This window comes from Phyllostomus discolor, chromosome 12, assembly GCF_004126475.2.
Source record: "Phyllostomus discolor isolate MPI-MPIP mPhyDis1 chromosome 12, mPhyDis1.pri.v3, whole genome shotgun sequence".
NCBI lineage: Eukaryota > Metazoa > Chordata > Mammalia > Chiroptera > Phyllostomidae > Phyllostomus > Phyllostomus discolor.
In genome coordinates this window covers 55,497,646-55,569,734 of record NC_040914.2, presented here as the reverse complement: position 1 = coordinate 55,569,734, position 72,089 = coordinate 55,497,646, and the positions used below count along the sequence as shown (strand labels likewise).

The 72,089-nt window shown below is 41.5% G+C and overlaps 1 pseudogene; it reads left to right on the top strand.

Annotated features, from left to right (window-relative positions):
- The first annotated feature begins 31,787 nt into the window (after positions 1-31,787).
- Positions 31,788-34,639, top strand: LOC114488371 (annotated as a pseudogene).
- The last annotated feature ends 37,450 nt before the right edge of the window (positions 34,640-72,089 follow it).

The window sequence follows — 72,089 nt, the reverse complement described above, 5'->3', positions numbered from 1 at the left end:
TCACCATTGGCTTGATCCCCTTCCTCCAGGCTGATGTAGTAAAATCACCAATATTCTCTACTTCCTCAGTTATTGTTATTCTTTTACTTACAGCCAAGAGCATCTTCATGGTTCTGTGTATGTTCTCTTAATTTTTTCCACTGCTAGCCATTACATTCTTTTTAGCCAAATAGCCCATATTTTAAATGTCTCCATATTACCAGATGTTTGAGACTAGAAAACAAAATAAGCTACCTAGTATTGTTTTGTTTTATTGAGATATAAATGTAGGATGATGGGACTTCATACTGTTTGGAATGTAGATCAAGAAAAAATCTCATTGTATCATTTGTCATAATCTTTGGTACAAAGTAACATTTCAATACAGAGGAAGTGTCCCTATCTGAGTGACGGAAGGGGGAGGAGACAGAGCAAAGTTAGCTTGTGCCAGTGCGTCAAGACAGCTGGGGGCACTACCAGGAGTGGGTCTACTGTGGTACCAGAGGGCAAAAGCACAAGGAAGAAAAACACAAGAAAAACACAGGGTGTAAAGGCAGCAGTGTTTGTGAAGAGAACCACTAAGCAGGCTGGTGTTTCCCCGATGCCACCCCCCCGGTTACATAAAACTTTAGACACAGCAATTACACACATTTCCCTTGACTTCCTTAGTTAGTTGTGCTAAACCCAGAGAATGTTAACTCTCTGAATCTGCCGTTCTCCTTTTAAACAATGAATAGCGATGAATAGGGTTAACCTAAGGATAAATGAAATCTGAGAGAGAGACAGAGAGTGAGCATTTAGATTAACTCGTATGTTACAGGCATTCAATTGTGTTGCAGGTAAGATTTTTGGGTTTGCTATTAAAATTGTTGTATATTCAGGTATACACTTGTTACTTTTGATTCCTTTGAGCACGGTGGGGTGCTGAATGAGAACATGAGAACCAAGTAATAAAAATATACATTACATTGGACGAGTTAAGTCATAATTTGGAATTCCTGCAAGCAGCACACACATGATGGGCACCCTCATGTAATAAGCATCATTTTACGTACCAGACTTAAAACAAAAGGAGTTTCAGTCCCCGAGCACAGGAAGCTTGGAGTAGAGCTTCAGACTCCAGGAGAACTCTCAAGCTCCCATTCTCCCACTCTATTTTTCTCATCATTCCCCTTTTCCCCTCACAGTCGTCTCTACTGAGAACCAAGAGCTGGCTAAGATAGGACGGCGTTCCTTTACTCACCAAAGTCACACAGTGAAGTGCAACCAAGTATTGTCTCCTACTCCTGACCCTCCTGCTATTGTCTGACCCTCCCTCCAGAAGCAGCATCTGTCTGCACTCTGATACCCAACGCACTTGGCTCGGGCCTTTTAAGTGTAATTTGTCACATACGACTATGTACTACAATTGTTTTGATGCATTTTCTTTCTTTTTCCAGAAGAGAGAATATAAGCATGATCCCTTAGCTATCATTTTTAAGCTCTGCCCTTTGTAGCACTGAACGGTGCACAATTGGAAGGTCAGTGTGTGTTTGTTAGAACGGGAACACATACACCTACAGGGACTTGATGATGATAATAACTAGACTGTATTAAATAAGTAAAATGTACAAGCCGCTGTGCTGGGTGCTTACAAAACTTGTGCAATGAATTATTCAAAAGATATATACAAGCCATGATTACTCTTTTTACAGAAAATAAAGTCACATAAATTATTAGCAAGAAATCTAGAATTTGCATTTTAAAAGGAAAAAAAAACCTTCGAGAATATAAACAGTTTTGACCACATCACACAGTGAAGACATGAATTTGTCATTTCAAATGTTTCTCTTTGAAGTTATCAGCTATCTAATTTAAATCATCTTGCTTCTTAAAACAAATTTATCATCTCATATAACTAAAACGTTCAGAGGTCTGTCTTGGGGAACACTTTGATATGAAATTTTATGATATGAGCCGACTCACTTCTCTGGAAATATCCTGACTATGCCATTCTGCAGGTGAAGGCTTCTTTATCACAATGTCTGCCTCATGACAGCAAATGGCTGCAGATGACCAGACCTCACATCTGCATCCCATTCCACTCAGATAAATGAACTAATTATAAGGAATGTCTTTTATTGCTGAAAGAATAATAAGGAAGAAGCTGGACTAGACAGCTCTAGAAAACATCTCTGCTTCCCAGATCAGGATAGCTGCCCATATTTGCAAATGTCCGAGATGACTTTCACCCTGGCAGAGAAGGTAGAGCCAATCCAAACCGTTTGATGAACAAAAATTGGGGGAGAATGGATTTCCCTAAAAAAACAAGTCAGGGCACAGCATACGGGGCTCATTATAACAGAAAAGCAGGGACTGAGTCATGTGACATCAAAGTCCATCTTCTTTCAAATTCCCCTGTGTGGCTCCCACTCTGTTACAGCTGGGAAAGGTCACTTCTCGTTAGCTACCCAAAGCACTGTGCAGGAACTTTCAGAGCCTTTAGCAGTGCATATAGGTACAAGAATTGGCTCCAAACTTCTCTCTTTTCCAAAACTCTGCCCTTCTTTTCTTAGGATATATTGCCTGTGTTTTTTCCAGCCAAGCCATCCGTCAGCTGCCTGGATCGCATGAGTGCAGCTCAAATGTAATGCCAAACAAATCAACAGAATAGCTGTCAGGACTTCACTAGAAACAATATTAGCCTTGTCTGTTCATACTGAGAGCGGAATGGAAGTGACACAAATAAAATGTAATGGGATAAAATATATTGCTCAATGTACAGTAACAAGGAACTATTGGTTGACAATTTTTTTCTCCCCTCACTGTATTTCAATACAGTTTCTCTATGATTTTTGACAGAGTGTTAGTAAACTGAGTGCTTACAGCTGTGTCAAGCACATAGTAGGAGCACAATACATGCATTTTAAGGACTGAATAAATGAATGGGTTCATTAAATCAGACCCAACAAACCAGTTATCGAATATGGACTTAGCAGTGCAGGATCTTATATTTGGAAAATAATCTTGGTTTAAAAGTTATCTGATCCATCTAGTTTTCCTGAAAATAAATCCTTTCCACTGAGTTCCTGATGTGGAGTCCTTGTGATGCTAGTTGAATATGTCTACAAAGAAAATTCATACCACACAGATCACTTCATTCCTGGGACATACAGAGATACGTATCTGAGAGTTTCTCATCTTAAAGAAATGCTCCTTGTGGCTTCCACAACAGTGAAACCATCCAAGGTGGACTGCAGAGATTAGAAAAGTATGAAGAAAATTGGATAAGCCAACACTACTGTCCTTGGATCTATAGAATGTCTATATGCTCTGGGAATTAATAGCACATGACACAATGTTAAGCAAAAGGAAAATACGACACTTTAAACCTGAAGTTTTACTTTGACACAGTTCTCTGTCAATAACTAGGGTTTTTGAAAATTGAAATGAAAAGGAAGTTAATAAGCTTTTGGAGTGTGAACTACATCCACACTATTGCTTTGCATTTCACGGACAAAAATCTCTTTCCATCTTTGCGATGTTACCGTCAAGTAGGTGTTGCTCGTAACTCCATTCTCAGAGGCATCAGGTGTAGGAAATTCGGTTCAAGTGCCTGCCTTGAACCTCCACCTGGAGAGAAAGCCCCTGCCTGACACCTCCACGCACTGCCTTTCAGCTCTGTTTATCATTTTTTCCCCTAAAATGCATCAGAAAAAAAAAACCCAAAATCTAGAGCTATTCTTGGCGATGGATTCATGCCATGGGTTCCGCTCTAACATTTAACATCCGTGATACTGTTTGCTGAGCGAAGAGAAATGCTAAGATTCCACCAAATGTTTACTGAGGAGATTATTCTGGATGGCCTTCTGCCGAAAAGTTTAAAATTAAAAATAGAACACGATTCCCTATTTGTGCCCCGCCAGACTGTGTGGGAGCAGCCACCCAGGTTGCCGGCAAGGTTTCTGAAGCTTGGAGCGAGGCGATGCGTCTTCCTTCGCCCCCGGTGTTAACGCCCTCTCTCCACTCCTTTCAGAACAGAAAATAGTAACGAATAGCTTCAATAGCTGCCCCTTTTCATCGCTTCAACTATGAATAAACTCCGTTTGTCTTCCATCCATCAGCATCTACGGACGGCCACCTAGGGCCGCATGGCGTTGCAACTGTTGCTTTCAGGGAATTGCCGGGGACGTGATCAATGGTGGTAAAGGGGCGAGGATGGGGTCCTAGGGGGAAGTACCTAGGTCTCTCGGTTCTCCAAATGTACTCTGGGCTTCTCACTTTCAGGGCACGTGGCTGCAGTTGCATTATGTGTCAGGAGGAAATGAGAGTGCTCTTCTCTCCTCTGACAGAACGGGGCAGCGGGATTTTGCCTGGGAAGGAGGTGGAAGGAGATAAAGCATTTCCTTGCCTCTTGCTCTGTCTAGCTAGGGGAAAGCACGTGTCCTGGGGCAAGGCAGCGCTGTGGATTCTGCAGCAAATCCGCAGTCTGCTGTGCAGACGAGAGACATATTGGAGCGATCGCCGGAACTGGGGACAGACAGGCCTGGCTTTAATTCCCACCTCCGCCACTTGCTGGCTGTGTGATCTAAGACGTGGAAAGAAAGGTCTTGAACCTCAGTTTTCCCCACTGTAAGATGGGACAGTATTAGCCTATCTTGCAGAGTTGCTGTGAGAAAGACGTTGCTAGATTTGGCAAATAAAAATACAAAGAGCTCTTTGTTATATTTGAATTACAGACATACAACAACAACAAAATTGGGGGTATAAGTATATCCCAAATATTGCCTGAGACATACTTAAACCAGACATTATGTGTTGTTTACCTGAAACTCAGATTTAAAGGGGTGTCCTGTAGTTTATCTTGCAACCTCACTAGAAAAGTGAAGCACCTACTAGCAAGCACATGCTTCACACAGATTTGTCGCTCCACAGAATTATTCCCCCTTCACCTCGTGGGTTTTGGTTTTATGCTCCACGTGAGGACTCGTCTTTCAACCACTGAATGAGCCAAAGTTTAATGTTGTTTTCTTTGAACCCACAGATTAGCAGGGCATCTCACGTTGTCTTTGGTGACGGCTAACTAAGGGATTTCCTCCACCTGCCATTGAAGATTCCAGGAATGTTCAAAGTATCGAGGTTGAATCTCTTTCAGTAACTGATTTAGGAAGTCAATTCGTTTGTCAACTATAATATATAAATCAGTATGACTTGAGTGTATGTTGTACTATTTTCTGTGCAGACACAGGAAGAAATTGCAAAGGATAACTTTCCATTTTTTTTGTTTAACTTATTCTTTTATTGTCATTCTTGAAACAATACTTGGAGCCAAATACTAAGAGTATAAATAACTTTTCTTTTTGTCTTCCGATAGTACAAAGATTTTTTCCCTTGCAGTAACATTTGCTCGTTTCTATTGTAAATATGGTTGTGCATCATTTACATTTTTCTATTCCTACTCAGTAATAACTTTTGAGGGGGATTTTGACTTTGGCCTATGTTCACCTCAAATAAAGTTCTGTCAAAGAAAGACAAGTATCGTATGATTTCACTCATCTGTGGAACCTAGTGGACAAGGTAGAGGCAGACTTGTGTATAGAAAGCAGGCTGACAGCTGTTGAGGGTAGGAGGCTGGATGGACTAAACGAAAAGAAAAGAAGAAAAAAACTCACGTACGTGGGGAAAGTGTGGTAACTGCTGGGGGGAGCAGGGGCGAAGGAGGATGTAGGGGAGTGAATGGTGATGGAGGGAGACTTGACTTGGGGCGGTGAACACACAGCACAGCGCACAGATGACGTGTTGTGGAATCGTGCACCTAAAACCTATATAATTTTCTTGCCTAGGACAACTCTCCATTTCATAGTTGGGGAAACTGAGGCACTGAGTGCATCACTGAATGATTTGCTCACAAGAGCCCCAGCCATCAGAAGGTAGAAAGAAAATAAAAGTAAAATTCTGTGGATTCTAACCCAATATTAGTATTTTTATGTTAGTCACAGGTTGAGGAAAGGAGGAAAGAAGAGAGAATATGTGGCATTATTTGGACACCTTCAGAAAAAAAAGAAGTAAACTGAAAACATTGTTATTACATTGAAACTAAACCTATTTGTCATAACTAAGCCCATTTTCCATCATGCTAATGTTAAGAGGAAGAGCAAGTAAGTGACACTTAAACAGCATTTAAATTAGGTTCATGTTCAGAAAGGTTAACAGTATGAAATGTAGCTGTAATTTTCACTTGACAGCTGACGTCTAGCCTTCTACGTGTTATTAAATTCAATTAAAAACATTCCCTCTGTTACCAAAAGAAAATTGTATGAAGGATAATTACTAGAAAAACGTGCCTTTATTTTTAATGTTTACCTATTACATGTAACAAACACGACAACAGAGGTGCATTCGATTTATTTACTACCCATAGGCAAGTTAATATTACACTATATTGCTGCTATAAAAAAGAATGTTTAAAATGCTTAGTGGCCCTTTGACATCAGGCTATATAAATGCTACGTGCTTGGTGTGGGCCTCGATCCGTGTCCTTGTTTGCATTCCATTGTGTAAGAGCAGTGTGTAAGCTATAACTTTTAATTGGCTTATAATTAATCTCTGCTTACGTTAAAAATAACACTGACATCATAAACCTAGATGTTACAATAGGAGCCATTTCTTCCAGGTACCTACAATGACATCTCCTGGGGTTCTGGGCATTTTCTGCCATCCAGATGTTTTTAAGGAAATGGGATAGTCAACAGTATTCCACTAATGCCAAATGATTGTTGTCATGTTTCCTTCCTTTCCATCCAAATGTTTCACCTTTTCGTTTTTCTGAAGGCGCCGTGACGTCCACAGGAGGAAGTCCATGGCTTTCATTTTGATTTATAGGTAGGATGATAGAAGTTTAGTCTCCTAGCTTGCTGCCCACTCCACTGACAGAATATAACCTACAGCATCTGTTCAAAGACAGATTACCCATAGCTAGATATAGTTTGATTTTAGTAAACACAGCCTGCGGTGTGAGCACACTGAATTCAGACTCCAGTTGCACAGAATAGGAAAGTACGAATATTCCAATATGCAGTATGTTTTCAAATTAATTCTATGCCTAAGGTCTTTGTTTTGTCTGCTGCTCCATCCTTGGGAAGTTAAATTCACAGCACACGATGGTCAATATACACTCTAAACATATCGATGGAATATTTAGCCTCAATGCAAATGTTATGACATGAATTCATTCAGAGAATAGTTCTCATGAATTTCCCGTGCCTGGCAGGCACTGCGGTCGGGACGAAGTCCACAACGGTCTTAACCTTTATCAGGTTTTTAATCTAGTGTGGAAAAGAGACCAATAAACTTGCAAATTACAAATAATGATGCAACTTACAACAGGAAAAGGGCAGGATGCTATGAAATAATATAATTGAGTATGAGGAAAGGCTCCTCTAAGGAAGTAATTCATAACTTCAGGCCCTAAAGACAGAGGAGTAGAAGGAAGACTGCTCTTGTCAGAAGGCTCTGAAGACTCGAAGGTACTTGGCCCCCAGGCGGTGGTGCTGATGATCAAAGACGAGGTAAGATCTTTCTGAGTCTCATAGGCCATTAAGCCAAACCTTTGGAAAGTCAATAGCAGGAGAATGATAGATTGGTGTGTGTGTTCCCTTTCGCCGCTGTGGATAGAGGATGCACTGCAGTTGGCAAAGACGGGAGCAGCAGAGACAATGCAGGGGCTGCTTGGGGTGGTGCAGTGGCAGTGGAGATGGGGAGGAATGGACTGTTTGAGATGCGCATGCATTCATTTTTCTAAGTGGATTAGTGATTAGCAGACGGAACCTTTGAGTGACCTCAGGGAGGTTGAAAGGATACACATACTGAAAACCAAAATATTAGAAAAAATCCTCTAGACTTCCGGTCAAGAAGGAGCAGTAGGTAAATATGCTTTGCCTCCTCACACAACCGAGGAAAGAATTACAATGAACCTGAAAACAAATAACACCCAGAACCATCAGAGAATCCAGCTGGCTGGAAGTCCCACAACCAAGGATTTCAAGAAGCCACATTCATCCAGATGGGCAGGGGGGCGGAGTTGCAGAGATGGCCCAAGGGGTGTGGGGACATGGTGTGGCGAGGAGAAGTGGCGGCAGAGGGACAGGCTGCCCACATTCACACGTGGTGGATAAAAACTGTAAGAGATACCTTGGGAGTGAGGGATCCCAGACCCAGGCAAAACCACACAGTCCAGGGCTCCAGCACCAGGAAGACAAGTCCCCATAACTTCTCACTGTAAAAGCCAGTGGGGGTTGGAGTAGCAGAAGAAACTGCTGGATTTCCAGGAGACTCCCCTTAGGGACCACACCGACTTAAAACATACACCGACCCACCCCCTCTGGGATTCAGCAGGCAAGCAACAGCAGGAAAGGTGCCAGTCACCCAGGGAAACAGCTGGAAGGGCACCCATAGCACCAGGTGAGTGCCAGGCTGACGTCTAGAAGCCAGGCATCAGCACTGTGGCCTCTCTTAGCCCTACCCCACACAGAGCCACAAAGAGATGAAGTGGGTTGCCCTGCCCTGGTGATTACCTAAGGCCCCGCCCATACAATGTACAGGAGGCTTTTCTACAATAGACCATGCTTCTAAAACAGGGAGTCAAAGCAGCTCTACCTAATACACAGAAACAAACATAGGATGGCTGCCAAATTGAGGAGACAAAGATATATGGCCCAAATGAAAGAACAGAACAAAAAAACCCAGAAAAAGAACCAAATGAAACAGAGATAACCAACCTCTCAGACATAGAGTTCAAAACACTGGTGATCAAGATGTTCAAAGAACTCACTGAGTAGAGCAACAAAACAAAAAAGACCTAGGAAGAAACAAAAGCTACACAGAGTGAAATAAAGAAAAATCTACAGGGAACTAGCAGCAGAGAAGATGAAGCCAGGATTCAAATCAACACTTTGGAATATAAGGAAGACATAAACATTCAACCAGAACAGCAGGAAGAAAAAATAATTTTAAAAAAGGAGGATAGTATAAGGTGCCTTTGAGACATCTCCAAACATACCAATACCCAATCATAAGGGATGCCAGAAGGAGAAGAGGAAGAGCAATAAATTAAAAACTTATTTCAAAAAATAATGAAAGAGCCCTGGCTAGTGTAGCTCAGTGGATTGAGCGCAGGCTGGGAACCAAAGTGTCCCAGGTTCGATTCCCAGCCAGGGTACATGCTTGGGTTGCAGGCCATAACCCCCAGAAACTGCACATTGATGTTTCTCTCTCTATCTCCCTCCCTTCCCTCTCTAAAAAAAATAAGTAAATCTTTTAAAAAAAATTAAAAAAATAATGAAAGAAAACTGCCCTAATTTCAGAAAGGAAATAGACATTCAAGTCCAGGAAGCACAGAGTCCCAAACAAATTGGACCCAAAGAGGACCACACCAAGACACGTAATTAAAATGCCAAAGGTTAAAGATAAAGAGAGAATCTTGAAAGCTGCAAGAGAAATGCAGAGAGTGACCTTCAAAGGTGTTCTCATAAAACTGTCAGCTGATTTCTCAAAAGAAACTACAGGCTAGAAGGGCTGGTGAGATATATTCAAAGTGAGGAAAAGAAAGGACCTGCAAACCCAGATAACTCTATCCAGCAAAGCTGTCATTTAGACAGGAAGGACAGCTAAAGCTAAAGGAGCTCATCAGCACCAAGCCGTTACTACATGAATTGTTAAAGGGACTCATTTAAGAAAACGAAAATCAAAATGATAAACATTAAAATTGGCAACAAATTCACAAGTATCAACAACTGAATCTAAAAAAAAAAAAACAAACTAACAAAACAACCAGAACAGAAACAGAATCACAGATATGGAGATCACATGAATGGTTATCAGTGGGGAGGGGAGGGGGAGAATGGGGGAAAAGATACAGGGAATAAGTAGCATAAATGGTAGGTACAAAATAGATGGGGGTGTTAAGAATAGTATAGGAAATGGAGAAGCCAAAGAACCTATATGCATGACCCGTGGATATGAACTAAGGGGGGATATTGCTGGAGGGAACGGGGGTACCAGGCAGAGAGGGGTATAGGGGAGAAATTGGGACAACTGTAACAGCATAATTAATAAAATATATTTTTGAAAATCCTCCAACCATAGACACAGACAACACTCTATTGTGCATATGGACTCAAAGACAAATTTTCTTTGTAATACACCATGCAGCTGATATCTCTGCCCCGGAAAACCCACAGAATGGACAGGCAAGGTCAGCTAGAGGTCATTTATCATCATCATTTCTGAAAAACGTCAGGTAAGTTTTATGTACTGCTAAGAACTCATTACCTTCCCGGGAAACATAAGAATCACATGGCAATGTGTAGCAATAAAACTTAGATCAGAAGATTAGCGGGCACGGAGGAAAAGTGGTCAGATATATACATACACCTTGATGCTATCTGGGAATGTCACTGTCACCAACAGAATGCTGCAGGGATGCACTGGCCATCACAAAAGGGCATTCATTCCACTAAGGAGCCGCGTGGTGAGTATTCACACTACCCAGCACATCTACCCAATAGTCTGCAGGGCTCTCACCTGACTTTTTCCCTGGCCGCTGAACCCAGCCGGAAAGTAAGGTAATTGACATTTCCTTCCCGATCTCTTCTTTCCCCAAGAAAGATGTGTAGACAACTGTGACTGGAAAGAATTTTGGACACCTTATTTATCTACTTAGGACAACACGGCAGAAAGAAAATTCTTGCCCCTGCCCAAATAAACTCTTCTAAAAGCCTCCCTAAAACAAGGTTAGAGACACTCTATATAATCCCTAATAACTGCCAGTGGAGATTCATCAGAACAAAAGTAAACATCAAAAGCTATTGCCCACCATCTGTTTTGCTAACATCCCGGCCAGAGCAGTCTCCAGCCCTTAAACAAATGGAGAGGTGAATCTCGGACAATGCCTCCCACGCTAGCAGCTGGGGCACGAAGGGAAACAATTCAAACGTGGCTCCTTCCCCCAGGCAGTTTATGGTCTCTGTCTCTCAGCCACCACGAAAGAAAGGTGATTCCTCTACGTTGATTCCCAACATTTATTTGCTATTTTTCTGAAACAACCATTTCCTCCCCTCTACCGCCGACCCCACCCCCCGCCATTTCTTAACAAAATTTCCATCCATAGATCGTTCTCTGGCTCCTTGATCAACATCACTCATGTGAATTAGGATATAAAAGGAGATATAAAATAGGGTGCAGTCTTAAGAGAAAGGCCAGGTAGTCAGTCAGTGACCAGACGCAGTGGAGGTCATTTAGAATCAGCGGTTATCATGCTACACGAGGAGGTGTTAACCAGAGAGCCAGGCTGCAGAGAGGAAATAAAAGGAGAAATAAAAAGCGCAGAGGGTCTGTTGAAACACAGTTGTAAGCAACATGAAGCAACTGCGAATGGCTGAGAAATCACAATAGTATGAGACCTGCTGGGCGTATCCAAGGGAAGGAACTTTTTTTCTTCGAACAAGTATTTGCCTACATCGGCAATTACCATCGGGTCTGAGGGCTGGGACTGAAAAAGTATGTTTACACGCCACTTAAAGCCTGTTGAAGATGAGAAAAGAAAACTGTCCATTATTGATATAAGTAATGATCATCATAATGACAACAGCAAAACAACATTGCCATTATTCACTATTTTCATGAAGGTCATCTTACTCTTCATTGAAATATGCATTTCACCACATGCTCTTTTTATATTATTTCATGTTACATGAAACACTTCTATTCAAAGTGGCTTGTGCAAAAGGAAGAATGTGTTTCCTTGTGGAACTGAACGGCTTCAGGGATGGCTGATTCCAGGCACACAGCCTGTTTACATAGTCAATGTCTGCAGAACAAACATAGGTTTTCTCTCCTCTCTTTCATGGGCACAGAAGCTTTTCCCCTCCTACAGGCAGAAGCTCCAGGCAGCTCCAGAGAGCAAACCTACCTTCTCATTGAGCTTCCAAGAAAGCTCCCCAGTTCCATTAATCGAAAGTGCTGCAATTGAATTCCAGTAGCTCTGACTGTCCTCTCATGGAAGGACACTCAACTACTTGACACTTAGTCAATGCCTTGGTGGCCTGGATTGATGTGAACCCCTTTTGATTTGTGCAGGATCCCAAATCAAAGGAAAGGGGGTTCAGCATGAACACTGGAATGCTGCTATTAGAATTTCGGTAGATAGTTGTTGGGTATATGGAGATATCCTTTATACTTGATTGGAAATAAAGTACAGAAGAGGAGTTTGGGCCTTAGATTTGAAGGATACTAAATCTAGACCAGGAGTCACAGCTTATGAGACACCTACATGCAAAAGGAACCACAGAGCACTCTTATAAAGTACAGAGTTAAAACAAGAGTGAGGAGGGCGAAAAGAATTAAAAATCTTCCTGCCAAATTCTGCTTGTTTTCGTGAGGTTATCGGGAAATGAGGTACACTTAAACACGGCTCATTGCATTGAGGAAGGAAAGATGGAGAGAAAAGGAGTAAATGGGTATTGTATCATTTTAGCATCCACTCGGAGGTGAGAAAATAGATCAGAGATGCAATGTCATGCCCCTAAGTAACCCAGCCAGTAAGAGTTAAGCTAGTCTGTGCACCTGGACTTGGTTTATTCTAAAGCAATTTCTAAAAGAAAAGGCCCCTAACATCCACGTCCTACTAAACTAAATGTAGAAATAATGTTTGGCTCAGAAATTTATATTGATGTGTCTTTCAAAGATAAAATGTTCAAAATCATCATAAAATTCTCAGATGGCTATCACCTGTAAAAAAAGTGCATAATATTATGACAAATTCATCCTAGTTATGAAAAAATGTATCATAAGGTAGAAAAATTAGCCATCTATATTCTAACGAAAAAGATTACTGGTTAGTGATGTTTGTGTTTGTACGAATCAATACATTGGTTTAAAGATGTAGAAACATTCAAGTATTTTTAACTTTTTAAAAAATGTTCCTTTTTCTTGCGTTTATTGGCATGACACCGGCTAACAAAATTATACAGGTTTCAGGTGCACGGCTCTGCAAACAGAACTCAGACGGAAGAGGGGTGGAGTCGCACGGTGCCTCATAATGCCGTAAATTGACAGTGAGGATTTGAATGTTTAAAAGCTGAACGCGCTGGAAAATGCCAGGGGTATAATTATTTGGAATTCGTTGCTGCCTTACATGGCACAGCATTCAGTCTCTCCCCTCCCCATCTTTTTGTGGCTAATGTGAGAGAATATTTGAAATGTGAAAAATAACCTTTTCTTTCTATCCCTGATGGTGTTACCATATGGCATCAGCATTTGGTTCCATCCTTTTCACCCTCCTACTATTTATTTATTTTAATCACTACTTGTGATTAGTAAAAAGAAGGGCTCTTCGAGTTTATTCCTGGCTACACGCTCCCTCCCAGTTCGACCCCAGACCATCCCATCTCCTTTACCTGCCCAGACGGCCCCTGTTTCAATGAGCTCAGTGGCATTTACCTGTTGAAGGAAACCCTTAAAAATAACAGTTCCTCATATTTTAAGAGACTTTCTATTATCTATGGATTTTTTCCTCCCCAAGTTCCAAAACCATCTGTGTCTTCTCATTTATGACCAAGACTTGGAGTTTTTAAATTTGCTCAGAGCTGATGAAACACAGCATCTGGATTTCAATGGAAGGAGGAAGGCTCATTTGAAAGCTTGTTAATGACCCTGGACCACAATGAGATCAAATTGTAGAACATTTTTTTATGAGTTGAGTGCAAATGAATTAGAAACATGTGGATTAAATTTTTCTTAAACCTCCAAGGAAATTTAAATATTAAGGAAAAGTGCTTTGCAAACTGCCTCTTGGCTTCTGCCAAAGTCAGAACACTTGAAAAAAAAAAAAAGAGAAAGTGGGTGATATCTACTGAATCTAAATGCATCCAGCATTTTCTTCTGCCGTGCAGAAAGGGCATTTTGATCTTTGAATAAAACAGAAGAGATGCAAAGGTTTGCAAGTTTCATATCCAATCATGCTTAGCCTTCGGTCTCAAAGAAGCATATTCCTAGAGTCCAACCAATCTTTCCTTGTTTTTTATTGCTACTCCTTTTGTTTGTTTAGCAACAGCCCAAAATACGAAGTGAATGACATCATTGCACTGATGTGGCACAAGATCTGTCACTCGTTTCATGTGCTCTATTTTAAGGATGGAAGACACTGGTTAGTAAAGATTTGCTGCAGATTCACGAGTATGGAAGTCTTGATAGTTCAAGTCAACTGTATTTTGTTGGGTTTTAAAGAGCTTTTCTGATTCATGGAAAATAAAGCTTTCCCACACCTCGGACACATATTTGTCACTTAAGCACTCATTTCATGGCCAATACTGTCAAAACAACATGCGTACTTCCTCTGTGTGTGTGTGTTTGTGTGTGTGTGTGTGTGTGTGTGTGTGCGCAAGTGTAGGCAGGGGTGTGTAAAGACAGCGTTACTAATGCTTCAACTCCCTACACCTGACCTGAGGCCCCTGGACATAGAGAAGGACTAATTCTTCAATTATCTGCAGGGACAATGCTGCCGTGACCATGAACCTGAGTGAAGTCCCTGCTGACGACAGCTCAGGAGAGGACAGAAGGCGGGGAGCAATCATTGGCACAGAAACTGCAGTTTTCCCTATTTCCCAAGTAGGCAGCAGCTTCAATGATCCTCTGCCGATGACCACGAAGCCTGGCAGGGAGGAGGCGTGATCCTCCCCTCCTGCCCCTTCCTCAGAGCACCTTGATCTGCTCGCATCCTGAGGATAACCAATGTCAGGACAGGTCTGCAACCTGCCTTGTCACCGCTGCTAATAACGGATTCCCGCCTGCAGACAGCGCCGGGAGCGCAGTTTTAAATCGTCTCTTCAGGCACAGAATGGTTTCGTAAAGCAGACTCCGACACCGAGGCAGAGGTTCACAAACGTGCCCGCGACAACTCCAGAAGTCACTGGACGGCATTAGGACGAAACCGTACTACTGACAACTTCCCCCTCCCCCTCCCCCACCCCTCGCCATTTAGCATAAGACCTTCGGAGACATCCTTGTACTACCTGTCTCTCTACTCAGGAAAATCACTAGAAGTTGTTCGTGGGAACAAGAAAAGAAGTCTGGCGGACACCCCTGTTCTTGGAGAAAACAGGAGAGCTGTCTAGCTGAGGAGGGTGGGCAGTGAGTCAAAGGAGACCCCCCCAAATTACGAAAGGAATGAGAGGGGGCACCTCGGAGAAGAAGGACGTGCCTTGTGACTAACGAAACTGGTGTTTAAAATGCAGCATGAACAGAACCACAGATAGGCATGCTCATCCTCTGCCTCGCCTGGGGGAACTCTCCCAAGATGTCAAAGTGCACAGGTTCGCAGCCTCCCCCCGACCGCTGGTGGAAAGTCCTGCAAGACCAAGTGTCGGGGAAGAGCCCCGTTCAGATGATCAGCTGAACCGGGGGGGCTGTGCCTCCGTGAGGGGTGAGTGAGAAGCCTGGAGAGATGAGGTCAGGGAGTCGGGGCGGGGGGAGACACCTCCTCCTAGAGAGCTGAGAAGTGGGAAGGGCCCCCCTCCGCCCTCACGAGTTTTAGTAACACTCCTCCTGTTCACGTGTCTGCTGGGAGTCTGTGCTGGCTGGAACAAAAGAACAACTCCAGTGCGGCACAACAGTCCTGACCGGCTACCGGGCAGGGACGGACTTCAGTAACACACTTCCTAAAGCATCTGAAAGGATGCATTTCCCTTTCTTATGCCGCCCAGGGGAATTCATTCGAGGAAAGCTGTGTTTGTTTTTATTTCCATTTCATGCAACCTCTGTGCTGCTCAGACTTGAACAACATGGGCTTCGTTAGAGTGAATGGATGCAATGTGAGTGCCAGATTTTAACGGTTCCCGATTCCTAACCACAGTTTCCCTCGTGAGAACATACAGGAGGAAACTTCCGTCTTTGCTGCCAGGGAGCTGTAGACTGGTCCTCAAAGAATGTTCCTTTGGAAAAGTGGTTTTCCATGATTTACTTAAGGTTTCCATCTTTAACACCAGGCAATGGCAACCTATAAAATTTTTCATATATACATCAAATTTGAAATTGGCAAATGTAATTCATTGGCAAATGATCTCTACCGGTGAAAACATGAATAAGCAAGCAATGAATGAATGTTAGCAGAAACATTGAAATAATTCGTAAAAATAATCCACACACCATCCTTCCCCCCCCATATGAAGAGTCTAATAGACACCTAACAATATCATTTTACTATTAAGACCATCACATATTCGAATTATGGAATAAAGTATGTTAATACTGCAATGGCAGAGTCAGAGAAATGTGATTCGTTGCAATGATTCCAAAATCTGTATAAATATAAGGCTTTCATGTATTCATTCCTTTTTTGAGCAACCATTCACTAAAGAACACAGTACCTGAAGAAGACCCCGAATAATAGGAAATGCAGTGTCTAACTTTTATTGGCCACTAATTATGGCAACTACTGGCTACGCACTACATATTGCCTGATTCAATTATTTAGAACCATGCTATAAGGGAGATACCATGATTAGCCCTCATTTACAGATGAGGAAACTGAGGCACACAGAGTTTCAATAGGTCACCTAAGGCCACACTAGCAGGAACAATTGCAGTCAGGAGTTAAATTACAATGATCTCCAGAACTGTCAGTCCCCATGTCCTCCTGCCTCGGTGGCAGGGATCTGAAACTTACCACTCCCCCTTCATACGCGGAGCGTACACCACAGAAAATACAGATGGCCGCATATCTGAGTTGCAGCTGCCTCCACTTTGCAGCTAGAGAGCCCCTTTCAGGCATCTAATTTAAAACGTGTAATTTCTTGTGCAGTGGGTGCTGCTGGTGGCCGGGGCTGCGCACGGTTATATGAGGGGTCTCGGCAGGACAAGGCTGTGTATGCCGACTGATACATAATTACAGTTATGCTATTCAGGGTGCCCCATGCTCTCCTCCTGATCCGCCCATAATCAACTTAGCAGCTGTGGCGATTATCTGACGTACTTTTATGAATACCTAAATGAATCGCGTTTTTGTGCGACGCCTGTTATCTGGATTAATTTTTTTTAGAAAGCCTTTTGCGTTCTGCTCTAGCTGGAGAGCATCTGCTCTAGCTGGAGACCTCCAGCACCATCACACACAACTTATTGTTGTTTCTTCCCAGTAAACATTTTGACGCTGTGAAAAGATATCGGATAGGAGATCGGCTTTCACTTTTCAGATTTTTTTTTAAAAATTCAACCTGCACAAAGAGAGAGACAAAGCAAAAAAGAAGGAGCTACTTTTCATGATTTATTCATTAAGTTCCCAATAGAAACGGAGAGACTGATCCACAAGGCTTCTACTTCTTATGCATCCATCCAGCAAAGGCCAAGGGCACTTTTCAGCCCAGATACAACCTCTTCCATGAAGACCGCCCTGCCCATCCCTACCCGTGTGGTGATGGTGATTGCTGCCTCGTGCCTACTTCCTCTCTCAGGGCCTCACCGCTCTGTGGTGCATGCTGTCTGTTTTTCTTCCCAGACTGAGAATTTCTTGGAGGTAGTAGTAGATGTATCTTATCCATCCTCAGGTCCCTTGTTCTGCCCCCAAAACCTGGCAAGTTAGTGCAACTCAAAAAAAGATTGTTTACACAAAGGACAGAAAGCAACCTCCGATAGACAATGTCTCCAAATGTTTTATGTGAATTATTCTCCTGAAACTTTACATGTGTGATGTGTTGAAGGTTTGCAAGCAGAAGCAGAAAAACGCAAAGAAAATTAGATAGTATTTATTTATTGTAATCTTGTGATCTGCCAGATCTTCTGAAAAGTGTGTTTCAAGGACTATCTTCCAACACGCTCCTAAGACGAGAACGTTCATCAGCCACAGCTGGCAGAACGGAAAGCTGAGACCCGCTGAGGGGAAAAGGCTGGTCTGAGAAGGGGCAGCGTGCTCCAAGGCATGGGGCGGGCTGCCAAGCAGCCTCTAAGCCCCCCCATCTCAGCCCGCACGCAGGGTGGAGCAAAAGCACGTTTACAGTTGTGAGCATGCAAAACACAGAGCTCATTCTTGTATTACCGCTTATTACGTATTGTAGTATTTTCCACAAGAACAACTGGAAGCCGACTTTTGCCCCACCCTGTGCCTACTCCCTCCCTGGGAAATAGAGACACTTGGGGTGTCTAAACCCAGCAGAGGAGCTTGACAGGAAGCCAAGGTCAGGGTCGCTAAGCGAGAACTTCAAAGGCAGTACAGGTGTGGGAGGAAAAGACAGCCGTGATGGGACCTCCACCGAGCAGGAGCCAGATCCACGGACAGAAGGTGGAACCCGCCGACACATCTCTTTCTTCATTGGTGGCTGCGGACGTCCACCATGCACCATGCCCGTGTCCTGTGCCAGCCGCTGGCACGCAGCCAAAGGAGGCGCGGCACAAACCCTGCAGGGTCTCGCAGTTCAATGGACTTCTACTCTCGGGCTGCACCGAGCCATATGCCAGCCACCAGCTCCCCACGGCCGCTTAATTTAAATTGAAATTAAAACTAAATAAAACTGAAACATCCAGCTCCTCTGCCTCTCTCCCCACACTGCAAATGCTCAATAGCCACAGGTGGCTAGCGGTCACCGTGCAGAACAGGGCCCATGTAGCATGGTTTCTGATTTGTAGCATGCTTCACGGGGCACTGGCGTTAGAGAACTACATGCAAGAGTGAGAGCCCTTCACTCAGAGAGGCAAATGCTCGCTGTGCCTCTGTGGGCAGAGCAAGGAACCTCCCCACACCTCCGTTTCTCATTTCTCTACCTGTTAAATGAATGTAACTACAGCACTTGCTTTTGAGAGTCATTGGAAGGATTGTTTACATTAATATAAATATTTTGAGCACCCACTTAGTCTATACGTACTCAACGTATAGACTATGTTGGTTTTAAGGTGATTGTCATTGGTATCACTGAGGATAAGGTAGTTATAGCTCTGAAAGCATGTGATTTGATTTTGACATAAACCCTGAAAGGCCAGGATCCCCTTTCCAGCTTACAGATGAGAGCACATAATTCTAGGGGAAATTAGCCACACTAGTCAGGTTCACTCGAGTGGGATATCAAACACAGTTCGTGCCCAACGCTTGGGCTCCCGACACCTGCTTCCCCACTCTGCCACAGATCTGTTGGCATTTATGTACTAAATGTGGTAACACATGTTATAATTTATATAATAAAATTTTATTATATTTTCTAAAGATTTTATTTTTTATTTTTAGAGAGGGAAGGGAGAGAGAGAGAGAGAGAGAGAAACATCAATGTGCGGTTGCTGGGGGCCGTGGCCCGCAACCCAGGCATGTGCCCTGGCTGGGAATCGAACCTGCGATACTTTGTTTTGCAGCCCACGCTCAATCCACTGAGCTACGCCAGCCAGGACTAAATTGTATTTATTATATAAGGGAACAATAGGGTAAATAATAACAAGTGAAGAGAAGCACACCAGAAACAAACACTATTGGAGTGACTTACAGAGAAGAGAGCCACTCAAACTGGGCCCGGCTGCAGCAGAGGGTGTTGAAAGAAGACTTGACCACCCATACCTTTTCGAGTGTATTTGCCGGTTAATGGGCTGACTTCATCCAGCACGGAAATATGGGGGTCACAGTTAGATGTCTGGGATAGGTCCCTTCAGTGGAAGGCACTGGGAAGGGGTAATAAAGAAGCCCAGAGGGCCTTTCATAGAACAGTGAAAAAACGGATCCCTCGGGTGCATGAGAGAGACTCCATAGGTCTGCTTTGCAATGATCTTAAAGTCATTCATTGAGTGAGATGTGAGGCATTTTAAATCATTCCATAGATGGAGAAATGGAAACTCACCTATAGACATAGATTGGTAACTCAGCGTTGCTTAACTTAACTGAGACACTGCACTGGAAAGTATTGTGCTACCAGAACCACCACACACACATCATTCATTTGAGTGATCATTGTGTTTGTTCCTCATAGAAAATTATTTAGATATTGTTTTAATGCTGAACTCTCTTACATGTGGATTCATGAATACAGTACAGAATTATCGTGGGCCTATTCTCATCCTGGGACTTCAGACTTATATGAATACGTGTAGAAGCAAAAAGAAAAAAAAACAAAGCAGAGCAAAACAACAGCAATGAGTTAATAGATAGGTTTGATTCTGCCACTTGTTAGCTGGGTTAACGTTGATGATTCTGCTACTCGTTAGCTGTGTTAACATAACCACAGAGTCCTGAGGCGCTGTAATTCTATTGGGATAATTTCACCTGCCTCTATTTCTTTTTCTTTTTCTTCTTCTTTTTCTTTTAGTGAGGATTAAACTAAATCCTCCTCCTCATTAGTGAGATGATAGATATGGAGCACTTAATACATTGCATATCTTGTATTTCATAATTAGAAACTATAATTATGAAGAATTGTATTATAATATGTGACCTTCATGAAAACCTTATAAGGTAGGTATGATTATCTCTTATTTGCAGGTGGGAAAGCTGAGGGTCCCGAATCTACAACAGCATGTCCAAGTTCAAAACTGGCAAAACGATGCCTAGTGAAATTGACTACTTATACCCAGGTCTGCCATATACCTTCCATTGCTGTTAAAATAACACTAAATATTGCTACAGGGCAATGTTTAGAACATTTTAATTTGATACTGAAAAAAAATGATATGTAAATTCTATGATTGCAGATAAGGAGTGAAAATAATAAAAAAAAACCCTATATGCTGATTACCCCAAATGCGCATGTCTAGCCCAGCTCTCTACCCTGAACTCTGAACTTGTACCCAAATGTCCCCATGACACCTAGGTTTGAAAGTCTAATTGTCATCTCAAAGTTAATATTCCTAAAACTGAACTCCTGATCTTACCGTCTTCTGACCTCCCCCTCTGCTCTTCTCTTTTTCCCTCTCTCCACATGGAAATTCTACCCCACCCGTTGCCCAGGCAACACCCTGACTTCTCTCTTTCTCTTAGACACCACGTCCAGTTACTTAGAAAGTTTGACCAAGGCTACCATCAAAGTATATCAAGAATCCAATCATTCTACACTTCCCAACTCATCTCCTTATGTCTTTCCTTTAATCTGTTCTCAGGACAGAAGCCAGAATGACTCTCTCATCTCTTTGAAAGAAAAAGCCAAAGTCCTCATGATAATCTATAAAGCCCTCCATTACCGAACACTCCTTAATCAGCCCTTTATAGCCTCAAATCGCAGGACTGACTTCCCACTCACTCCAGTCTGTCCTGGTTCCCACCGTGTTCCAGCAACAACCCAGACACGCTCCTACGTCAGTGCTCCGCATGCGTCATTTCCTCTGCCTTGAACACCCTCTTCTCCACTGCCAGTGAGATCAAAATTACCTCTTCAAGTCTTTACTCATACTTTCTCACTGAGCATCTCCCTGACACCTTGTTTAAAACTACAATCCTTCTCCCCGTATGCACACTCCTTACTCCTCCCCCGTGTCTTATTTTTCTCCATCGCATGGGATGGTCCCCTATGGAGACAGGATGAGATGTGATGGGAGAGGACAACGTAGGCTAAAACATGATATGACATTTATTCTCCGTTGGCCCTTACTAAAGCTTAGTCTCTTTGAGGGCTGAAATTCATATCTGTTTTGTTAACACCTTTCTCCACAATACCTACAATATACGTGTTTAATAAGTATTCGTTAAGTGAATGAATGAAAGCGAATGAAGCAAACATGGGGAAAAGGTGTTACAGTGATATTTTATTCTCCCTATTTTTTCTTTTTTATATGAACAACAATTGTTTATATTTTAAATGTTATGTTTACTTACATGGTAGATTTTCTTTTAGGAGCTCTGCTTTTGCAAGCATTGAAAGAATCGAAAAATGTCACTGTTGGAAAACAAACATTTAATGATAAATGTAGTAATGGTTCATGGTTTACTAGCAGTGGTAGCAGCAACAGAAGAGCAATCATTCATCGAGGCCTTTTACAAATCACAGACCATGACTGGGCCTTTTTTATTGTTGGTTTATTTAAGCCTCAGAAAAGCCCAATGGAATGTCCATAATTAACAGAGATGGAAACTGACATTCAGGGCCTTAGATAATTGCCTCAATTAACTACACTAGTAACTAGTAACTGAAACGTTGGAATGTTAATGCTGACAATTCCTTATCCACAGAGTTCACAGCATCTTCCTTTCCAAACAGGAAGGTACAATATATTGGAAACAATTTAGTTTGCTCAGTACATACTTGCTAATACAACTGGCTATCATACAGATTAAACATAATCAGAAGGATCAGTTTCTCCATATACTTACTACAGCAAGGTTTTAAAAACAATTCTCAGCTTTCAAGTGAACTCCTCTCTTTTGATTTACCAATACCTTATTCTTTGTGCGTCTGTATTTTTTTTCTTTCGCTAAAGGCCTTGTAGGGTAAGCAAGTGACTCTTTATACAGCCTGACTTTCTTCCTCCAGAGTGGCCATGCTGCCTTAAAAAGGGCTCATCATCGCTCCTTCCCTTTCTTGAGCTGTGTTTGCTGGACCCCTCGGGGAAGGTTTTGAAATTCTGACACTTTGTGTAAGTGCGGTGTGTTTGCCCCAAAACATTCTTTGTTGGGGAGGCTGAGGACTTTTTTTATTTACTTACGGACACAGCATGGTTTACAGCCTCCCAGAGTGAGGAGATGGAAGAGGAAAATAAAAGCAAAATCGAAACCAGCTAGTTGGTCAAATAACTTTAGTTTGTGAAAAAAAGAACATGGGGAGACTAGGAAAAAGCACGCACCTTAGGAATTAATCAGTGCTCGAGGGAAAGGATATTTATGGAGCATCCGCGGCGCGCCAAACCTTGCACAAAGTGCCGTGTACCTTTGATAACACACCTTTGCAACAAATCACCGATATGGATGTTATCCCACATTAAAAGAAATTCTTTAAGTGAAACATGGATATTGAAAAGAGTTTAAATAACTTACTCAAAATGAACTAACTAAATGTCTTCGTTTTGAAAGTCGTGAGCTTCCAGATTCAAGGACAGGAATAAAAGTTGGGAAAATGCTGGAGGCAGGGACAGTGTTTGTTGGAATGTGGTTACGACACCCCTCTTTTTCAAACACTCAGTAGGTTTTTCTTTTCCTTCATGCCCTTCCTACCGCAGTCATACTATCATCTTCCTATTTTTTTAGGATTTGGGAAGTGGAATCCTTCCAAAAGTAACCCCAATGAAACCCTGCTCTTGCTGATCAAATACATACCATTTGCTTAGTAACGACCATCTTTCTATCAACTGTCAATTCATCACATTTATCCTGCTAAAGTTCCCTAAAACATAAGCTAAGGCCAAGATGGAGTCAAGTTTTCACTAACAACGACAGACACAACTAGCGGGCAAAAGTTGATGAAATGTATCTCATGTCACAGTAGGCAGCACAGGACAGCGATGGCTGAGCCAGCGGAACTCTAGAACCGCCCCCAGGGCTGTGACCTTGGAGGGTTTCCAGACTGCAGCCCTGAGAGCCCAGCAACCTCACTGAGCTGGGGGTGTGCAGCGGGGAGTCTGGGGAACACAGTGTAAGCCCTAAAATGAAGACCCAGTATCTTGTGCTGCCTTTATCCCTGCTGAATCCAAGAGGGCCCTCAATGGTATAACCACAGTTACCCTCCCACCCCTGCTCCCACAGATAAGGTGCTGTGGCCAGCAGCCTTCCTCATCAAGGGGATCAGGCAGAGTTTTATTGTAGGTTTTCCTTGAGTAGTGAATCTCAGCTCCCTGGCAGCTCAGGAAATTATTGTACAAGCCAATCACAGCCTCTTTCAGACACTGGGGGTCACCACCCCCTCTTAATACTGCGAAACTGCCCCCATGTCCCCTTGCTATTCACTCTGCTCCCGAATGCCACCCCCATGTGGCAATATACTGTGCTCTCCTCCTACAGACTTCGAGTATATGTGACTAACGATTTGTGACCACGTTCAGTGTCCTTTGTCCTGTGTTGGGTGACATGTGTTTAGTTATCCTTAAAACTCTAGAGTGAAAGCTCCCTCCTCACGGATGGGTTGAACAGGAGGTGTTTAAAAGAGGGAGGTCAAGGTGGGGAAGGAAGGTTTGCAGGTCAAAACCCTGGAGAGACATGATCTGCAGAGAAAAAAATAATTCCATGTGAGCCCCGCCAAGCATCGGGTCAAGTGTAGGGAAAGAACCGTGCAACCAGAAATGCATAGTCTCACATTTCACAGGAAATCAGGGAAACTGCTTAGAAAACTCACTGGAATCCTAGGAGTGGGATAAAATTCTATGTAGACTAGTCTAACTTAATGCTACCTTGCATAGCTTAGAAGTGAGTGACCTCAAGAGGATTTCTCCTTTTTCCAAGTAACTGTGTTCCAGGACAAAGCTCCATAAATATTCATTTATGTATGTATTTATTTATGTATTATCCAGCAACAAGAAAGTTAAAAGTCACAACATCTGAGATAAGCAAAAACTACCAGGTAAGCAAAGAATCAAAAGGTATGCCCCATCAAGAAAAGAAAAACCAATTTACAGAAACAGACCAAGAAACATTCCAGATCACAGAATTACTAAACAAAACATTAAAACTGCTATGATCATATTTCTATATGTTCAAGAAGAAAGGGAAAATATTAAGCATGTTAACATAATATTAAAACACTGAACTTCCATATATGAAAACAGTACTATCTGATGTAAAAAAAACAAAAACAAAAAAAAAACAAGAAAACAACACTGGTTTGCATTAACCTCAGAGTAGATGCTTCAGAAGAAAAAAAATGAGTGAATGAAGACATAACAACAGAATCTGTCCAAATTAGACCATAGCGAGACAAAAGACTGGGGGGAAAGATATATCAGCCGTGAGCTCCGGAAAAACTTCAAAGGACTACCATGTGTGTAACTGGAGTGAGAGAAAAATAATATGGAAAGGGGTAAATCAAAGAAAAATAATTGAGAAAATAATGCCTGAATTTTTACCAAATTTGATAAAAATTATAACCCCAAATCCAAGAAACTCAACAAATCCAAAACACAGAAAAGATGAACAATGCAAAAACAATCTTAAATTGCAAGAATATATATATATATATATATATATATATATATATATATATGAGATAAAGAAAATGTCTTAAAAGCAGCTGGACAAAGACATGTTTTAAACCAAAGCAAGAGGACAATAATATTAGATTTCTCTTCTAATCTGTCTCTAAATCTGTTTCTATTTTTTCATTAGTTTACTTTGTTCATTAGATTCCACCTGTGGGTGGAAAAGGTGAAGAGATTACAAAACCCACCTCATAGACACAACAGCAGCATGGTGATTTCAGGAGGGAAAGAGGGGTAGGGGGAGGTAGGAGAGGGCAAAGGGGGATACATGGTGATGGAAGGAGACTTGACTTGGGGTGGTGGACATACAGTATGATATACAGATGATGTATTATAGAATTGTACACCTGAAACCTATATAATTTTATTAACCAACATCGCCCCAATGAATTCAGTAAGTTCCATTTTTTTAAAAAGACCAATAATTTCCTTGACCTAAACAATGCAAATCAGAAGAGAATGGAGCAGCAACTCTACTGAAAGAAAACACTGTCAATCTAGAATTTACAGCATAGTAAAACAAGCCTCCAAAAATGAAGATGAAATAAAGACTTCCTTGAGTATATAAATGATTAAAGAATGCATCACCAGCAGATGTATGCTACAAAAAAAACGCTAAAGAACTTTTTTGTGCAAAATGAAAATTATATCAGGGAGAAATACATATCTATAGACAAAGCAATTAAAGGCAATCAAAATTATTAAAAATGTGGGTAATTATAGTATATTCTCTCTGCTTTTTAATCTCCATAAAATTAAGTGAATATGTATAGTAAACAATAATAACAAGGTATTGTGAGACTTATATTTGGAAGTTAAATGTATGGCATCAATATTGCAAAGGCCAGTGGGGGAGAGGGAGCAATAAAGTATATATTATTGTGGTCTTATGCTATACCTGAAGTCAAATAATATTACAGAAGTTACAAGTTAAAGGGTATTAATTAGGAGAGAAAGGAAAGTTCTTCCTTTGTTGTGCCTTTACCCTTTACACTTTCCTGATTTATAATGTAGTCTTTTTCTTCAATCATACACACGGATGGTATTCTGTAGACCCAATCTAAATTCCACTTTCTGTTATAAATTGATAAGCCAGTTCCAATAAAGTGAAAGGCTCATTAAACTGTACAGTGTACATGACTGAAGGCATGAAACAAAACTGCATTTATCCATATTTGAAATTTTTCTTATTATTGCTTTTATTGATTTAGAAGCACAATTTAGAAGCACAATCTGCCCACCCATTTCTCATCAAACTCTCTTTGGAACCCTCATGAAAATTCCATTTTAATGATATGCCTACTTCTGTTTTTAAATCCAAGGAGAAAAGCATATGATTTGGATAAACAGATGACTCGATTGACTCTTTGCACTTTTTAAATGCAGCTACAGGTTCAATGGTACTACTGAAGATGATCTGTTTGGGTTTTTTTAATCCAGAAATAAGTGCTTATGTCGAAACCACCTGGTAGGCTCTTTCTCATTTCTTCATAATTGACAGAAATTATGTTTATTATTACTTCGCAAAAAAAGAGAATTACTATTCTCTTAGGACTAGCTACAGAAATATGACAGCAAAGCCTTCTTCGTCTTTTGTTTCTTTACAGACAATAGTGCAACTACCGCATCAGTGCCTGTTCCAGTGAAATACAACAAAACTTTGAGTAAGGGAGACTTATCATACAGAGATATAAAATTAGCTTCAGGTATGCATGTTTTGGGAAAAAGGGGGAAAAAAAAGCTATCCCAGGGAGAAACTGACAGTAGGAGAAATCTCTCTCTTTCTACCCTTTCATCCAATTTATTGAGTAGCACGTATGTGCCCTTGTCTGTCCCACATTCAAAATACAAACTCCTTACTGTCAGGCTATTTGTGACAACTATCGCTGTCCACACCTTCAAAAATTCTAAGGACATTTTATTGCCTGAATAAAATATAAATTATTTTTCTTAAAGTAAATCTCTAAAAATTGCTAAAGGGTAATCTAGGTATCGAGACTAACAATAAATATTAGTAATATTAACATAATTCAGAATGACTTTTGATAGAGGTTTCAGTAAACACAGATTCTGAGATTTATTCACAGACAGCTACTTACCTTCAGATAATAAGAAAACTCAATGAGACCCTTAGAAAGAAATTACCATGATGTCTATCTGGTTTTCTCCCTACATGTATTTTAAGGTGGAATTGCAGAGAATTAAGAAATGTTGTCTGAACCAGAGGCTGAGCATTTCGAGTTTAAAATTAATTATAGGTGGTGTCTACAGAATAATTCTGTGACTATATGATAAAGGAAAGAAAAAATATTTATATTTTCTTTAGTGTATTATTTGGCTTTACATTCCTTTATCCCAACCTTCCACAACAAACACACATATCTACACACTCAGTGTTTTAAGTGTTTTTTTTTTTTGAACGGATCGAATGTACAAGACAGTTAACTTAGTCACAGTAGTCAATACAAACCTAGGATAAAAGTATTGAGCTTTTCCAGATGAAATCATCATTGACCTTCTGATAAACCTCGCTTTGCTCCTTAAAATATAGATCTACCAAGCCAAAAATATGATGGGATTTACTTGGTTATTATCTAGTAAACATGTTATCAAAATTTACATTCTAATTAAAGATAACAACAACCAAAAAAACAACTAATCCGAAAGCCTCATACTGGTCTCCAGGGTGATTTCAAAAAGTACTAAAAAGCGAAAAACAAGCAGACGAACATAAGAAAGAGTATTTACCAAATTCCATAGAGTAAGTGAAGATGATAAAAAAGATGAAAAATCAAATTTCAAAAAGGTGTTTTCCCCTTATTTAATAATATAAAAAACCATCCAAGTTGTGACTAGTATGCTAGCTCCTGGGTCCTAGCACATCCCCAATTTACTTATTAGTTTATTTTGTTAATAGCAGCACAAATTTCTAAAAGCCTCATGCATTCAGAGAACTAGGTCAACAAGGCCATGAAAGTTATGACGCGCATGTGTAGAATTTGATCTATCCAGAGTGAAGCCCCATTCTCAACTTCCCAGCTAACAAAACACTGCGAGGGGGAAGGGAGGAGACGACAGGCCCAGAAAAGCCAGGGCAGAACAGCGGGGAGACACTCTTTAAACACAGAATTCTAGAAGGGTGACACTACTTGCGTGATAGAGTCTGAAGACCTGGCCTTCAACAACGAAGACAGAATCCTCCACATCAACTGTTTGTAGGTGTGATCACCAAACTAGCACCCCACGGAGCACTGTTAGATGGTGTGAAATTAGTATTTGAGTGTGAACTTTATGTATGCCTGTATATTATGTATGCATATGCATTTATGTATGTACACACACACGTGTGTGTGTATATGCATCATTATGTACACATATACACACATGTGTATACATGTGTGTATTCATTCAGCCTGGGGTAAGGAATTAGACAGAGTATCTAAATTTGGGTTACCCTTGATTCAACTGCATAGAAAATTCTCACAAACACTGGACATGTTTAGCGTTACACGTGCAAAGATCATTAGGAGTGAGAATTTATTGGCCGTTGAACAAAAGTACTTCAGGTGAATCATTCAACCTAGTTGATGTTAATTAGTCCCTTTCTGTCCAGAGCTTTTATATCTGCTCTACGCTCTGAAAAATCCTTTGTCACAGAGTATTGTGAAAGTCATCTAGATACATTTGACAAGCGTTCTCTCGCCACCCTGTTTGGAGACCCCGGCTTTGTTCTTCTGCAAGCGCTCTCCCATGTGACTCTGCAGCAACCAGTGCACAGTAGTCCTACCACGTACAAACGCCTCAGACAAACAAACAAACAAACAAAAAATGTTTCTTTGCTGAACTGACCTGCCCTCCTCCAGAATGTAGCCTTTTTCAGAGCAGGGATTTCTACCATCTTGTTGAATAGAGTCTCTCTACTCAACCCCTTTTAGGTAACTAATAAATGTTGATTGAATGACAGCACTCAGAATTTAGGACAAGTTTCCTATAGCATCACTTTTCCCACATACAACTACACATATTGGTTGAGATCAAATGTGCCCAAATGTGTAAGGAGAATTCCAAGTGTTTTCCTTAGTGCTAACCTAACTGTGACTATAGGTAGGGGACTGAATAGGGTGTATAACAGGTTTCAAAACGATTGGTTGTTTCTTGGTGAGAAACTGAGAAGAACCATTAGCCAATGGTGTCAAGAAATGAGTGCCGGAATCAGAAGTAAACTGCTCCTTTTCTGCTCTGGTCTTTCCTCGTCTTCTCAATGTGTCCCACAGTATTATGCTGCTCAGGGGTGCTGTACACTTGGTTTCTTCCCTGCTGCAGATACCTCACCAGCATTGCTTATGCCTGATTTTACAATAGCTCCAAATATGCATCAAGTTTCAAAAGTTTATCGGTGGATTGTTACCCAAATTTGCTCTAACAGTATCCTTGGCCACCCACTCCTATGTATTCTTTCTATCAAACAGAGTGATTTTCAACTCGTCTTGCACATTAGTGTCCACTGGGGAGCTTTCAAAACTAATATTGCCTGAGCCCCATCTCAGACCATTAAATCGGAAGCTCTGAGGGTGGGGCCGCACTATATCATTGTTAAAACTCCCTAGGCAATTATAATGTGCAGCCAAGGTTTAGATCAACTGCTTTACACTGAATGCCAGGCTCAGCATTTCCTCTCTTTCTGTCATGCCATCGTGATCATAATGTGGATATTCTACTCCTCTGGTGCCGATTGCCATTTCCAAGGCAAATCTCAGCCGATAAAGAGTGCCCCACAAGGAGGAAACATAAATACCATGATATGCCATATATGTAAGTATGTGCGCCTGAGGCATTACCCACCGTGAGGTGTTTTATTTTCTAACAATTTACTCATACGTCCGTGTGTCTCATACACTGAGCTATCCATACATCCACGTGTGACTCTGGGCCACTCTGAGATGTTGTGGTTCCAACAAGAGCTACCCCACATCTTTTCAAGTGAAACACACACGCACACACACACACACACACACACAAATTAAAGGCCTCTTCCAAAAATGGTCTCAGGGAATATCTATAGATGAATTCTTGAAGCAGACTTGAATGGGGCTGCTTCATTGTAATTGAAGAAAGTTTGCCTAATGTCTTCATGGGCGGAGAATATTTCATTGCAATCAGTAGTCTGCTGGTATCCTCTCAGCTTTTCTACTAGAACAACATTTTTACGACGGAGACGTTACGTCTTACAATCTCCTGTTATTATTAGAGTATGGATAGGTAAAATATTTCAAAATGTATTACTATCATTGCCAATATAAAATATTTATATATTCAAGGTGTACTTGAAAACTCGGCCATTGTAGTACATAACAAAACAAACTTAAAAATGTTTGAAATAACGACACTTAGGAGAAAACTACCACAATAGTAAAGACCATTTAACCAACCTGCAGCCTAAGTTCCCTTCCCTGGCGGTAGCCCAGAAAAGCTCAGGGCATGTTTTGCCAGCGACAAATACATACAAACAAGTAACTGCTGTGAGTATGTTGAACATAGTTTTCTTTTGTTTGTTTGTTTTTGTTTTTTAAGCTCTTTCTCCTTTGCCATTAGTGATTTCTTCAGGGCCATGGCGTCCACAAGCCCTCTGCCGCTGGGTCCTTGCAGAATTTAGTGTGGGAGCATTAGAACCTTCCAGAAAGCCCACAGAGGCGCACACCTGGCAACAGGACACCAGACAGAACCTGTAGAACGTGTAACCCCTTTACTGCTCTAAGCACTGCCCTGGACGTGTTTGATGAGTCACGGACCGGACCGCTGCCGTGCTGGGCGGGCGGGTGCGGGGTGTGAGGCGGTGGGAGACCACGGCAAACTCGTCCGTCCTTCGGAGCTGGAACTACAACTGCCTGGATCCGCCCCTGTGCCCTGTGGTTGTTTTCCGAAATTGCCTCCACAGGGTCTCCTGCTGCCGCCTCCCTGCTACTCTAGAGGGCGAAAGACCTGAGCTAGTAACCGGGGGCAGAAGGGGAGCAAAGGGTGACGACCCTCAGGGCAGCAGCGACACGAGGGAGGGACACTCCCTGGGCCTGTGGGCCACAGACCAGCTGTATAAAAAGAGCAGGTGATGCGGGTTTAACGGGTGCAGGGGCCCACCTGTGGGTCCTGATCCCGGACTTGCAGGCTACACAACTGTCCTGCGTGCAAGGCTGCGCGGGGAGCGAGCCCGGACTCGCCTCCTCCCAAGCACACGCCGGACCTGAAGCTACATGGGGAACGACTTTCTCTGAAAACAACTCATAACCGATCCACGCCTACACAGCCCCAGAAAGAGAGAAGAACCCACTTCCCGCCCTACGCCACCCCGGCAGGCACGGTGACTCAGTCTGGAGGAAACGGAAAACTCCGAGAGTCTCCCTGAGGACCCCAGGGTTTGAGTCCCACAAGGCGCACCCCAGCTTCTAAGACCTGCCCCTGAAAGGCGAGTCCCCAGAACACCAAACTTGGAAAACCGACTGGGCTCCAGTCCTGAGACCCACAACATTAATACAATGAACTGGGAAAGGGCTGTCAAGGCCCTGGCGGGCGGACTTACCGGCCAGGGCTCAGCTCGGAGGCAGCAGACGTGGGGGATGCAGAAGTTCTGGGAATGAGAAGGCTCCTTGGCTGACCTTAAGGCATCTTTTCCCCCCCAGCCGGAGCGCCAGGCAGCCTGCTGAATGCACATGCAGGGGCTGCGTCTCCGAATTCTGCCGGGGCCTCCACCAGCAGGTGGGCGCCGGCTCCGCCCTGGGCTCCCGTGGCCCTCGTGGCCCTCGTGCAGGCACGTTCCACCCTGGAAGCCCCACGCTGAGACCTTAAGTGGGCAGCTTGCTGCCTCGCAGCCCTGTTAAAGGGCAAAGGAAGGCCTCCTCTTGCTGGACTCAAAACCTCAAGGCCTCAGCAGCTATACATAAAACTATGTACTGTCTTGTTAAGTGTAGAGAGACTAAAAAGATGATTTCAATAAGTATAAAAAACACAAGGAACTGATTCCTGTAGGTTCTGCGAGGAGACCAGTTTACTTGGTATTTTATAGCTAATTATAGGACTCGGGTCAATGTGGAGTTAGCACAGGTTTTTCCCATTTTTCCAGTTCATTTGATCATCTAGAAAAGACCCCCAGAATGTGTCCCAAGATGTTTCCCAGACTTGTGCGGCTGGAACCTTTGTTCTCGTCACTTTGAGGAAGGCCGGGCCTTGTCGACGGGACAGTCTCGTGTCCCTTGGTCAGCACCGGGCAAGATTCCCGGGACCTGAGGAGACCCTCCCGGCTCCCTCAGCTTCTCCCAGAGCAGCCCGGCCCGTTGTCCTGGTGCCATTGGTCAGCGGCTTTTGAGTCAAGAAGCTTCCTCTGAGGGGGCAGCTGCTGTTTTTCCCTAAATGCAAATTGTTACACTGCAAATTGCCAATGTTATGAACCAACGTCACCCCAATACATTTAATGAAAAAATAAAACATTTGAAATTAAAAAATATTTTGCGCGCTCTCTCTTAAAGAATGTCTTCTTTCTATGCCCCTGGATGAATCACATCCCCTCCCCCCTAGCCACCCTAGCCCACTTGCCTCCCACACTGACCCCATTCCCGCCTCCTCCTGCCAGTGCCCTCCCCCAGTGGTGCCCTCCTCCCTCCCACTTGGACCACCGTCCTTCCCTCCACCCACTGCCCCTGGCCCCAGATGAGAGGCCCAGGCAGTCCCAGCCCATCCTCTCAGCAGGGAGGGGCGGGACACAGTGCTCCAGAACTTGGCTCCCATGTCCATCAAGAACCAGGGTGTGTTCGAGCCCAGTCCACCAGCCTCACCCAGGTCAAGACCCTGAAGCCAGAAGTGCTGACCAGCCTGGCCGGGGAATCGGAACATCCCTACTGTCCTATGGGAAATCCAGACCTGCACTGGCGGCATGGACAAGGATGTGTGGCAGCCACAGTCCAGGCCACTGGATGCTGCGCTGCTAACACAGGCTGAGTCGGTGACACCTGCCCTAATGGGCTGGTGCAGCCACTGCCCCACTGTGATGAGCTTGTGGTTGCAGTTTCTGTGTTCGTCATGAAGCTGCTGTGTATGTGGCGGGCACAGAGAGCTCATCAAACCTTTGGCAAAGCGCTCAGTCAACATCCAGGTGCCAGGGGCCCAAGCCAGCATCCTGTGACTGAGCAGTGAGTACTATGAACCTGTCCCCAAGACTGCACCTGATGACCCAAGAAAAACGGCCAAGCCCTTCACAGCAGAGGATGCCATCCACCTGATCAATGCTCAGCAGACCAAGCTGCGGACTCAGTATGTGCTAGGTCGGGCCAAGTACGATCAGAACTGTGGTAACCATTCCTACTTCAGCCGGCAGCTCCTCATCCCTTCTGAGCGGGGTCGGGCCCTCAGCCCCAGTCTTGAAGTCATCCTCCAAAGAATGAGACCACTTCCGGCTGCACTCACTGTCCTACCTGCTCAATGCCAAGGCCACAGACTACCAGGAGCTCTCAGGCTGGCCAGAGAAAGCGCAACATGGAGGTAAGTGAGTGGACTAAAGTCTGGAATTTCAAGAAGAGGAAAGAGAGGAGAAACCCAGCTGGAGGAAGAGGAGAAAGGGAGGAGCACTGAGAGTGAACAGAGTGAGGAGACAGGTGAGAAGAGGAAGAGGAAGAGGAAGAACATGCCAGAGGTACGAGAAGGCCCAAACTCAGATGCTGGCAGCAGGTCTCGTTGTAGCTCACAGAGTTGGAGGGGGAAGTGGGTGGAAATGACCTTCCGGAGGAAATAAACACCTCCCAGCAGCAAAAGTGTCCCTGCTGCCAAGGAGGTCTCCCTGCTTGAGCTAGAAAACTGCACCCCTCCCAGCGTCCAGCCTGGGTAGCCCCTCCTGGGTGTGTCCAGCAGTCTGGCTGCTGACCTGGATAGCCTGACACTCACAGACTCTCTCGTGGTGCCTTCCTGCTGCGTCCTGTGTGAGGTATTGGGAAGCAGGGGCTGCTGTACCCATAGCTGGTGAGGGGCTGGCTGTGCACTTCACCTTCAGCCGCCTGCCATGCTCCACACACCCCATGTGGTGTTGTGCATACCCACTTCTCCAGCAACTCTGACACCCTCACCAAGGGCCGGCACCGTGTCAAGACCCCTAACCTGTCTGCTGGCATCAGCATCTAGGAATTTCCTGGAATAGAGTCCCTGGCACCAGGAGAATCTGCCACTGCTATGATGGGCATTGATTTCTGTGGTTCAATGTCACAGAAACCATCTTCCTAGGCAACCATCTTCCGACTGTGTACCCAAACCTAACAGTTCCCGGTCTCGTCTCCATTCAGGCAGCCCCTGGGGAGCTGACGGCCCTGTTGTCCATGAGAATGAGTTAAAGAAGGAACAGGAACAGCTGATGACAGGAATGAGACCACAGATACCCGTCAGAGTGACCACACTGGGGTGCAGAAAGTGACGGCCACTGCCAACTTGGGGCGAGTCCCTGTGTGGGGCATCTGATGAGAACAGGTTTGCAGTGTGGACACTGACCAGGGGACGTCTGGCCCTGCTGACTCTGGATGCCTAGCATACTGGAGCTGGCCATTAACAGGAAGAAGATGGGGATGGGTACCCACCCTGATGGTGAAGAACATGGGACAGGCCCTGACCCAGCACCTCCCAAGCTCTGTGACCTCACTGACCCCACCTGTCCCTCCCTAATGACATCTAGGCTATTAGCTACCCTCTCTTTCTTTCCCTCTTATATCACACTCCACACGTCCGATAGCATCCAGAGGGCCTCTCTCCGGTCAGCACCAGTCTCTCCCCACGGGTCCCTCAGTGACCTGCACACAGGGAGGTAGCAGGGGTTCCTTTCAGCCCTCCCAGCTTCTGTAGCTATTTATGTAGCAAAATCTCAGCAAAATGTCTTCTTCCTAATCCAGTGGTACCTTGGTCCTCGTCGTTAATTTGTTCCAAACTCATGATGAGTGCCAAACCCACGAGTACTGAGCGGTGAAGCATTTTGTCTTGCAGGCAGGCAGCATCGTGACTCGCATGAGTTCTAGCAAGAGCAAGGAGTTGCGAGCAATCGTCTAGGGCTGAAACATTTTTTTTCCTCATCAAAATGCGACACGTACAGTGTTTGATGAGCTCTGAAGCCGACGAGTACCGAAGTATGACTATAAATACAGTAGACCTATGTTATGCATATGATAGGTGTTAACTAGATTTAATGTGACCACTTTGCGACATACAAATATCAAATCCTTACAACGTACACCTGAAACTAATGTTATATGTAAGTTACAACTCAATTAAAACAAATCAATAGGTAAGTGAATAAATAAATAAAATGTGCATTTTGGGACTCTAGTCCAGGAATATTAAATCAGAATATCTGGGAGTGAGCCTGGAAATCTTCATTTTAAAGGTGTCCAAGATGATTCTAAAGCATAAAGGTTAAAAATAGCTAAGGTCCAACTTAGACACCTCTTGGTTTGGCTGTCCCCCTGTCTGTCCTGGGCTCTTCCGCATCACGCCAGCCCTACAGAAGGGACCTCGGTAAGCTGGGACTGAGGTGCCAGAAGAAATGACTTAACAGCAAATGAACTGAAATCTCTGGAGCCTGCTTATTCTATAGTTGGTAACGGTCAGCCGAAGGAGTATCTACTGAAACTCAATCCAGGAGAAGCTGTTCTGAAAACTCCAGGAAGAGTGGAATTTCTGACCTTAAGGGGTTTAGATAAGAGACAAAGCCACACATAGAAGTTATGTGAATAGGGAAAAAAATCAAACCACTCTTACCTTGGGTAATTGTCTTCACTTCTACCTCTACTTGACTGCAGATATAAAAACTCTGAATAAAGTCTTCGAACCTCTAGTCTAGGTTCCCCATGAAATATTCTAAATGCATAACCGTGACATAGTCTCTAGAAATTTCCTTTATCTGTTCTATATATAAACACATTATATTCTGAAATTTCAAGCTATGTCTAGTTTTAAATAACCTGGATCATTTTCTCAAATTATTAAAACATTTAAAAACTTTTATCACTTCGTAATCTTTTGTACTGCTTTTGTACTCAAAAGTAATACAAGACATTTTTTCCTTTACTAATTCGAAGTCATACATTGAGGTTATGTATATCCTGGGATCCCAAAGATAGGTAAAACCTGGCCCCTATTCTCACGGACCACAGCACAAGAGATAAAGCAAATATATACATGACCATGTGCCTCAGTTTGGTGGGGGAACACATATATGTTCACCATATAGAATGTATCTTGTCCCCTTTGCTGGGCAGACGATGATGATTTTAGAACGCCTGAGAAGAAGTGACCACACAGAGAGCAGTTCTGTGCAAGTTGGGTGGAGAGGGCACACGTGTTTGAAGCCGGCAAGGATGTGAGTAGACCTCAGATAAGGCAAGGAATCTTATTTTAGCAATGAGGAGGCAAAGCGCTTATAATGATCCACTCAGTGAAAAGAATGAGCTCCTTAAATAGTCACTATGTGACACGGTTTTTCCATTTGATAACTAAATCAGTTGTGACACGGGAGGGTTGAGGGCAGGGCTGAGGGAAGGAGGCAGGAGAGCTCACCACACAGAACAAAAACCGGGCTAGAGAACAGAGTGGCTTTGCCCACCCACCGGAGAGATGTCATTTGAGAACAAAAGTGCCCATCAAAGAGTTTGCAGCATGGAATCCTGGGAGGCCTTCATGTGTCACCCAGGCTCCTTCTCCCAGCGTGGCAGGAGCCTCAGATGCTAATTGCCACCGCGAGGCCCTAGATTCGCACGCTGGGTGCTATGACATCACCCTGGAAATAGACAAGGAGATTGGGGAAGACAGATCTCTCCGGTCTCACTGTGAGACTAGAGGGAAGCAAACCCAAAGCGAACCTGACAACTTTCCCTTTAATTGATTTAAATTAGGAATTCCTCCAACTTCCAAACTGGTTTCTAATTAAGTTCGATATGAGTGATGGCCCATAGTGTAGACGGTTGAAAGGTGAGTTTCTCAAATAATAATGAAGCAGGAATGGGATCCAGTTTTGTGGAGCAGTCATGCACGCTATTCGGATGATAACTTTCCGCATTTTGGGGGGTGGTGATTAGCTTATTTTAGGTTTTAACAAAACAATAACTCCCACTCAAAAAAAAAAGCTTCCCAAATGCTAAGGCTCATCTTTAAAATAACTTTAATGAGATTTATTTTTATTCATTTTAATAATTTATGTGTGCTCATGAAAAAATATTTGGCATATAGAAAATAGAAAAGTGGGGGAAAACAGCACCCATAGTATCAGACCTAGTCACTGATAAAAATCAACCTTTTCAGTATACTTCTCTCATGCTTTATATTTCAACCTGTACATAGCTTTAGGATCATACTAAATCCTATATATATAAAGTATATTATCTTGTCACGTAATATAAAGAAAATTTGTTTCCATGAAATTACAATATTTGAAAAGATAAATTTAAGTCTTCCATGTTATTTCTTCATATAAATCATGCATAATTGGTCCACTTCTATCCTTTTGATTATAAGTGTCATTCCCAAAGTGTTCAGTATTTTGAACAAGGCTATGTAATATGGATATTGATGTGAATATTTTAACTATGTATTGTTTTTTTATTTTTTATTTGTTGACTTCTCAGGATGAATTTTCAGTTCATATTAAAATAAAGTGAAACTGTAGTAAGACTCCAATTTAAAGTATAAATATAATGTGACATATTAGTAATAATAATATTTTCCCATGCTAGAAAAGTGAATAAACGCAATACATTTCTCATTCTATATCTCTCTCAGAATCCTCTCATACATGTATTGACCCAAGAGGGATTTTCATTTGTATTTACTTTCAACCTTCTGACCTTGGTTTCATTGATTACAAAATAAGGTCACTATTCCCTATTGTATTGCATCTTTATGTGGATTACAAGATAATTATATGTAAATTAAATATCATAATGCCTAGCATTTGGTAGATGCTCATTAAAATGTATTTCTACCAGGTCACCTTTCTCTTAATTGATACAAATTATGCATGGCATAATCTATCATTTTTCAGTTGGGGCAACAGAACCATCTACTGCTTTAGCATTTGTGAGAAAATGGCAAAACCTAAGAAAGTCTCCATTTTGGAAGCTTAAAAGGAAGTGATAGATTTATTTCCCTCAACAATGCCCCTTATTTTAGAGAGGATCCATCCAGTGAGAAGCAGAGGGGAATCTCTCTTCTGATCCCTGTTGAAGGGCGATGCCAGCTGTAATTTTTAAACACATGGCTGGCAGAGAGATTAGGGAACAACATTTTAGTACCCTCACCTTGGAACCAAATGGAGTGTTTGAAGCAAATGCAGAGGGGCGTATTGAAAACATCTCACAAACCAAGCCTTTGTTAGATTTCTGCAGGACTGTGAAGCTGTCGGGATTTGTTTAGCTAATTAATGGACTCTAACTTGTTAAAATTTTAACGGAGGCTACTTTTGCCGCATTTCAAAGAATTCATAATATTCCTTTTATTATTTGTTTCCTGTGTTCAAAAAGGTGATTTCGCATGAATATTTATCATTTAATAACATGATAATAAACTGAGCCTTAACAAGGTTAACTAGCTTAATAAATGAACACCACGGGCATGCTTCCCGAAAGCCCCAGCTATTCATTGAAAACAATGGCCATGAGACAGCTTGATAAAGTTTCTTGAAAGAACCTGTAAGGTTCTTGGGTTTTCGTTTTATAGGTGAGGACACCAAACTGAGGAAAGTTAATGAACTTCCTTCACTCCACATAGCTAAGTAACATACAGGGATTTCATCACAGATATCTAAACTTGATCTTAAATCTATTCCATAGTTCTTGACTCTATAATGTGTCTTCTATGGTACTTGTCTGTTACTGGGTATTACAAGTGATGTAAAAATAATAAAATGTGGCATTTCCCCTCCATATGCTTATTCTTATGAGGAGGAACAGATTTGATATTAAAAGTGTCTAGTGTGTAGAGTGATAATGGTCACCAGATAAAAACAACAGAGAACTAGGAGGTAGGGTGGGAGGGGAAGGGTTTGAAAGACCTGGATATGGAATGGGTTGGTCTCCAGCCACCATTTTAAAAGAATGAGGTTCTTAATTTGGCCCACAGGGATACAATACAACCTGAATGCTTTGGTCTCCATCTATTAAGAGATTAGAATAATATGGATAATAATTGTTCTGAAATTTACCTTAGGATTATTTAAAAAAAAAGATTTGCTGAAAACTCTCAGAGTAAAAAAAAACAAAAATGACCATGATGGGTCTTCATGTAGTTGATATTTTTAATTATTTGGGGAAACATTTAAAATAATTTGCATATTACATTTCTTTCAATATAGAAATTACCTTTGAAAAAATGTTAATTATATGATAAGTCTAAGAAGTGCAGTTTGAATGATCCCCTGATTGTTAATAGGATTTTACTTTCCTGATTATACCAACTTGTATTGTTGAAAGGATACAATTTGGGGAGTTATTCAGACCTGTTTAATCTCTGTCTCTTCTACTTGCTTGCTTTGTCTGTAAATCTTCTGAAACTGTTTTCTCATTTGCAAAAAAAGAAGGCTTCTTATTCTGAGGATTAGTGGATTAAATACAATATATATAAAATGTAGGCTGGTTTCTAATTTCCTACAGACACTTAGCTAATGTTTATTTCCTCTTCTTCAAGTAAAATGCCTGCTCTTATGCCTGGGATGGAATGAGTACCCAAAATCAAAGCCTCCCCTATGTCTCTCACTATTAATAGGTAAGTTAATAGATAACTGATTGTGTGTATTTCTTTAGTTGTCACAGGTTTGATTTCCAAGCAGAGGCTATAAAGCACACTTTCTTCCCCTTCCTGCCCTCATTATCATCATGACAAGGACAAAAAAGTTTCCTCATTCTCTCCTCACTGTGTCAGCTGTGAACTGTAAGAAGTACCAGTTATAGACCAAACAAAACACACATCAGCAATGATTTGTAAATAATGGAAGTTATCATTGCAATTAAAGACCAGCTCAGCCATGAAGGCACTGGTTCTAATTATAACGAATAAATGAGTCAGTCAGCTAATATTTAACTTTAGTTTCCTGTCAAGCAGAATATAAGTAGTTTTTAAAACTTCACTGGAGGAGAGTTAGTGTTGGACGTATTTATGTTCGGGCAAGAAAAATAAAACTACTGGGAGAAGAGATGAAAACTACCTGTAGGGACAGAAGGACAGAGGAGGGAGGGTACTTGGACCACAAATGAAGGTGACCTAGAAATCCACTAGCGCCGTGATCTGGCAGAAGTTTAAGGAGGGAAGACATAATCACTTGAGTGTTCTTGGGCTTTGAGAGAGAAACGTCATTTATGTTCTTTGGCGGACTTCTTTACAAAAGAATAGTGTAATTGTCGAAATACATATGTGAGTTGATCTTCCCAGTGCGATTTTGGGTGTCATAGAGTGGGAGCGAAAGAAGCAGCATGAATGGAGGTGGAGCACTGACCTGGTTCTGTGCATTTTGCATTTATGATGACGGCATGATGTCAGTACACTTGAGAAAATTGAGACTTGGATATATTTGAGAAATTGTTCAAGGTCACGGAGGTCTCAGGGTTAAATGCAAAGGCTAGCATCTAGGTAATGGTTTTCCGTTGCACTGCTTTGCCTCCAGGGAAGAGGTCAAAGGGATCTGGTCTAATTAGCCATTGGCTCCCCATCTTCCCTTCTCCCTTTCGAAGACATTAGTGCTTACGTCACAGAGATCAGGAGTTTACTAAATGCTTGAGTACAAGAGTCCCCAACACCCAATCAACAAATGCACCAATCAAATAGATTGAAGGGTTCTTGTAAATCCTGAGAACAAGTAAGATCGATTTCTTTAGTGAATTTTAAATATGGATACAGTACAGCATGATTTATGATCATGATAATCCTGTCCATTATGTCCACGTGACTCACTTATTTTTTTTAATTTTCTCATTTTAATAAATAAGAGGCCCATATCCCCAGTTCTGATGTGCATGCAAACTTATTGGGTGGGGCCCACTTCGTACAGCGTCCGAGCCCTTCACAGTGGGTGGGAAGGCAAGCTGTCATCATTCTGTGTTTAGTGCAGAACACTGACTTACACGATACCACGATGAGTACATGTTGCATCAGGTGTGTCTTCTACATTGAAATGGTTATTCCACACGAAATCAGTGCCCCTCCCGGGTGCAAGTGTGTAGGAGAAGCTTCTTGACAATAATCCACAGGTGACCTGAACAGCTCCAGTAAGCACTGCCTTCTGAACCACTGGATGGGGCTGATGTGGCAGCTGCTACTAAGAGCCTGGCTGCTTCAGAATCTTTCAAAAGGTTCATGCAATGACCAAGTTTTCCATGATCCATGGGATGTAAACATGAATGCATGCCACACCCATCACCACAATGATGTGGGGCTGGTTGTTCCCAGAATAGAAACGTTGTCAGGTGTAGATTCATCTGGATAGGAATTAGTGGCTACTAAATAAATTGTTGTTGGCAGGTAACATTGTGAGAATCAAATATTCTCAGGTTTCTGTTTGTAACCTAGAGCGATGTCTATATCTATTTATACCAATAGCTCATTAATTTATTCCTATTTTATTTAGAGAGTCAGCTTTCTGTCATGTGGAGGACTTTTTAAAAAATCGATTGAATACTACTGTAGGTAAGACACTATGCTAGGTACGTGACATCCTTTCCATCAAATTCTTCAGTATCGGTATGGGACACAAACTAGGGTTCTTATTGTGTATTAGAGGAAATGAAAAATAGCAAAGACTAAATAAAGTGCTGCTACAGGATACATGGAGGTGGTGAGGAATGGAAAAGATATTTGAAAAGTAACTATTATTTATTGTTTCTCTGCTGGGTGCCAGGTGCTTCCTGAGGGGCCGTCATATAACGTCTCCAGCCCTGCACACAGAGATATGCCTTTTAATTAAATGGAATTTATCTGTTTCTTTTTCATACACAGAAAATTCATCAGATAATTATCAGCCCAGGGTATTATGTTGCATTATGATAATCTGGCAACATGGAGAGCGTACGGGAGGGAACGACCTCCAATAGTTTTTATATAGAGATATCTTTTTTAGTTATTAACATTTATGGCTTTACTAGCTGATTGCAGCTTAAACTTGTAAACTTTCTGATGCCTGAAACAGTCTATCATAAACAGCCATTTTGGAAGGTCCCTTCTAGCCGCACGAGAGAGTTTCCAGTGAATTGGAAGCAACTATATTTGCCTGTACCCTAAGTTGCTCTAATTTAACTGCCAGAAAAATGATCAAAGCAGGAGATACGTCAACCATGGATGGGTCAGTGACAATGGCCTCTCTCAGACATACGCTCCCCATTCAGAGATTAAATCCATGAGAATTTTTTTTTATTGTCTGTTGTTCTGTATTACAAAATTCAAGTGTTAGGCCCTCCGCCAAGAGAATAAACATGTCCCGTTTATCCGTAGGCAATCAGTCCAAGCGTCCTTCATGGGTGGCTTAGTCCCGGCTGCGGCATTCAGGTGTCCATTTGAACTTGAATTACAGGCCCAGTGGTGAAATGTCAGAGTAGCACCCATTTGGCAGTCAATCTTCCCCGCTCAGTCCATTCACCTTTGTTAAGCAGGAGGGAAGCTTTACGTCCCTGCCGCTCGGTACCCCCCACCCCGACACCAGCTCCCACGGCCCGGCTCACCCCCATTCCGCGCACACCAGCCCACACACGTTCCCCATCAACGCTCACAGTGTTCATGCCTGACAGCCTGTTTTGATGAAATCTTCAGCATTGTGACAGCCAAAGGGTATTTTTTTGATATTATGACAGGTAAATGTTTATTGACATAAAGAAATCCAGAGAATATTCTTAGTCTCTCTCAAATGGAAGAATGGGCCCGCGACTTTGGAAGAGGTGGGGTATGTGTTGAACATCAAACTAATGTTAGCAAGTGACAGTGAGAGTGATTTGTGCTCTTTGTAAGTTGCCTTACATAACCTTCAAAAGTCATGTTTGAAGTTGGTATCAATATTTCTACTTAACGGATAAGAGACCTTTTATGTAAAAGCTAAGTTAGTTAAATAATTACTGGAACGTGGATAATAGTGAACTGGAATTTGAATATATTGGGTTGGCCAAAAAGTTTGTTTAGTGTTTTTCCCCCATATGATGGCTCTGGTAGCACATAATTGTCTTTAACTTCCTTTGAAACAATTTTATATTGAGACAAGATTGTATTGTGACAGCTGTCACATCAGTATTCATTTTCAAAAAGCTTGCCAAAATTGGTGAATTTGGGGGCACCCATTTTAGTATTGGAGATGAGAAGGAATATGCAACAGTTGCAATGTATTATGCTTTATTATTTCAATAAATGTAAAAAAGAAACTGAAACAAAAAAAGGATTTGTGCAGCGTATGGAGAAGGTGTGGTGACTGATCGAATGTGTCAAAAGTGGTTTGTGAAGTTTCTTGGTACTGTTCATATTTTGGCTAAATAATTCTTTGATGTGGGGCTGTCTTATGCATTGGAAGGTGTTTAGCAGCACCCCGGCCTCTAGCCGTTGGAAGCCAATAGCAGGAGATAGCCGACATACTTAAAATGTCCAAATCAATGAAGTCATTGGTGAAAATGAAAAATATGTCTTTTATTCTACATAAAAAACTAAATGGACTTTTTGGCCAACCCACTATTTCTAGCTTTCTCCAAAAAATATATCTTTCAATTGAATGCAGCGATTCTGGGAAGATGTAAACATAAAAAAGAATGAAAGACAAAGATTGCCCCTTGCTTCCCCAGAGCTCAAATGCTCCTATTCAAAGTAGAGAGCAATGCATCTAGAAGGTTCAGACTCTAAAAGGAGAAACTGTATCATCAGATACAGACCCGAGGTCCCATCAGGACCTTTGCAATCAGGGCATTCTTATACTTTATGTATTTCGGATACATGTTGTGATGTCTGCTTCATATATAGAAACACTGAATTATCTGATAGGTAATTGTGTTGAATGTTCTGGATACCCCTTGCATGTTCCTCAAGATCATCTCTCTATCCTTCATAATTCCTCCTTGTCTCACAGGTCTGACTTATCTGGATTGTATCACAAGGCCTCCTTGGCCCCTGGAGTCCACTGGGTACATCCAATGGGGGGCCTGGCTGGATACCCAAGGGTGGGAAGACATAGGGATAATGGGTGTTTACATTCTTAGCTCCCTCCCCGCTGAACCTAAGTATGGAAGTGTGTATATGTCATTTTCCAAAGGCCACCTTTTTTGTTTGGGGTCTCTCTCCTAGTCACCTCTCAGGCCTGAGGACGAGAATCCTGTTATTTCTATACCCAGGGTGATTCGCCAGACTTTGCTCATTTCCTATCATCTTAATGACGCTTTCATAAATAGTTCTTTCATTAAACTGCCTTTTGAGTGTATTGTCCTTTTTTAGGCTGGAACCCTAACTCAATTACTATAAAGACCTTACATGCGGTTGAAGAGACAAACTCGGACAAACTGTTACATTCCTAATAAAACCCTAAAAAAAGAAAACGATGGGATGATATGATCACCAACTAAGGGACTGCCTCTGGGAAATTACACAGTTTCCCCTCTTGTCATAAATGCAGCAGATAGACAAGCATGCTGCCCTCAACTAATAACACAGGTTCCTTTTAAAAGCCTAATTAAATCTATACAGAACTTCCCATCAGTTACATATTTTTAACCCCCAATAAATCACAGTCTCACATTGTCCCAGTACACTTGCACAACATGGTTTTGTGGTTAAAAATAGAGTCCAGCAAATAAAAGTAATAACAGAAAGATCCCAAAGACTAACTTGCATCTCTCAGAGAATATTAAGAGATCTAATTAATATTTCAAAGCCACCCTTCATCACATATATTTTATTTACACCCAAACTATCTCTCTGCCCAGCAGTGCCCCATCCATTCAGCCATTCGCCATAAAAAGCTTTCCTTCCATTTCCAGCCTATGCAGAGCTTAACTTTTTCTACCTATTTCTGTTTCTTCCTGCTTCTCTATTCTCGTCTCTTCCACTCTCCCTCATTATTCACCTCTTATAAATTTCCTACTATGTCACTCAAGATCGTACTCAAAGATGCGCTCCCTCACATGGGTGGAGGAAAGAGAAGATGACTGGCGATAATCTAAACACAGTGTCTTTTCTCCTTTCAGCGGGCAGTGTGCTGTGGTGTCAGGAGAGCGTCAGGCATGGAACAAATGCTTCTATGTCGCAGGGCTCCTTCATGGAAACGCTCAACATTCAGAAAGGAATGGGCTTCAAATGTAAAACCAATGGGCAAAGTAAAACAATTTTTAACAGAAAGGAAAATTAAAAGTGGGGTCCTGGCTGGGTGGCTCAGTGGTCTGGGGCATCACCTCGTACACCGAAAGGTTACAGGTTTGATCCCCGGTCAGGGCACATATCTGGGTTGTGGGTTCAAGACCCTATCAGAGCACTTACAGTAGTCAGCCATTGATGTTTCTCTCTCACATGGATGCTTCTATTTCTCTCTCTCTCTTCCTCTCTCTCTAAAATGAATATACATATCCTCAGGTGAGGATTAAAACAAAACATTAAAAGTGGAGAAGAAATATCTCAGAAAGCCCAGACATAGCCATTGGTAACATTCTAATAAATGTGTACTATAAATTATTATATATCATTTTATATATTTATATATCCTTTGTGTATACATACATGCACATATAATTTTTTGTTTTAACCTATCTGTCATTTTATATGCCTCAAAATAAGATTTTTTAAATTGTTTTAAAAATACTCCATTTTTAAGGCTTAAAATAATTTGCCAATTTCCCTCTTAGATTCAAATAACTATTAGAGGTTATTTCAGTTTTTAAACACTGTAACTGTTGTTAAACTCAAACATTTTTCCACATCTATGATCACTTCCCTGACAGATTGTTAGACAGAGATGTTCTAGGTCAAATATTAGAAAATTTTGTCTTCTGGTTTACACTACCAGAGGAATTTCTAGAGAGATGGAATCCATTCACACTTCTACCAGCAAGATATAACTAAGGCTGTTTCTCTCTAAAATCTCCAGCAATTTATCAAGTGCTCGTTAAATAAGTAAGAAATGACACATTGTTCTTTCCATTTGCTTCCGTATGAAGTTTATTATGCATTTCACAAGGTTATTGACTATTTGTATTACCGATTTATAAACTCTACCATTAATATCCTTTGCCTATTTTACTATTGACAAAATTTTTATTAAATTTTATAGTGCTTCAAATTAGGGTATCATTTCCTTGTCATTACTTCTGCATTCTTACATTTTTGCAATTTTCTATTAAGAAGACATTTTTTAGCATCTAACTTTTTACCCAAATATGTTTTTCAAGAATTGTATCATAACTATTATCCATTATTACCATTGCTCCCAAATGTGTGTGCTTGTCTGTATTTATATTTTTATAGATGCCATCTATTTTACATATAAACTTTTTACCAAAGCATTACTGATACAAAATATGAAAGAATATAATTCGATCTCTAAGTTTCCCCTAAGTTGTAGAATTATTTCATATCATTTGTTGGATTATCTTTCAATAGTCTCCTTGACTGTGGAAGTTCTGCCCCTGCTCCTTAAAAATTAACGAATGCTTCTGTGCATCCCAAATAAGCCAAAGCCCTGCTTGGTCTGTTCCACTGACCGAGCTGGCATTCCCCAGCAGCAGGCAGACTCGCGTCCTCTCCCCTTACTCCCTTGTTCTGTAACATCCTTCAAGAAGGTCTGAACTACTTTTCACACATATTCTGCTGCTCAGACTATGCCACTTGCTCTTAACGCTGTATCTCATGAAGAAAAGAAAACCCACCCTGTAGGCCTGCCGTCCCAAAGTTAGCGTGTTTCAGCCTTTTCACTGCCCTGGGTCAGGGGACCCCTGAAACACGGTCCCTTCGCTCATCCACCATGCTCTCTAATGGAGGTGGCTTAGGAGTAGTTGTGCTCACCAGTGAGGGGGGAATGACAGTTGCCCGATCAGCATAGCCCACCCTTCCTTTTAGGGAAGCTAGAAAGAGCCTACTCATTGGTTGGTCATTTTCTCTAGAAGTCCTCAACACTGCCACAGACTAGGTTAAAAATAGGCCAGATAGCATATTCTCCATATTCTTACCTACAATGCCCTATTCAATAACCTTCCTCCACATTAGACTGGAAGCTCTCTGAGGTCAAGGACCATGTCTGATTCGTCTGTGTATTAAGTGCATGTATTTCATTTCTTTATAAAGAAATACCATGGCTAGATTTTTTGATAGGGGTAAGCACAGAGATCTATAAGTGAAAAGGAAAGTAAACCCATTTTGTTCATACAAATAAATAAAAATAAATTGTCATCATGCTGACTATATTCTGCAAATAAAAACAGGACTTTTTGCACATTTGCATGGCATCACATCAATTTCAAGAAAGTATTTGGGTCTATAAGTAGAGCATATACAATATTAATTCTTTGCTAATTAATTTTATGCAAATATTCTGTAACGGGAGCATTAGGGAATGGGTTGTCTCATTATTTTCACCACAAATGTTAAAAGGGAATCTACAATGCAAATACTCTTCCAGAACTCTGAACTGAGTCCAAATGTTCTCTTAGAGGGCAGGTTACAGCAGACGTGCCCTTGGTCATGGAGACTCCAGTGCGTGGACATTGAGAAAGAGGAGGGATTTAGGAGTAAATTCACAGTAGATGGATTGCTTCTCATGCCTTTCACTTCATATGTAAAACAATATCATATCACAAAACAAACCATTAGAAAGCCAGAGAATGGAGAATATGGAAAATAGATTCCTGCACCAGGAACTGTGCAAAAAACAGGTGTGTGTGTGTGTGTGTGTGTGTGTGCATACAATGTGTGGAATCTAGGTATCTACTCCTCTCTGCTGTGTATGCTAGATGTATTTAGAACCACAGAAAGTTCTGAGAAAGGCATCCCTGGTGTTTTAGGCACAATGACACTCTGAAGACGCTGTTTTAGGATCATAAACTAAGGAACCCATCTCTAACCTCACGTTTAGACAAACGTATCTGAACAGTGCAATCTCACACACATATTTGTCTGTGTTTGTTTTCCAGTGATTACCCCCTGAGCATTCCAAACTGAAATTGGAAGTCAGCTTACAAAGACGATCCAGTGACTGTCGACTTTGGTAAACACAATTTAGTAATTCAGCGTCACTGTGATGAAGCAATACTCTAGGCCCTAACCTCACTCATACTGACCCATCGTCTCCCCTCATGGGGCTTTGCACATAGTAACCTTCACAAGGCCATATTATCCCTCTATTTCTCCCTGCTCCCTGGACGCTGTTTCTAATCTCTCCATCTTTGGATTTATAGCTTACCCTGAAACACTGTGTCCCATCCAGTTTCCATTTTTTCTTTTGCCTACACATTCTTTTTTACATTGTTTGAACCATAGCACCATCCTTTCGTAGTTGCATGAACTTACAAATATCTCTTAAGCCATCTTAACCTCAGTTTTACCATCTGGAAAATTGGTAATGTGCACATTATTCCACCCTCCCCCCCAAAAATTCCAGTATAAACACCTAGGCGTTTGAGGTAGTGAATGAAGGGTAAATGTGACTAATTTGCCCTCCATCTCTACTGGAATACTACAACAACTCTACCTTCACAAATCCCCATTTCTTCATCAGTAGTGACCATTCCCACCCCAGGGCACAGGGGGGATGCGGTGGGGATGGAGGGGGAAGCAAAAATTGCCTGATAGCACATACTCAAAATTCATTAACAAAATAATAAGCCCAGAGTGAATCCTGAATCCAGAGAACATAGAAAGGTAGAAATAATAAAGCCAAATACATTTTTAAAAAACCAACAATGAAGGTGATCAGCTAAATCTAAAACTGGTTCTTCAATAAAACTAAACAATGGAATAGTCCCTGCTAAATGTATCAGCGATGGAAGAGAGCAAGAACAGAACCGAACACTGCAAATGAAAGGGGACCCTGACCCCGGAACACCTTGGGGACTCAGAGAAGATTTCTAGACACAACCTTTTGCTAATCACTTTAAAACATATTTTTATCCCTAAAAACATTTTTTAAATTTTCTTTCATGAATACAGATTCAATTTTTTTAGAGTGTATATATTTATAATTATTAAAGAAAAATAATAGAAATAATACTCTCACAAAAAAACAAACAGCGCCAAAGCCGAATTGTGTGATAGGTAAAAATTTTGTCTCTGCTGCCACATTTTGTCCAAACTAGTATTATCAGCAACAACTGAAACTTCAGATATAGAAACAAAGGCATTAGTCAGAGTGAAATTTTGTGGGGAGATGATTTGCATCATCACAATTAGTCGTAGTGAAATTTTGAGGGCGATAGAATAGTGTTCAGTTTAATTCATTTACATTAACTAGTTAGTTACCACTGTCTCTTGCCATGAGACGCAGGCTAAGTCATTCCAAAGCTAAGAAAAACCACAACACCTTCTATTTCATAAAAAGGTTGAGTGAAGCATTACCTCAACCCTCATAGTAGTTAACATTTAAATAAATAATTTAAGAGAAGAAACAGGAAGTGATAATATATTCTCCCTAAGCAAAGGGAATAAGTGTTATTGTAAAATATATAAATGAATGGAGGAAGAATGTGAGAGACATTAAATGAAGATGAATTTAAGGTAAAATTCCAGAGAGGAGTTTTGATTGATTGCTGTGGATTAAATTGTGTCTTGCCCTGGCTGGCATAGCTCAGTGGATTAAGCACGGGCTGTAAACCAAAGCATCGTAGGTTCGATTCCCAGTCAGGGCACATGCCTGGGTTGCAGGCAATGGCACCCCAGCAACCGCACATTGATGTTTCTCTCTCTCTCTCTTTCTCCCTCCCTTCCCTCTCTAAAAACAAATAAATAAAAATCTTTTTAAAAAAAGATTGTTTTTATAAATAAATAAATAAATAAATCGTGTCCCTATCACCAATATGCATATTTGGAGATAAGATCTCTGGGAGATAATTAAGGTTAAACGAGAGCATAAGAGGCCCTAATCCAGCAGGATTAGCATCCCGTAAGAGGGGGAAGAGGCCAGGGCTCCCTCTCTCATCTGAGAGAAGAGGCCGCAGGTGAACACCTGTGTTGCCAGAACTTCGGTCTTGGATGTCCCAGCCTCCAGGACTGTGAGAAATGCATTTCTGTTATTTGTGTCACCCAATCTCTGGTATTTTGTTGTGGCAGCTCCAGCTGACTAATAAGTACACCTGTCAAAACTGTCCAAGGTGACAGGAGAAAATGTTTCAAATGACCCTGAGTACCGGTGGGTCGGAAAGGAGGAGGTATCAAGTTGAGGGAGACGAGAGAAATCTGGAAGGATTCCTAGGGACCCCAGTTTCAGCTTCTTCATTTTACAGTAAAGGAATCTAAGACCCAGCTTTGCTCAAGGTTATACCTAAAGCCAGTGGCAGAGTCATGGGAGGCACTTGGATGTTCTCCGTGTGACCAGGGACCCATTTCTCTGGAGACGCTACAGCAGTGTGGCAGCATCTTTGCTGAGAATAATTGTACTTCCCTCTACACTCATGTGAAGCTCCCTCCTTACCGAAGCTTCCCGAAACAGCCTGAGGCCTCCGTGGAAGCACTTGATTAATTACTGAGAACCATCAAACTCTGCGGTGACGTCCCCCAGGCCAAGGCTGCCTTTCTGCCTGAAACGCCAATCTCGGTGAAGGTCTGACACATGCCGTGTTTTCTGACATTCCGGGCTGCGTGGCCCTCTGCCTGGGGATGAGTCAGTGGGAAGAAGGTTGACTTGAACAAATAAGACACAGCTTCCCCACCAGCGAGCCTGCTGTTGCTGTTGTTTCCAATCCTCCAAAGGGGGATTGTCCATATGCTCACCTACCACTGCCCCAGCACAATACAAAAGAATAAAAAAAGAAGTGGAAGAAGCAGGAGCCGGTGGAAGTAAAGCACAGGGCTAGCATTAAGACCTGTCAGGCAACAGGGAAAGGCAAGAACTGTATCACGGAGGCGTGGAACCCTTGGGCCCGCATACTGCTATCCTAAGGACTGAGTTTCTGTTTCCCCTCTTCCCCACGCAACGCCAAACGTAGTCTGAAAACACAGAAAACCACATCTGAGTATCACTTAATGATTCTCAAACTCATAAAAGTTGAAACTAATAATAATAATATGCCATCCGATGATGACACATGGGCAATAAGGTGCATTTAACACGTGTATTTCTGAACACATCCAACTTTGCCGCCTGTCTGTTGTATCACTTCGAAATATTCATGAAGGTCTTCAAAGTGTCTATATCCTCTGTAATTTTAAAATTAAAATAACATTAGGGAAGCTGGACATATTGAAACATAGAGGAAACAAAGTCTATTGGTAACATGACAGCCATGACACTGTGTTGTCCTTATGTCCTGTTGCAGATATGAAGACTTTGGCTGTCACCTTGCTGTATTCATCAAATTGCACCAACGCAAAGCTCATGTGGCTGGCTCTCAGCCAACGGTAGAGCATGGAGGGGTTACAGGGGAGGCACCTGGTGAGATGAAACACCTTCAGTGATTGATTTTAGCTGGAGGACTCCCCAGTGACTTTGCTGAAACACTCTGAGGCCCATGCTGCAGGCTTAGATTTTTTCGTGAAACAATTACCCTTCCTCCGTCTCTCACTGGAGTCATATCTGCATGTTACTCTGAAGGTCCTCCCCATCTTCTCCTGGTGCCTCGCCCAGTCAACCTCTAGTCTGTTTCTCAGGAACTCAAACTAGTACAGGTAAGAATATTCAAGAGCCAGTTCAAGATGGCAACATAGGACAATCCCGAAGTCACCTCCTCCCACTGGCATCTAACCTGCACCTGCACATGGAACAATTTCAGCTGAAAAAAAAAATCTAATGGAATGACTGACTCCTTCACAGCAAGCAAACCAGAAACACAAAACACATCAGAGCAGGTAGGAAAGTCTGAGACACAATCTCCCTGGAAACCACACCCCCACACCTCATGGCAGCCCAACATTGGGAGGGAACACAGGACTCAGAGCTTCTCCTGAGAAGCAAAGGGTTTGTGCCCCACCGTGCGCACCCCGACTATTAAGACCTGCACCTGAGAGCAGGCCCCCAAATACCTAGTTTTGAAAACCAATGGGGCTTGTGTGCATGGGGCAGGGCAGGGGGAGGTGCTGTATAAACTGAGAAAGGGCTGTGAAAGGCTGTGCCCAAACCCACTCACCCCAGGGCTCAGTGCAGACCACCAGCCTCAGAAAAGGGCTCTGACTTCATGTCAAAGAGACTGGTTTGCTAATTCCCAGGCATTGGGCCGAGGGGCTGGGGCCTGGGATACTCTCCTGAGAAAAAGGCTGGCCGGCTCCATCTCGCCCCTCTCCTTGTGCCTTGCTAAAGCTGGAGGAAACATCCCTTTAGCCCTTTTTCCCCTTTTATTGGTTTATTTTGTGTTTTGGAGGGTGCTATGTCTGTCCTCCCCCTCTGCCTCACTCTAGAGTGCTGGCGTGCCCCAGAGGGAAGCCTCTACGCACCTCTGGGGTCCGGCTGCAGCCGGGGGCGGGGGGGCACCCCTTGATCCCCTGGCTCTGGAGGCTGGGGGTTGGGGGGCATGCCTTCCTTGAATCTTGAATTACTAAAAAGGGTGTTTGATAGACATCAATAATGGGACATTGTCCTAAAATACACAGTCCATAATTTAATCAGAACATGTATTAATTATTTGTTATGTGACAAGGCATTCCTAGGATTTATAGTTCATAAAGCACACCTTAGAAAACAATGTTAAAGTAACATTTCTTAAATGCCAACATTCTTTTTATGCCTTGTGTGTTATGTTTGTGGTAATACAATCTACTGTTTCATGTACAGCTATGAAGTTGCACATGAACTTAATATCTGTATTCTTTTTTTTTAAGATTTTATTTATTTATTTATTTTATTTTTAGGGAGGGAAGGGAGGGGGAGGGAGAGAGAGAGAGAGAGAGAGAGGGAGAGAAAGAGGGAGAGAGGGAGAGAAACATCAATGTGCGGTTGCTGGGGGTTATGGCCTGCAACCCAGGCATGTATCCTGGCTGGGAATCGTACCTGGGACACTTTGGTTCCCAGCCCACGTTCAATCCACTGAGCTACGCCAGCCAGGGCTAATATCTGTATTCTTACTGTCATATCATCCCCACATGCCCCAGGATCCAACAAAGATCCTTGCACGTAGTAAGAGCTTGATAAATATCTCCTTCCATGGGTTGACTCAATTCTAATTCCTGATCATATCTGATGAGTTGCTATAAAATCAGCATTAACACTAATAAAATAATTCAAGAGATACAGCATTCTTAAGAAATGTGTTATTTCTTCCAATTCTTAACATGCATATATTATAGTTTTTTAAATACCTGATGATTACTAAAAGCCCCCCACTTTTATTAATCATCAGATATGTAGCAAGCCACAGTAAAATGCGATTCTCCTGGTATTGCTGATACTTCACAATGATCTCACCAGACATTTAAATGTATACGTGATTAAATAAACGAACGTATGGCTTAAGTAAGTCCTGTGATTTAAATGTGTACATCAGAAAATAGGCAGGGTGACAACATGCCATGAAATATTTGCCTCACAAATCAGAACTGTGAATGGTAATCCATGAAAACAAAGATATGCTAAAGATATGTTTTATTCTATAAACTCGGTGTCTGGATCGACTTCCAATGTCTGTTTACTCCGGCTTCGTGTCTTCACGTGTCTGTCCTCTATACTGCTCACAGACCTGAGCGGAGACACACTTGCGTGAACACAGCTGAACAATGCCCCTCTTGCTCAGACTGCTGGACCGTTAGCCCGTTTAAAACTTGAACGTGTAAAAACAAATTCAACAGAACCAAACACAGCCCTCTTTAAAGGATTTAATTATGTCAGCAGCATGGTATTTACTTGTCTCCGTAACCATTAGGAGATGATAGATATTTCTTTTATTAATACGGCATGCACGCGCTGACTAAATGACATTTGGAAAGTAATTAACATCGTTTCCACAGTTAATATCCTTTCGCATAGCGTGAGGATGGCGCCTCTTGATCTGCCCTCGTGATATGTGACATCCTTATTTTATAACAGATGTACCACTGCCTCGCAAGTTTCTTCTGTTATCACACTTTTGCAGTTCAAATTATGCACAGCACGAACACGGAGGCGAAAGGCAGGGCTATTCAAACCGCTGTTCAAGACAGCACTTCACGGAGGTTGCAAAGCAATCCCATCCCATTTTTATTTAAGATCCAAGAATGTTACAGCCAGGAATCAGACTAATTTACCCATTGTTTTTGACATTTTAAAACAAACAATGTCATTAGGAAAAAAAATTTGGTCATTTCTTTATTTCACATCTAATTTCACATGTTGCTTCTTGTTTCTTTTGAATAATTTACAGGAATTCTATCCCCTTATAACATAACCTGTCGTTTTCCAGGTTTGATAAAATCATTCAATAATAACTACTTTGGGCCAAAATCATCTTTCCATTGCCTTGCGTTAATAACTTATTTTTAATTGAATCTTTTGGTCATGGCTGAAAGAGAAACTGAACATCACCTTGTTCTACGAATTTCTGTAACCCATAAAGGGCTGGTCAGATCTAGTCACGAAAACTCTCTTTATTTCGATCGCTGGATTGGTTTTCTCAGCTATGCATGTGTCAGTGATGTGGTTTTTATTCACTTATTTTTTTCATTGAACACCTAGGTCTGACTACTCTAAATCAATTGGCGTTGGGCGCTTGGGACACTGTAGTGAAAAAGACACACAAGCTTCCCACCTTTGGGAGGCTTATATTTGGGAGACATGAAGATATAATTATAACTTGGAATTAATTCACAGGAAAAAAATGAGCAGGGAAAGGAAATAGAGGTGACCTGTTCAGATAAAAGCACCTCCTCCGAGATGGTCAGGTGAGACCAGACCGGACGGAGGGCGGGGGGCGGGGGGGGGGGGGGGTGGAACAGACTCGTGGGAGTGGAGGAGGAGCCCGGCGAGTGCTGACAACAGGGAGTGGCAGCACCGGGGCAGGAGATCCAGCCTAAGAGGAAGCAGGAGCCGGATCGCGCGGGATCTCGTAGATCCACCCGGTAGTTTATTCAGGTAAAACCGAGAGGAATTACCTCGGCAGCCTGTGTTTTCCCTCCCTAAGTCCTGTTTAGATATGTTGACCATGTTTACTCCAGGGAGTACGTGGTGTCTGGGAGTGGATTCCCACCAGCATCCCACCCAGGGGAACACTGTGACTCAGGGACATGAGTGTCGTTCCGAGAGGTAGCAGTAATCTTATGTGATCCTTGACGATCCGTCCTTTCTGTCAGCTCCGAGTATGTCAGAACGTTGCACTGTGGCTAAACAGTGCCCTTTCCACTTAAAATGCAAAGTGTTTTCGTAATATCTTTGCAGAAAAACAGGTCTGTTAATGTAAGGTTTGCATGTAATAATCCTGTACTTTGATGTCCATAGATGCACATATATATGTGAAAAAAATAATTACATGGGGAAAAGGCGTGTCAGCATAATTGAGTTGATGGAAGATAAATTAAGATTACATGTGTATTTATCTCGCCCAGTCCTGGACTTATATTTAGTAAATATCAATTTATTTGCTTCGTCTTTTATGTGGCAGGCACTGGACTGGACACTTCATTTGTATCTTGTATGAGACAGTACATTTATTTCTCATTCACCCACATAAGAATGGGTGATATCAAATTATTTTCAAGTCTCACAAATCACGTCATTTTTATACAGGGGTGGGCAAAAGTAGGTTTACAGTTGTAAGTACAAAAAACACAGTTTATTCTTATATTATTGTTTATTTATTGATTAATTATTGTCTTTTTCCATATGAACAACTATAAACCTATTTTTGCTCACCCCTCTATAAAGGAAAGTCTATAGAAGACTGGAAATACAAGCTAAGATGAAATATTTACACAGCAAGATTTTATAAGTTTCTAAAGGAGTTCTGTGAGCAATTGCATGCCCATAATTTAGATGCCTTCCACAACTGATTCGGGGTATTACACAGGGTGGGGCGAGAGTGGGTTAACCATCGTGAGCATGCGAAACACGAGTTCATAAACTGTTCTCATAATCATAATCTGCTAGTCTTCCCCCACACGAATAACCACAAACCTGCTTTTGCCTGCCCCCGCCCCCGCCCCGTACCTAGGAGATTTTTACAACAGCCTGGTAAAACACTCATTTTTTCCCTACCTGTAATCTCGAGTCTATTATCTAAGGCAACGGCTCTCAACCTTGGCTGCTCGTGAGGATCCCCCGGAGAGCGCCTCACATCTCCATGACCGGGCCTCTTCTGAGGTCGACTAAACCATCATCTCAGGGTCAGGGACGCTGGCCTGGCTACTCTGAAAGCTCCCAGGGTGATTTCAGCTGGGCAGGCGGGGTTGAGAACCTCTGTGCTAGGGTACTCTGTAGAGTGGCATGAGGTTATCTGAAAAGATGCATGTACTTAGCTTTTCAAAAAATGTGTTTCCCTTTTGAGATCCTGCTCTGCTTTCCAGTCTTTGAAGAATTAGCAGCTGTGTTGTGAAGCCCTTCCATTTGACATAGCCTTTGCAATTTAATCTTCTCTGCGCATAGCTTGATTTTTAAAAAGATGTTATTTATTTACTTTTAAAGAGACGGGAAAAGGGGAGAAAGAGATGGGGGAAAACATCAGTGTACAAGATATGTATAAATTGGTTGCCTCTCAAACACCCCCAGCTGGGGACCTGGCCCAAAATCCAGGCATGTGCCCAACTGGGAATCAACCTTTCAATTTGCAGGCCAGTGCTCAGTCCACGGAGCCACACCATCCAGGGCTCTATGCATATCTTTATTGTGGCTCTTACAGAACTAGTCATTGGTAATGGAAGAGACAATACAATACTAAACTCTGCATCTAGAAGGTAAGTTATTTCAAGTTTCTTCAGGGCAGGGAGCTAGTAGATAAACTACAGATAGACAAGCAGATAGAGGCATACAGATAAATAATCTGTGAAGTAAATGTACGGTTTGATATTCTCCTGAAATTTAATGAAATTGATTTTGAATTCAATAAGCAGTTTATATAAAGGTATACATTTCCTTAAAAAGTAACAAAGGGACTTTGTCTCTTAAACACAACAATGCTCAATAAATATGGGGTGATCATTTTTATATTTACATATATTTATTTATATATGTATATTTAAATTTAGCTAACATATATTTAAATTTATATTTAACATATATTTATATATATACATATATTTAAATTTAGCTAACATATATTTCACTGCATATTAAATGCTAGGAGTTATAACATATTCATTGTTTCAGAAAAACCGTTCTGACAGGGAGACGAGGCAGTGACCTTGTAATACAGATGCTTTTGTTGTAGGAACTGGAGAAAGGAGTAGGTCTTGAAAACAAAGCGGTGTGTGGAGTTTCATTGGGAAACATAGATTCTGTTTTGGAATCTGACAATCACTTGCTGCTTACTTCCTCTTTCTGCATCTGCTTCTCTATTTATGTTTCCGTGAGGTTTGTAATTGAAGTCACATAAGCAACATTCTCCACCATGTCCTTCGATATCGAAATGTGTGTTGGTATTGATTCTATGTAACTGTAGTTTCATAATGACACATGCAAGTCCATGACCAAACTTTCTCTTCCCACACAGTTTATCGCTGATGATGCAGGAAAATGCCCTCTGTGTCAATGACAACCTTACCTTGGAGTTTGTATCAAGTAGGAAAGACAAAGGACAGAGCTGGGAAGTGCCCACACGTAATGCCCTCAAAGACTTCCCTTTACCTAGTCGCTGCTGTGGTATCTTCTACATTATTAAGATTTTTTTAAATACTAAATTTAAAAAGAGATTGCAAAGAAAGCATGAAATTAAATGTGAAAATCACTAAAAAAGTTTTTTTAAATAAATATTTTACAGGCAGTGGTATATGCCTATTGAGCACTTGGAATTTGGCTCACTCAAGTGAGACTAAATTTTTTATTTCATTTAATATTAATTAATGTGAATTATAAGACTCATGTGGCTAAGGCAGCCGTATCGGAGAGTGCAGATTTTAACTCGGGCCGCACTCGGAACCCCTAAGTCACTGCATCAGAAACACCCAATCCATTACTGAATACCTACCTGTAGGGTACCTGTAGTGATCCGCTTTGTTTCGGAAGAAAAAAAAGTCTCCTTATAGTTTCCTCTAATTAATTTCAGCACACTCTGCTGGAACCACATCCAGAAATTCAAAGACGGCACTTCTGTGACATTGCAGCTGTCCTAATTAATGTCCTAATCTAGTATTTTACTCTCCAGTCCAATAGATCCTTTTTATGGAGCATCTCTCTCGCTTTATGTGAGGGTCTAGTTCTAGCAGACTCCAGCATGCAGGCTGGCAGATGTGGATTGCAGACCCAGCTGCTCCATTTGCTTACCATATTTCCCAGAAAAATTCAACCCTAGTGTTATCTTCTGTGAAATAGGTATAATAGTAACTCTCATATTTTGTTGCCAAGGAATAAGAAATATACCATCACAGTAACTAGGATGTAACAGAGAGTGAAATTGTAATTCTCTCCTGTTTGTAATATCTTCTAGTTCTGTCTTGTTGCCTTGTATGCCTCTTAACGTTGGATCCACAATACAAGTTAGAACACAATGTTTCCTGTGTACTTTTATAAGCATTTGGCCATGGGCACAAAGGATAACTTTCTAAATATTTGACCTGACACACTGATATGATTCTGGGAAAAATATTTAACTGTTCTTTCCCCTCAGTAAAAGACAGAAAGGGAATTGCTGTGGTAACAAGTTCGATATTACTAAACTTTCACAAGAACAGGCATTGTAGGATTTATTGAAGTCATCTCGTCTACCACATTCTTGAGTTACTTGTTCCTGACTGCAATAATTTATTATCTACAGGGTCCCCACTGTTACTGAGGGGGGAAATGGAGTTTTATATCAATACACCACAGACAGCTTATTCACTTGCCTCCCAGAAATTGTTCATTACTTCTAAGAGGAAGGAATGGCTGGAAAGATGTGTAGGTTTCCCCAGATGTCGTTTTGAAAACTACAAACTGCTCCACCTGGACATAAAAGTACACATAAAAAAAGGGTAAAAATGGAATGCTTCTGAAGTGAAGGACAAGTATATATCTTGAGTCATGTTTGTGACTGTACGGCTGAGTTAAGGAAGGAAGGAAGGAAGGAAGGAAGGAAGGAAGGAAGGAAGGAAGGAAGGAAGGGAGGGAGGGAGGGAGGGAGGGAGGGAGGGAGGGAGGGAGGGAGGAAGGAAGGAAGAAGGAAGGAAGGGAGGGAGGGAGGGGAAAGGAGAGAGAGAGAGAGAGAAGAAAGAAAGAAAAGAAAGAAAAGAGAAGAAAGAAAGAAAGAAAGAAAGAGAGAGAGAAAGGAAGGGAGGGAGGGAGGGAGGGAGGGAGGGAGGAAGGAAGGAAGGAAGGAAGGAAGGAAGGAAGGGAAGCAGATATATATGTTAGGAAGTATGCTACACTCCAAAAGAACTATGTGAGTTTTCTACCTTATTATACAAGCAGAAATTGAAGGAGTATGTGAGGAAATAGACACTTAGGCTATAGGATAATGGTGGAAGAAACATAAAAATGTTTTCTACACTAAATTACTCTCGCACCTTTGTTCAGGATTCATCAATGGGCTATGTATGGCTCGCTCTCTGGACCCTAGTAGGGCCATTATTCTCTCTGTGTATCTTGACACTAACCACTTTTTCCTGATTGCTCTTTTGAATTGAGGAAGTGTAGGTCTTCCACATTTGTTGTTCTTATTCAAAGTTGTGCTGGATATTCTAGGTTCTTTGCATTTCCATATGCATTTTAGAATCAGCCTTTTGTTTTCTGCAAAAACCTCTGTTGGGATTCTGAAAGAGATTATGCTGACTGTATAATACAGTTAAGGACAACTGGAGTCTTCTGATCTGCAAATATGGCGTATCTCTCCTTTAATTGAGTTGTTTTTTCCTTTCAAAAATGTTTTGTAGTTTTCCATTTACTGGAATCACATGTAGCTTGTCAGTTTTATTGCTGAGTATTTTTTATACTGGTTCAGCACAAATAACACCCTTTTGTAATTATGAAATCATAAGCATGCAATTCTGTAACATAACAGTATCACACTCAAGCACACCATATGACATTTTAGGTGAAATGTTCACATTGAAACTATAAATTATTCACCCCTGTTATTATTACCCTACCAACCACACTCAAGCAGGTGTTACTTCTGCAAGACCCTGTATTTCATGTGGTTGTAAGAGGTATTTTTATTTTAAATTTCTGATATTTTTTTACCAGTATAAGAAATGCAATTGATTTTTGTATTTTATCTTGCATACTAAAATGCTTCTAAATTCATTTATTGTACCTAGAATTTGCCTCTTTAGATTTCTTAGGATTTCTTCCTTACAAGATTATGCTGTCTGCTAATAAAAAATTTCTACGTTTCTTATCCAGTCTTGGCATTTTTTTTCACATCTTAATACGCTGAAGAAGATCTGAGCATAGTACTGAACAGAAGTGGTGTGAGTATTCAGTCTTGCTTTGTTGCTGATCTTAGGAGCAAAAGCATTCCGTCTTTTGCTGTTAAAGTGTGTTATCTGTAGGTCATTTTCAAGATGTATGTTACCTAATTAAGGTGATTTTTTTTGTTATTCCTAGTTTATGTATCCTGACACCAACATATGTTAGATTTTGTCAAAGGCTTTTCTGTATCATTTAAATGATATGATTCTATTTTGTCTCCTTTGTTAGCTTATTACCTATATTTCTATTTTGCTTTATTTTAGTGTTTAATTGAGGATAGAGTATACCACTTCATTTTCAGTATGAGCACCTTAAAAATCTATATCCATTTCTCAGCCGACCCTCAAGTTTGGTACTACTGCTTTCATACGTGTTAGATCATCACGTGTTATAAACATCATGGTATGTTGTTACTAGTTTTGCTTTAGAGACAGTTATTTTTTAAATAAATTTAAATAATGAAAAAAGCCTTAGCATGTAGTTCCCATTCCTAATGCTTTTCATGTGTTTGTGTACGTCCATAGTTCTACCCGACATCAAGTGTTCCACCTGAAGGATGGTGGGAAAAGATAAAGATACTTTACTTTTTCTTACAGCTCAGGTCTGCTGGAAATAAATTCTTTTATTTTTTCTAGGTTAGAAATGTCTTATTTGATCTTTATTATTTATATTTTAATTAACTAATTTTTCCCATCACTTTTCCCCCCAATACTATCTTCTACCTCAACCACCTACCCCTGCAATCACCACACTGTGGTCCATGTCCATGAGTTCTTTTTTTTTTTTTTTTGCTCTTTCCCTCCACACCCCCAGCCTTCCCCAGGGCTGTCAGCCTGCTCTCTATGGATGAATCTGTCTCTATTTTGCTTGTTAGTTCAGTTTGTTCATTAGATTCCACACATGAGTGAAATCATATGGTATTTGTCTTTCTCTGACTGTTTATTTCACTGAGCATAATGTTCTCCAGAAAGAGAGTTTCTTTTACTATAAAATTTTGGTCAACAGGCATGTCTGTGTGTGTGTGTGTGTGTGTGTGTGTGTGTGTGTTTCAGTACTCTAAATATACTGTTCCACTTTTTGTTGTCTTGCATTGTTTTTGCACGTGGTACAATGTTACTCTTATCTTTGTTTCTCTGTATTATGCCTCTGGTTGCTTGTATAAGGCTTTCTCTTTATACTAGTTTTAAACAATGTGCTTGCAATTTGCATTTGTGTAGTTTTCTTCTTGTTTCTTAGTTCACCGAGAATCTTTAGTCTGTGGATTTATAGTTCTCAATAAATTTGAAATCTTTCAACAACTATTACTGCAAAGTTTTTGTTTTAGTGTTTCCCTTCCCTTTCTGTTTCTTCAGCAGTGCCAACTGCACATGTAATCATCACCCCAGTTTGTCCCACGACCATGAATGCCCTGTTCATTCCTGTCTAGTATTAGTTTCCGTCGTGTGTCATTTTAGATCATTCTGATTGCTATATGTCTTTAATGTCCGTCGTATCTTCTGCAATGTCTAATCTGTGCTTAAACCATTCCTTATACTTTCATCTCACAAATTATAATTTTCATCTTTAGAGGTTTTGTTTGGGTTGTTTTGAATTTTGTATGCCTTATCCCTACATGTTTAATATTTCTCTACCTTTTTAAACATATGGAATACAGTTATATTAATTGTTTTAATGTCTTTGTATACTAAATTTATAATCTGCCATTTCTGGGTCTGTTTTAATCAATTATATTTTTTCTCACCATGAGTTATAGTTTCTTAACATTGTGCATGCCTGGACATTTTCACTGGACTCCAGACGCTATTCATTTTACTTTTTGTGGCATAATGGGTATTCTGGTATTTCTAAAAATAGTATTTTCTTTTTGTCTGGGTGCAGTTAAGATATAAGAGAACAGTTTTATCTTATTAACACTTTGTATACATTTGTTTTATAGGAATTTATATACTTTGTAGAACCTGACTGCTTTTTTAAGGGAGCGATGGGAAGTTGGATTCCTATTATTCCATCTGCTCAGAAGGAAAGTACATATAATTTTCACAGAGACAAAAAAGCATTAGTTTCAACCTAATGCCAAGATATTTCTTGAATATATAAAAATCTAACTAAAAATCTGCACAAATTAAAGAGATACCAAAAAAATGGTTTCATGCAATGCCTTACATGTTGAGTGCACATTACACTCAATAAATATAAATTATAGTTATAAAAACTAACAATAAAGATAATAGGCAATAGTAGACCATGATGAGAAAGCTAAAAAAGCTCAGTAAATACAAGAAATAAAAGAATAACTGAAAATAAAGACTATAAACTAGAAGAACCATTAATGTATAGACAGCACAGAGCATCTCATTAAGAAAATAAGAATAAAAAGGAAAAAATAAAACCCATCAATGGAAATATAGAAAATAATAAATAGAATTTGAGCTTTGGCTGGCCCAGCTCAGTTGGTTGGGCATCCTCCCACAAAGCTAAAAATCGAATTGCTGGTTTGATTCCCAGTCAGGGCGCATACCTGGGTGGCAGGTGTGGTCCCCAGCTGGGGCACATGTGGGAGGCAAACCATTGATGTTTCTCCCACATACCAACATTTCTCTCCTTCCCTTTCTCCCTATCTTCTCCTCTCTCTAAAATAAATTTATATAGGAGAATTTGATAAAAGGAATTAAGTGCGGAAGAAAAGCAAAGATAAGCAGGCATGTTAGAAAAGCAAACACAGAAAGAGAAAACAAAACAATAGACAGACACACAGACATACACAACACTACTAAATAGATCCAAGAAGGTTTCTCAAATTAAGATGTAAACTTTCATGTTGAAAAGGACAAACCGGGAAATGTTGGTACAATATGTTGATTGTCAGACACATTGCAGTAGAATTATTAAGCTTTGATGAAATAGAATATAATCTATTCAAGCAAAAAGTTGCAATCACTGCACGAGAGAAACTCAGGCCAGCATCAGATTATTTTTTAGAAAACACAATGTCAGGAGAAATCAGGTAATGTATTTAAGCCAGAATATTATTACCTTGTTAGTACCATATTATACTAGATATTATTAGTGCTATTCCACTACTCTTACTACCAGAAAATATCTAATCAAAAGCAGAAATAGCATTAAATAAAGCAATCTGGGTAAACGATCAAGGTTATCTAATAATTCTGCAAGGGTCATCTGACTGTCCTGTTTCGCAAATGAAGATGCAGTGGCTCTGATAAATTTACCAAACAAACTGCCACGCATAGCTCGTGAATGTCCACAGCTGGAATTTTTCCTTGGGCTCCCCAACTACAACACGCAAGGGTTTTCCAGGGAAGTCTCTGGGAACCTTCGTAAGCACACTGGCCGGGACAGAAAAAGCACACTGTCGTGGTTTCCTAGGGCTGCTGTAATAAAGTCCCACCAACTGGGTATCTTAAAACAACCCAAACGTATCCTCCGACAGTTCTGAAGGCCAGAAGTCTGAAATCAAGGTACTGGCAGGGTTGATTTTTTTTTCCCCAGGGCTCTGAAGGAGAATCTATTTCATGTCTTCCTCCTGGCTTCTGGCAACAGTGAGCAATCTTTGAGTTTCCTGGCCTGTAAATGCATTGCTTCAATCTCTGCCGCTAATGTCACATGGCTTTATTCTGCTTCTCTCTTTTCACAGGGGCTGAATTTCTCTGTAAGGGCACCAGTCCTATTGAAATAGGGGCCCACCCTACTCCAGCATGACCTCATCTTAACGTAAACAATTAGATCTGCACCAATTCTATTGACTGATAAGATCACATATCACATTCTGAGCCATTGACAGCCAGGATGTCAATGTATCTTTCTTAGGAGACACATTACTATCTGAACATGAAAGAAATAAATGTACCCCCACCAACTCCTAAGCCTCACAGGGTCAAATCAGAGGACAGCACCCGAAAAGGTGATTAATCTTTACAAAAGGCAAGGTGAAAATAAATAGGCCCTTGGCTTCAAGAAGAAAAGGTTATTTTTAAACAGCAGAACTTTAATGCAGTGCTTATATTTTATTAATAATTAATAAATGATTAATGCAGATTGCTTTCTTCCAAATAAATTATCAGAATGTGTTATAACAGATGTGAATAAATCATGAGTTGTCTGCACCAATATCGGGAGTATAATACATTATATTTAAATATTAGTTATGTGTCTGAAATAGGGGTGAGGACTCAATTGTAATATATTAACCACTATTTCTATCAATGAGTTATTAATTATTGAAATTCAGCATGCTCTGAAATGACTTTCTAGATGTTTCATTGTGTAAAGCAAGTATTGATATTGATTTAATTTTCTCTTTTCCTTTTAGTGGCATATAATTGAATTGGGGAAAAATATCATCTATAACAATTAGAGATAGTCTGAAACATCAGCAAGAATAGAAAAGTTATTGTACTATTTGTTTTCCTCCCTACTAAGAAATGAAATTGCTTATTCAAATGATTTTAATCATCCTCTTAATGGAAATATGTTTACATGATGAGAATAAAGCAGCAGAATGATCATCATCTAATTATCATTGGCGTCATCATCATCATCGATATTATTTTTTGTGCAGGCTTTGTGCCAGGCATTGAGAAGAGTGCTGTAAAATGTTTTATCCAACCTCAAAATAGTCTTAAAATGAGCTGCTATTATGCTTTCCATTTCACACCTGAAAAAAAAACTGAGCTTTAGAGATGTTAAAAAAATAAGGCTTTTCTAGAACATCGTTAACAGGTAAGAGGCAGGATTCTAATTCAGCAATTCCCCCATGGGGAGGTGCTGGGCTTCACAACAAAGAAACGTGGAAAGATCCTGCTGCTGTGTGAGCTTCGTAGTTTCATCACATTCCTTGAGGTCCTCAACTGTAATCTGAAGGTATTATAGGTAATGACTAATGGTGTGTAGTACATACAGCCATCCTGTTCTTAGTGCCAGGCATACACATATTAACTCATTCAATCCTCAAAACAACACCATGTGGGAGATCCCATCCTCCTTCCCAGATGGAAAAACAGACACAAAGACACTAAGTAACATTTCTGGGCTTATTCAGCAATAGTTGTACTAAAATTTGAAACTGAATTCTAGTTGCAAAGCCTCTGCTCCTAACAATGTACTCTACTGCCCTATGACTGTGTGTGATGTTTATTTTTAAAGATTTTATTTATTTAATTTTGGAGAGAGGAGAAGGGAGGAAGAAAGAGAGGGAGAGAAACTTCAGTTGCCTCTCTCACCTGCTCAGACTGGGGACCAAACCTGCAACCCAGGCAGGTGCCCTGACAGGGGATCAAACGAGGGACCCTTTACTGTGAGAAAGATAGCCAACCAACCAAGCCACACCGCTCAGGGCTGTATGCAGGTGTGTAAAGAGCAGCTTCCCAGTGTGCCCCAGCTCTGAGCGCCTGTGACTCTGTTTTACGCCTGTCATTTCTTTTTGACTGTGGCTACATCCTTGCTCAGTCTCCTAAGAGCATTTTAAGGCAACTTGTCCTTCAAGCTCTTGTGTAAAAGAAACAACGTTTGGGAAACACTAGCCAAGCACAGAGAATTTCTTTTTTTTTTAGCAAATGTCCCAAATTAGTGATGATGAGTCAAGCAACTGTCCCAAAGTATGTCTAGTCCAGGTTCTCCATGGCTGCTTCCTGCATGCTCCTTGCTTCTTCATCTCCATCACACTCGGCCGGACTCACAGGCCTCAGTCTGGTCCGGCTGATGGCGTGCCACACGCATGCGTTTTGCCCTCCTCTTGTGCCTTTAGTATGTTGGCTCATAACTATCACAATTCCAAGTTCTAATACCAAAAAGAATCAACTGGGGCCCTGGGACTTCTGGAAGGATGAAGGAATCATAAGTGCAATCTGCTGATTATATCTTCTTGTTATGTGGTAAAAAATGATATTTCTATGTTTCATTTTAAACTGGTGCTCTTAATATTATTCCATCACAGGTTTAACTTGTGGCTGGGCACCAAGTCCATCGTACCTTTTCCCTGGATCTACTACAGACCTACTTTTACCATTTACTCTGGTTGTCCTGCGACAAGCCGTGTTATGTAAGCAGAATTGATGCTCACCACAACCAGGAAGCGCTCACAAAACTCTCCACGGATCCTTGATGGTTTTTTGTTTGTTTGTTGCCTGAGTATAATGTGAGATATTGGTTTTGTTGGAAGTGGCAAAGCCATTGGAGAGAAGGGACCTAGCTCCTTCAATTTCCTGCTTGGCAGATTGCCTGCTCATTTTGTTTTTAGGTGAAGACTAATAAACATAGGAGGGGGGACCCCAGAAAAGTGGAATTATCATCTGCAGGGCGGGCCCCTTGTAGTACAGGGTTCCCCGGCTAGGTGAGTATTCTAGGAAGCCATCTGGACCAGCGTACCAGGTAAGAAGTTACGTTTGGCTTCAATGAATTTTTCTGAAGACTCTTTCAACACATTTGCCATTTCACGATGGGTGATTTACGAGTGAGTCTGCCCACACTGTGCTGAGTGTTCAGCAGTTTTTAACCAGAAATAGCATGACCCCAGTGCCCCGCCCTCCCTATTCCCCTGACCTTGCCCCAAGAAATTCTTTTTTTTGTTTCCCTCGGATGAAAAAAAGCTCTCGAAGGGAAATATTTTGCCAACGTGGAAGAGGTGAAACAAAAAACAGCAGAAGCACTAAAAGGCATCAAGCTGACAAGTTCAAATACTGTTTTGAGCAGTGGAAAAAACATCTTGATAGGTGTATTGCATCAAATGGGGAGTACTTGGAAGGTCACTGAAGTTTAAACATGTAAGAATAAATATATGGATTTTTACAAATAAATTCCGGGTTTTGAGGGGTGCCCCCTTGTATATCTACTTTTGAGGCATGTGTCACAGCAGCCAATGTTACCCTAAATAATGCACAAAATTAAAAACAATAGATAAGCAGTTGGAAGTGACCAGTGTTGAAAAGCGGCTGGGGGGACACAGGCATGCTGGCCGCCTCCCAGCTAAACTCAACTTTCGCGTGTGCAGTTTTCTGCTAAGTTCTCCAGCTTCACCTCACTGCAGACTTTTCTCTCAGGTCCACCACACTCAAAGAGCATCTTTAAAAATATGCGTCTAATTCTTCACCCTACATTCTCTATTTTGTGGGTCTAGAATGTTCTTTCCTGGCACCGTTTAGGGGCTAGCTCCTTTTTTAGCTACCGGATGTCCTGATAAATGTGAAGGTGGCACTAACTGGTGCCAAAGGCCAGGCTGCAAAAAGCTGGTTGGAGTTAAATGCTCAGTCTCCAGCGCTGTGTTGTCCAGTACGGAAATTGCTCGCCACACATGATTGTTTCCTCTGCTACAGTAGCCACATGCATGTGCTAAATAGCTACCTGGGTCTTGTGGCTACCGTATCGGACAGAAAAGTATAAACACTGCCGTCATGACAGATAATTCTGTGAAAGAGTACCACTCTCAAGATGGACTTGGGAATTCAAACAATTGACTTTGCCTCCCTATGTCTCTGTTTTCCAGATATCACAGATACTATTGATATTAAAGGAGACACTATATAGAATACTTAAAGTAGTGCCTAGTGGACAACTGATGCTCCAAGATTGTTAGCTTTTATTTTTATCTCTAAGTACACTTCGCAGGGTACCATAATGCTCTTCCAATGGTTTCAATCTTGAGTGGCTTGGACTAACCTATAATTTTGTAACATACCTTCCTTCCTGTTCTCCTGTTCTCATTTCCTGTTTCCCCCCTTTCCTCAGATCTGATATTTAACTTCACTTCTGGCTACCATTTATATTTTTATTTGTGAAAAGAATTTGAAACCATTTCTGGCTCAGCTGTCCCAGAATGCTTCAGGTAAACTTTTTTTTTCCAGTTAAAGTTCTAATTCCAAGTTCCAAAAATAAGACCTTTAGTAGATTCTCCAAACTAATAATGACAACAATAATCACTCTTAACTAGAGAAGACTCTTAGTTACATGCAAACCCAAACTGCCTTTGAATGCTACTACTTTCCACCAGCCCCAGAACCCAGTGAGGAGTGAGCCACGGGGATTAACCCGGAGGGGAGCAAGAATGAGTGGGTCCCCCCCTGCACACAGGGTGCAGAGAGCAGAGAGGCAGGAGTCTCCTCACCTTTTCATGAGTCTATGATCCCTGGTCCCACTCTGCTACTTTACACCGATGTCCCGGCTCCACATAGCATTCCAAAAGATATCATTAAAATAATTTTACCTAGCCCTGGCTGGCATAGCTCAGTGGATTGAGCTCGGGCTGTGAACCAAAGTGTCACAGGTTCAATTCCCAGTCAGGGCACATGCCTGCGTTGCAGGCCACAGCCCCCAGCAACCTCACATTGATGTTTCTCTCTCTCTTTCTCCCTCCTTTCCCTTTCTAAAAATAAATAAATAAATAAATCTTAAAAAAATAATTTGACCCAGAGTTTATTTCCAGGTGCTCAGGTGGTACTAGAGAGAAAACCCTATGAACCACTTTATCATCTGCCTGGACACAGCCGTGGTTGTTATAGAAACAGTGCAGTGTTTAGTGGGCGTGCCTTCCCAATTCGGATGCAGCTAAGCAGTTCTTTAAATCATATCACTGAAAGCCAAACCCTTTCTTGCACTTGAATATATTACCCGCACCTGTATTTTGTTTATGCTTCAGCAATGTTGCGTCATCCTGTCCAGGATGGGGAGCATGCAGAGGGCCATCACATGACCCACGGGTGACAGAGTCTTGTTCACAAGACGGATTATCCTGGCACCTCTAGGAATGTCACCTGCCTTCCTCACTGGTCAGGCCCTGAACAACAGACAAGCTATTGCTACAGATAATAAACACAATCAATGATCATTTCTACCATGTATTTAGTGCCCTACAAGTTAAGCACATTTTTTTGGTCTTGATAAATGACAAAATGATACCTACCTACCTTTAAGTGTTGACAGAATAAGAGGTCATTCATTTCAAAGGAATGGGAATTAGTTTAGACAAGTTAAGAGATTCACAGTAGGTTGTACCCCTCCCTAGTAGTAAGAACAGCCGAATTTGAGTTCCAACACTGTCAAGTCCAAGTTCATGCTTTAGAGACCTGGCTAAGGGTAAAGCTTTCCCAGTCAATACAAAGGAGTGGTAATCAGTCTTGCTAAGGCAAATCCCTAGGACAGGGTGTAGGTTTCAATCTCAAAATGCTTAATGACTGCCTAAAGAGCTCCTATGATTTCCTAATTATAAATCTGTTGAGAGTAAAGCCCAGAAATGCACATTTTTATCAAGCCGACAAGGTTAAGTTGGCTGTCTTGTCTTTGAGAGACCGAGCCCTAGAGAATTCCACTGTGTGGACCACGTGGGCTCAAGGGAAGTCGATTTTCAGAGGTTGAGCTGGCCTACTAAGACGAGCAAGGTTAATTTTCTATAGACGTTTCAAAATAGGAAAAAGATACAGGAAGCAGGGGTTTCTAACTCTCTGAAACCAAGAGATAACATGTGTATGAAAAGGAAACCTTCATTCATTCGCCCAGCAAGCACGGACACTCCGCAGGGAGGGTGCTAGTTGTTGGGCTTACAATACGGATCTCGTGGAAATCAAAATAACAACACAGAGGAGCTGAATTCCGTAAGCTGAGAGGAGTGAGGGCTGTAATAACGGGTGTGGAAGACGACAGGCAGAACCTCAAGGCATCGGCTTGCCTCCGTCTCCTGGGGAACCCCCCCCCCGAAAGTTGTGCTAAGCCGTCTACAGACTCCCCTGCTCCCTGAGCTCAGAAGAGTGAGGCTGCTACCAGTCATATCAGGATCTGTGGGGCACTGAGGATGGTCTGACCTGGTTTCGCATTCCTTCCTCTAATGGTGGTGCAACCTTGTCGAATTGACTTAATCTCTCTGTGTTGTAATTTTCTTCTCAGTATAATATGGATAATAACATTATTTATCACCCAGGGTTTTGTGATGCTTGAATAAGTACACATTTATTATCTCATTGAATCATTACTTCAGCGTACTTAGAAGAGTTCTTTGAAATAAAATGGAAAATGGGGCCAAGCATAAACCCTATTTTCTTCTCCCTCGACATTAACCTCTTAAATTACTTCATCTAATCATGAGATTTTAAATAACATTACTATCCTGGTGACTCCCTTGAACTTTACACTAAATATTCAACTTTCCATTAAAATCTCATCCCAGATTACTTAACAGTTATCTTAAAACTAATATATCTCTCAAGTTAATACACCCAAACGCAGACTGTTGATTTCTATCACTTCGTAGTGCTCTTCTAAATTATTAGCATCTTAGTAAACAGGGCCATCATTCAGGCAAAATAACATTTAATCTTGATTCCTCTCTTTTCACCTTACACTGTTTTCCATCCCTCTGCAAATCCTGGCAGGTCTAGCTTTAAAATGTACGCCAGCTCGGACTGCTTTTCCCTGGCTCCATGCCCCATCCAAGCCACCACTGATGTTCCCATTTCAACTCCTAACACCAAAGTGTCTCCTTCACTGAACAACCAAAGTAATCATTGAGCCATTAAAGTCAGTCATGTCGCCATCCTACTCAAAATCTCCCCACGCTTTCATATCCCGGTTAAAAATAAAGTCCAATGTATTTATGCTAACCTACCTTTCTAAATAAGACCTGGCCCCTGCCTACCTCTCTGGTGTTATCATTGCCACACGGCCCTCATTTCCAGGCGCCCGGTGCTTCGCGCCATCCTCCCAGCGAGCCGAGAAGTGCTCTTTCCCACCAGAGCACCTTCATGCGTGCTATCTCCGTTTTGATCTTTCGTGTCATTTGCATCTCTTTTCACACGCTCCCTTCTTAAAAGGGCTTTCCGTGGACCCCTCTATAGGAAATAAAACATCTTCTATCTGTTACATTCCATTCTTTCACCCTACTAGGTTTTTTTTTTCCTTTGACATGTTTCTGATTTTTTAAAAATTTTATTGGGCCTGGCTGGCATAGCTCAGTGGATTGAGTTTGGGCTACGAACCAGGCATTGCAGGTTCGATTCCCAGTCAGGGCACATGCCTAGGTTGCAGGCCATGGCCCCCAGCAACTGCACATTGATGTTTCTCTCCCTCTCTCTCTCTCTCTCTCTCTCTCTCTCTTCCCCTTCCCTCTCTAAAAAATAAATAAAATCTTAAAAAATATATTAAAAAATTTTATTGACGTTATTGGTTAATAAAATTACACAGGTGGCAGGCATACAATTCTACATCATCTGTGTATTGGATTGTGTGTTCGCCACCCCAAGTGAAATCTCTACTCGGTTTCTTTTTATCACACTTAACACTGCAGTTATCTAAATGTCCGCTCTTTAAATCCACGTGCCTTGTCTTTGTCATCGCAAGCTCACGAATGCAAAAACAA